Here is a 72,089-nt window from a genome sequence, read left to right on the forward strand (position 1 = left end):
TGTCCTGCCTTTCTGGATTTTACACTTTTTTCAGATGGCCCTTTTGACCGGGGGGAAGTGAGACTTCATTGTAGTGCAGATTTCCTTTGCAAGCTTGCTTGGTTGGCCAAAAAGGGCGTATGCGTTTTTTCCTGAATATATTCAGGAAAAAACGCATACGCCCCTTTTGGCCAAGTGCATCATTGTGGACGTTCTGCCTCTTTTCCTATGCTTTCAATGCAATTCCAGTCTACCTCCTGAAATCGGTTTCCTGCAATTCTGCCCCGCTTTCAAGTCCTCTTGGCAGCCTTACTTCAGTATATTTTTGGACGATAGCTGTCATTTATAACTCTGCAGGTTTGTGAATTACAGTGCCCCTGAGCTCCTTTCTTCAACTCGCTTTTTTTGAGCTGGCCGCAACACCGCAGGATGGCTTCAGGCCCTAAACTGGTTCCGGCACGGCACACTGAGCCTTTGGTTAATTCCTCTTCCTGGTGGGAAATGAGAGTTAAATTTGCCCGTCCAGACACCTTCAGCTAGTCTCTCATTGGTTCTCGCTATTCCTGTTCATCTTCCGCAGAAATTGCAAACTGGGCCAAACAGGAGGTTAAAGGGACTGACTCTCCAAGTCGGGAGAGTGTTAGTAAAGCGTCTGGAATGTTGCACCCGAGTACCAGGGTACGAAAACTGAGACATATTTGAACACGTCTCCCGATCACATGGTTGATCATACTCTAGGATCCACATGCATGTTTTAGCTGAAGGAAGAATACCTTAAACCTGGGTAGTTGAAACCCGTGGAATGGGTACCATGCAATATGACTTCAAAGGGTCTTCATTTGCTCACCGAACCTCTCCAATCCTATCACTGCTGCGTTTATGCCCCTGTACACACGCTTGATTCTCTTTCGGAGACATAGCAATCCCTAGATTTTAAGATACTTACTAGTCAGGTACATTCTTAGGCGTTTAATATGGGGTGTTGAGTCCATTTCGTTGAGCAAGGAGTAGCTCTTGTCTATTCCATATTTGGCTTAAGGAACTTTATCTGTGCTCATTTCAATGTCTGGTTTTATGCAGCACCCCAACTCACCTTTACCCTTAAGCAAGCATAAGTTGGTTTTCTAAATTTGAGACCCTGTTCTGTTCTGTAATTCAGTTCCTGTGTAGCCAAGTTTACATTCCGTGTATTACTGATCTCTTATGATGTTTCTTTTTCTGTGTGATTTATTTCAGTTAGAATCATCGTACCTGAATCCACTCATTATGCTGCTACGGGCCTGATGACATAGATTTCATTGCTGAGTGATACTGCATTGTACGTAAGTACCACAAGTTCTGTATCCATTTTTCACTTTCTGTGATATTGAACTTGTACGGTAAACGAGGTTCTTGTAAACAGAGGCGTCCCAAAATTTGGGGTGGCTGTGTCTTTTTGATTTTAATTTCCCTAAGCTATAGGACCATAAGTGGAAGTGCCCTAGGCTCTGTTGCTTTGCTTTTTAGATGTTTCAGGAAACACCATACACTTCTCCCGAGTGTCTGTTGGCAATTTACATCCCGCCCATCAGCATAACAAGGCTCCCAGTTCTCCATGGCCTGTCCTGCCTTTCTGGATTTTACACTTTTTTCAGATGGCCCTTTTGACCGGGGGGAAGTGAGACTTCATTGTAGTGCAGATTTCCTTTGCAAGCTTGCTTGGTTGGCCAAAAAGGGCGTATGCGTTTTTTCCTGAATATATTCAGGAAAAAACGTATACGCCCTTTTTGGCGAAGTGCATCATTGTGGACGTTCTGCCTCTTTTCCTATGCTTTCAATTCAATTCCAGTCTACCTCCTGAAATCGGTTTCCTGCAATTCTGCCCTGCTTTCAAGTCCTCTTGGCAGCCTTACTTCAGTATATTTTTGGACGATAGCTGTCATTTATAACTCTGCAGGTTTGTGAATTACAGTGCCCCTGAGCTCCTTTCTTCAACTCGTTTTATTCAGCTGGCCGCAACACCGCAGTATGGCTTCAGGCCCTAAACTGGTTCCGGCACGGCACGCTGAGCCTTTGGTTAATTCCTCTTCCTGGTGGGAAATGAGGGTTAAATTTGCCCGTCCAGACACCTCCAGCTAGTCTCTCATTGGTTCTCGCTATTCCTGTTCATCTTCCGCAGAAATTGCAAACTGGGCCAAACAGGAGGTTAAAGGCGCTGACTCTCCAAGTCGGGAGGGTGTTAGTAAAGCGTCTGGAATGTTGCACCCGAGTCCCAGGGTACGAAAACTGAGACATATTTGAACACGTCTCCCGATCACATGGTTGATCATACTCTAGGTTCCACATGCATGTTTTAGCTGAAGGAAGAATACCTTAAACCTGGGTAGTTGAAACCCGTGGAATGGGTACCATGCAATATGACTTCAAAGGGTCTTCATTTGCTCACCGAACCTCTCCAATCCTATCACTGCTGCGTTTATGCCCCTGTACACATGCTTGATTCTCTTTCGGAGACATAGCAATCCATAGGTTTTAAGATACTTACTAGTCAGGTACATTCTTAGGCGTTTAATATGGGGTGTTGAATCCATTTCGTTGAGCATGGAGTAGCTCTTGTCTATTCCATATTTGGCTTAAGGAACTTTATCTGTGCTCATTTCAATCTCTGGTTTTATGCAGCACCCCAACTCACCTTTCCCCTTAAGCAAGCATAAGTTGGTTTTCTAAATTTGAGACCCTGTTCTGTTTTGGAATTCAGTTCCTGTGTAGCCAAGTTTACATTCCGTGTATTAGTGATATCTTATGATGTTTCTTTTTCTGTGTGACTTATTTCAGTTAGAATCATCATACCTGAATCCACTCATTATGCTGCTACGGGCCTGATGACATAGATTTCATTGCTGAGTGATACTGCATTGCACGTAAGTACCACAAGTTCTTTATCCATTTTTCACTTTCTGTGATATTGAACTTGTACGGTAAATGAGGTTCTTGTAAACAGAGGCGTCCCAAAATTTGGGGTGGCTGTGTCTTTTTGATTTTAATTTCCCTAAGCTATAGGACCATAAGTGGAAGTGCCCTAGGCTCTGTTGCTTTGTGTTTTAGATGTTTCAGGAAACACCATACACTTCTCCCGAGTGTCTGTTGGCAATTTACATCCCGCCCATCAGCATAACAAGGCTCCCAGTTCTCCATGGCCTGTCCTGCCTTTCTGGATTTTACACTTTTTTCAGATGGCCCTTTTGACCGGGGGGAAGTGAGACTTCATTGTAGTGCAGATTTCCTTTGCAAGCTTGCTTGGTTGGCCAAAAAGTGCGTATGCGTTTTTTCCTGAATATATTCAGGAAAAAACGCATACGCCCTTTTTGGCCAAGTGCATCATTGTGGACGTTCTGCCTCTTTTCCTATGCTTTCAATGCAATTCCAGTCTACCTCCTGAAATCGGTTTCCTGCAATTCTGCCCCGCTTTCAAGTCCTCTTGGCAGCCTTACTTCAGTATATTTTTGGACGATAGCTGTCATTTATAACTCTGCAGGTTTGTGAATTACAGTGCCCCTGATCTCCTTTCTTCAACGCGCTTTCTTTTGAGCTGGCCGCAACACCGCAGGATGGCTTCAGGCCCTAATCTGGTTCCGGCACGGCACGCTGAGCCTTTGGTTAATTCCTCTTCCTGGTGGGAAATGAGAGTTAAATTTGCCCGTCCAGACACCTCCAGCTAGTCTCTCATTGGTTCTCGCTATTCCTGTTCATCTTCCGCAGAAATTGCAAACTGGGCCAAACAGGAGGTTAAAGGGACTGACTCTCCAAGTCGGGAGGGTGTTAGTAAAGCATCTGGAATGTTGCACCCGAGTACCAGGGTACGAAAACTGAGACATATTTGAACACGTCTCCCGATCACATGGTTGATCATACTCTAGGTTCAACATGCATGTTTTACCTGAAGGAAGAATACCTTAAACCTGGGTAGTTGAAACCCGTGGAATGGGTACCATGCAATATGACTTCAAAGGGTCTTCATTTGCTCACCGAACCTCTCCAATCCTATCACTGCTGCGTTTATGCCCCTGTACACATGCTTGATTCTCTTTTGGAGACATAGCAATCCATAGGTTTTAAGATACTTACTAGTCAGGTACATTCTTAGGCGTTTAATATGCGGTGTTGAGTCCATTTCGTTGAGCAAGGAGTAGCTCTTGTCTATTCCATATTTGGCTTAAGGAACTTTATCTGTGCTCATTTCAATCTCTGGTTTTATGCAGCACCCCAACTCACCTTTACCCTTAAGCAAGCATAAGTTGGTTTTCTAAATTTGAGACCCTGTTCTGTTCTGTAATACAGTTCCTGTGTAGCCAAGTTTACATTCCGTGTATTACTGATATCTTATGATGTTTCTTTTTCTGTGTGACTTATTTCAGTTAGAATCATCATACCTGAATCCACTCATTGTGCTGCTAAGGGCCTGATGACATAGATTTCATTGCTGAGTGATATTGCTTTGTAAGTAAATACCACAACTTCTTTATCCATTTTTCACTTTCTGTGGTGTTGAACTTGTACTGTAAACGAGGTTCTTGTAAACAGAGGCGTCCCAAACTTTGGGGTGGCTGTGTCTTTTTGATTTTAATTTCCCTAAGCTATAGGACCATAAGTGGAAGTGCCCTAGGCTCTGTTGCTTTGTTTTTTAGATGTTTCAGGAAACACCATACACTTCTCCCGAGTGTCTGTTGGCAATTTACATCCCGCCCATCAGCATAACAAGGCTCCCAGTTCTCCATGGCCTGTCCTGCCTTTCTGGATTTTACACTTTTTTCAGATGGCCCTTTTGACCGGGGGGAAGTGAGACTTCATTGTAGTGCAGATTTCCTTTGCAAGCTTGCTTGGTTGGCCAAAAAGGGCGTATGTGTTTTTTCCTGAATATATTCAGGAAAAAACGCATACGCCCTTTTTGGCCAAGTGCATCATTGTGGACGTTCTGCCTCTTTTCCTATGCTTTCAATGCAATTCCAGTCTACCTCCTGAAATCGGTTTCCTGCAATTCTGCCCCGCTTTCAAGTCCTCTTGGCAGCCTTACTTCAGTATATTTTTGGACGATAGCTGTCATTTATAACTCTGCAGGTTTGTGAATTACAGTGCCCCTGAGCTCCTTTCTTCAACTCGCTTTTTTTGAGCTGGCCGCAACACCGCAGGATGGCTTCAGGCCCTAATCTGGTTCCGGCACGGCACACTGAGCCTTTGGTTAATTCCTCTTCCTGGTGGGAAATGAGAGTTAAATTTGCCCGTCCAGACACCTCCAGCTAGTCTCTCATTGGTTCTCGCTATTCCTGTTCATCTTCCACAGAAATTGCAAACTGGGCCAAACAGGAGGTTAAAGGGACTGACTCTCCAAGTCGGGAGAGTGTTAGTAAAGCGTCTGGAATGTTGCACCCGAGTACCAGGGTACGAAAACTGAGACATATTTGAACACGTCTCCCGATCACATGGTTGATCATACTCTAGGATCCACATGCATGTTTTAGCTGAAGGAAGAATACCTTAAACCTGGGTAGTTGAAACCCGTGGAATGGGTACCATGCAATATGACTTCAAAGGGTCTTCATTTGCTCACCGAACCTCTCCAATCCTATCACTGCTGCGTTTATGCCCCTGTACACATGCTTGATTCTCTTTCGGAGACATAGCAATCCGTAGGTTTTAAGATACTTACTAGTCAGGTACATTCTTAGGCGTTTAATATGGGGTGTTGAGTCCATTTCGTTGAGCAAGGAGTAGCTCTTGTCTATTCCATATTTGGCTTAAGGAACTTTATCTGTGCTCATTTCAATCTCTGGTTTTATGCAGCACCCCAACTCACCTTTCCCCTTAAGCAAGCATAAGTTGGTTTTCTAAATTTGAGACCCTGTTCTGTTTTGGAATTCAGTTCCTGTGTAGCCAAGTTTACATTCCGTGTATTAGTGATATCTTATGATGTTTCTTTTTCTGTGTGACTTATTTCAGTTAGAATCATCGTACCTGAATCCACTCATTATGCTGCTACGGGCCTGTTGACATAGATTTCATTGCTGAGTGATACTGCATTGTACGTAAGTACCACAAGTTCTTTATCCATTTTTCACTTTCTGTGATATTGAACTTGTACGGTAAACGAGGTTCTTGTAAACAGAGGCGTCTCAAACTTTGGGGTGGCTGTGTCTTTTTGATTTTAATTTCCCTAAGCTATAGGACCATAAGTGGAAGTGCCCTAGGCTCTGTTGCTTTGCTTTTTAGATGTTTCAGGAAACACCATACACTTCTCCCGAGTGTCTGTTGGCAATTTACATCCCGCCCATCAGCATAACAAGGCTCCCAGTTCTCCATGGCCTGTCCTGCCTTTCTGGATTTTACACTTTTTTCAGATGGCCCTTTTGACCGGGGGGAAGTGAGACTTCATTGTAGTGCAGATTTCCTTTGCAAGCTTGCTTGGTTGGCCAAAAAGGGCGTATGCGTTTTTTCCTGAATATATTCAGGAAAAAACGTATACGCCCTTTTTGGCGAAGTGCATCATTGTGGACGTTCTGCCTCTTTTCCTATGCTTTCAATTCAATTCCAGTCTACCTCCTGAAATCGGTTTCCTGCAATTCTGCCCTGCTTTCAAGTCCTCTTGGCAGCCTTACTTCAGTATATTTTTGGACGATAGCTGTCATTTATAACTCTGCAGGTTTGTGAATTACAGTGCCCCTGAGCTCCTTTCTTCAACTCGTTTTTTTCAGCTGGCCGCAACACCGCAGTATGGCTTCAGGCCCTAAACTGGTTCCGGCACGGCACGCTGAGCCTTTGGTTAATTCCTCTTCCTGGTGGGAAATGAGGGTTAAATTTGCCCGTCCAGACACCTCCAGCTAGTCTCTCATTGGTTCTCGCTATTCCTGTTCATCTTCCGCAGAAATTGCAAACTGGGCCAAACAGGAGGTTAAAGGCGCTGACTCTCCAAGTCGGGAGGGTGTTAGTAAAGCGTCTGGAATGTTGCACCCGAGTACCAGGGGAGGAAAACTGAGACATATTTGAACACGTCTCCCGATCACATGGTTGATCATACTCTAGGTTCCACATGCATGTTTTAGCTGAAGGAAGAATACCTTAAACCTGGGTAGTTGAAACCCGTGGAATGGGTACCATGCAATATGACTTCAAAGGGTCTTCATTTGCTCACCGAACCTCTCCAATCCTATCACTGCTGCGTTTATGCCCCTGTACACATGCTTGATTCTCTTTCGGAGACATAGCAATCCATAGGTTTTAAGATACTTACTAGTCAGGTACATTCTTAGGCGTTTAATATGGGGTGTTGAATCCATTTCGTTGAGCATGGAGTAGCTCTTGTCTATTCCATATTTGGCTTAAGGAACTTTATCTGTGCTCATTTCAATCTCTGGTTTTATGCAGCACCCCAACTCACCTTTCCCCTTAAGCAAGCATAAGTTGGTTTTCTAAATTTGAGACCCTGTTCTGTTTTGGAATTCAGTTCCTGTGTAGCCAAGTTTACATTCCGTGTATTAGTGATATCTTATGATGTTTCTTTTTCTGTGTGACTTATTTCAGTTAGAATCATCATACCTGAATCCACTCATTATGCTGCTACGGGCCTGATGACATAGATTTCATTGCTGAGTGATACTGCATTGCACGTAAGTACCACAAGTTCTTTATCCATTTTTCACTTTCTGTGATATTGAACTTGTACGGTAAACGAGGTTCTTGTAAACAGAGGCGTCCCAAACTTTGGGGTGGCTGTGTCTTTTTGATTTTAATTTCCCTAAGCTATAGGACCATAAGTGGAAGTGCCCTAGGCTCTGTTGCTTTGTGTTTTAGATGTTTCAGGAAACACCATACACTTCTCCCGAGTGTCTGTTGGCAATTTACATCCCGCCCATCAGCATAACAAGGCTCCCAGTTCTCCATGGCCTGTCCTGCCTTTCTGGATTTTACACTTTTTTCAGATGGCCCTTTTGACCGGGGGGAAGTGAGACTTCATTGTAGTGCAGATTTCCTTTGCAAGCTTGCTTGGTTGGCCAAAAAGTGCGTATGCGTTTTTTCCTGAATATATTCAGGAAAAAACGCATACGCCCTTTTTGGCCAAGTGCATCATTGTGGACGTTCTGCCTCTTTTCCTATGCTTTCAATGCAATTCCAGTCTACCTCCTGAAATCGGTTTCCTGCAATTCTGCCCCGCTTTCAAGTCCTCTTGGCAGCCTTACTTCAGTATATTTTTGGACGATAGCTGTCATTTATAACTCTGCAGGTTTGTGAATTACAGTGCCCCTGATCTCCTTTCTTCAACTCGCTTTCTTTTGAGCTGGCCGCAACACCGCAGGATGGCTTCAGGCCCTAATCTGGTTCCGGCACGGCACGCTGAGCCTTTGGTTAATTCCTCTTCCTCGTGGGAAATGAGAGTTAAATTTGCCCGTCCAGACACCTCCAGCTAGTCTCTCATTGGTTCTCGCTATTCCTGTTCATCTTCCGCAGAAATTGCAAACTGGGCCAAACAGGAGGTTAAAGGGACTGACTCTCCAAGTCGGGAGGGTGTTAGTAAAGCGTCTGGAATGTTGCACCCGAGTACCAGGGTACGAAAACTGAGACATATTTGAACACGTCTCCCGATCACATGGTTGATCATACTCTAGGTTCAACATGCATGTTTTACCTGAAGGAAGAATACCTTAAACCTGGGTAGTTGAAACCCGTGGAATGGGTACCATGCAATATGCCTTCAAAGGGTCTTCATTTGCTCACCGAACCTCTCCAATCCTATCACTGCTGCGTTTATGCCCCTGTACACATGCTTGATTCTCTTTTGGAGACATAGCAATCCATAGGTTTTAAGATACTTACTAGTCAGGTACATTCTTAGGCGTTTAATATGCGGTGTTGAGTCCATTTCGTTGAGCAAGGAGTAGCTCTTGTCTATTCCATATTTGGCTTAAGGAACTTTATCTGTGCTCATTTCAATCTCTGGTTTTATGCAGCACCCCAACTCACCTTTACCCTTAAGCAAGCATAAGTTGGTTTTCTAAATTTGAGACCCTGTTCTGTTCTGTAATACAGTTCCTGTGTAGCCAAGTTTACATTCCGTGTATTACTGATATCTTATGATGTTTCTTTTTCTGTGTGACTTATTTCAGTTAGAATCATCATACCTGAATCCACTCATTGTGCTGCTAAGGGCCTGATGACATAGATTTCATTGCTGAGTGATATTGCTTTGTAAGTAAATACCACAACTTCTTTATCCATTTTTCACTTTCTGTGGTGTTGAACTTGTACTGTAAACGAGGTTCTTGTAAACAGAGGCGTCCCAAACTTTGGGGTGGCTGTGTCTTTTTGATTTTAATTTCCCTAAGCTATAGGACCATAAGTGGAAGTGCCCTAGGCTCTGTTGCTTTGTTTTTTAGATGTTTCAGGAAACACCATACACTTCTCCCGAGTGTCTGTTGGCAATTTACATCCCGCCCATCAGCATAACAAGGCTCCCAGTTCTCCATGGCCTGTCCTGCCTTTCTGGATTTTACACTTTTTTCAGATGGCCCTTTTGACCGGGGGGAAGTGAGACTTCATTGTAGTGCAGATTTCCTTTGCAAGCTTGCTTGGTTGGCCAAAAAGGGCGTATGCGTTTTTTCCTGAATATATTCAGGAAAAAACGCATACGCCCTTTTTGGCCAAGTGCATCATTGTGGACGTTCTGCCTCTTTTCCTATGCTTTCAATGCAATTCCAGTCTACCTCCTGAAATCGGTTTCCTGCAATTCTGCCCCGCTTTCAAGTCCTCTTGGCAGCCTTACTTCAGTATATTTTTGGACGATAGCTGTCATTTATAACTCTGCAGGTTTGTGAATTACAGTGCCCCTGAGCTCCTTTCTTCAACTCGCTTTTTTTGAGCTGGCCGCAACACCGCAGGATGGCTTCAGGCCCTAATCTGGTTCCGGCACGGCACGCTGAGCCTTTGGTTAATTACTCTTCCTGGTGGGAAATGAGAGTTAAATTTGCCCGTCCAGACACCTCCAGCTAGTCTCTCATTGGTTCTCGCTATTCCTGTTCATCTTCCACAGAAATTGCAAACTGGGCCAAACAGGAGGTTAAAGGGACTGACTCTCCAAGTCGGGAGAGTGTTAGTAAAGCGTCTGGAATGTTGCACCCGAGTACCAGGGTACGAAAACTGAGACATATTTGAACACGTCTCCCGATCACATAGTTGATCATACTCTAGGATCCACATGCATGTTTTAGCTGAAGGAAGAATACCTTAAACCTGGGTAGTTGAAACCCGTGGAATGGGTACCATGCAATATGACTTCAAAGGGTCTTCATTTGCTCACCGAACCTCTCCAATCCTATCACTGCTGCGTTTATGCCCCTGTACACATGTTTGATTCTCTTTCGGAGACATAGCAATCCGTAGGTTTTAAGATACTTACTAGTCAGGTACATTCTTAGGCGTTTAATATGGGGTGTTGAGTCCATTTCGTTGAGCAAGGAGTAGCTCTTGTCTATTCCATATTTGGCTTAAGGAACTTTATCTGTGCTCATTTCAATCTCTGGTTTTATGCAGCACCCCAACTCACCTTTCCCCTTAAGCAAGCATAAGTTGGTTTTCTAAATTTGAGACCCTGTTCTGTTTTGGAATTCAGTTCCTGTGTAGCCAAGTTTACATTCCGTGTATTAGTGATATCTTATGATGTTTCTTTTTCTGTGTGACTTATTTCAGTTAGAATCATCGTACCTGAATCCACTCATTATGCTGCTACGGGCCTGTTGACATAGATTTCATTGCTGAGTGATACTGCATTGTACGTAAGTACCACAAGTTCTTTATCCATTTTTCACTTTCTGTGATATTGAACTTGTACGGTAAACGAGGTTCTTGTAAACAGAGGCGTCCCAAACTTTGGGGTGGCTGTGTCTTTTTGATTTTAATTTCCCTAAGCTATAGGACCATAAGTGGAAGTGCCCTAGGCTCTGTTGCTTTGCTTTTTAGATGTTTCAGGAAACACCATACACTTCTCCCGAGTGTCTGTTGGCAATTTACATCCCGCCCATCAGCATAACAAGGCTCCCAGTTCTCCATGGCCTGTCCTGCCTTTCTGGATTTTACACTTTTTTCAGATGGCCCTTTTGAATGGGGGGAAGTGAGACTTCATTGTAGTGCAGATTTCCTTTGCAAGCTTGCTTGGTTGGCCAAAAAGGGCGTATGCGTTTTTTCCTGAATATATTCAGGAAAAAACGTATACGCCCTTTTTGGCGAAGTGCATCATTGTGGACGTTCTGCCTCTTTTCCTATGCTTTCAATTCAATTCCAGTCTACCTCCTGAAATCGGTTTCCTGCAATTCTGCCCTGCTTTCAAGTCCTCTTGGCAGCCTTACTTCAGTATATTTTTGGACGATAGCTGTCATTTATAACTCTGCAGGTTTGTGAATTACAGTGCCCCTGAGCTCCTTTCTTCAACTCGTTTTTTTCAGCTGGCCGCAACACCGCAGTATGGCTTCAGGCCCTAAACTGGTTCCGGCACGGCACGCTGAGCCTTTGGTTAATTACTCTTCCTGGTGGGAAATGAGAGTTAAATTTGCCCGTCCAGACACCTCCAGCTAGTCTCTCATTGGTTCTCGCTATTCCTGTTCATCTTCCACAGAAATTGCAAACTGGGCCAAACAGGAGGTTAAAGGGACTGACTCTCCAAGTCGGGAGAGTGTTAGTAAAGCGTCTGGAATGTTGCACCCGAGTACCAGGGTACGAAAACTGAGACATATTTGAACACGTCTCCCGATCACATGGTTGATCATACTCTAGGTTCCACATGCATGTTTTAGCTGAAGGAAGAATACCTTAAACCTGGGTAGTTGAAACCCGTGGAATGGGTACCATGCAATATGACTTCAAAGGGTCTTCATTTGCTCACCGAACCTCTCCAATCCTATCACTGCTGCGTTTATGCCCCTGTACACATGCTTGATTCTCTTTCGGAGACATAGCAATCCCTAGGTTTTAAGATACTTACTAGTCAGGTACATTCTTAGGCGTTTAATATGGGGTGTTGAGTCCATGTCGTTGAGCAAGGAGTAGCTCTTGTCTATTCCATATTTGGCTTAAGGAACTTTATCTGTGCTCATTTCAATCTCTGGTTTTATGCAGCACCCCAACTCACCTTTCCCCTTAAGCAAGCATAAGTTGGTTTTCTAAATTTGAGACCCTGTTCTGTTTTGGAATTCAGTTCCTGTGTAGCCAAGTTTACATTCCGTGTATTAGTGATATCTTATGATGTTTCTTTTTCTGTGTGACTTATTTCAGTTAGAATCATCGTACCTGAATCCACTCATTATGCTGCTACGGGCCTAATGACATAGACTTCATTGCTGAGTGATACTGCATTGTACGTAAGTACCACAAGTTCTTTATCCATTTTTCACTTTCTGCGATATTGAACTTGTACGGTAAACGAGGTTCTTGTAAACAGAGGCGTCCCAAACTTTGGGGTGGCTGTGTCTTTTTGATTTTAATTTCCCTAAGCTATAGGACCATAAGTGGAAGTGCCCTAGGCTCTGTTGCTTTGTTTTTTAGATGTTTCAGGAAACACCATACACTTCTCCCGAGTGTCTGTTGGCAATTTACATCCCGCCCATCAGCATAACAAGGCTCCCAGTTCTCCATGGCCTGTCCTGCCTTTCTGGATTTTACACTTTTTTCAGATGGCCCTTTTGACCGGGGGGAAGTGAGACTTCATTGTAGTGCAGATTTCCTTTGCAAGCTTGCTTGGTTGGCCAAAAAGGGCGTATGCGTTTTTTCCTGAATATATTCAGGAAAAAACGCATACGCCCTTTTTGGCCAAGTGCATCATTGTGGACGTTCTGCCTCTTTTCCTATGCTTTCAATGCAATTCCAGTCTACCTCCTGAAATCGGTTTCCTGCAATTCTGCCCCGCTTTCAAGTCCTCTTGGCAGCCTTACTTCAGTATATTTTTGGACGATAGCTGTCATTTATAACTCTGCAGGTTTGTGAATTACAGTGCCCCTGAGCTCCTTTCTTCAACTCGCTTTCTTGTGAGCTGGCCGCAACACCGCAGGATGGCTTCAGGCCCTAATCTGGTTCCGGCACGGCAAGCTGAGCCTTTGGTTAATTCCTCTTCCTGGTGGGAAATGAGAGTTAAATTTGCCCGTCCAGACACCTCCAGCTAGTCTCTCATTGGTTCTCGCTATTCCTGTTCATCTTCCACAGAAATTGCAAACTGGGCCAAACAGGAGGTTAAAGGGACTGACTCTCCAAGTCGGGAGGGTGTTAGTAAAGCGTCTGGAATGTTGCACCCGAGTACCAGGGTACGAAAACTGAGACATATTTGAACACGTTTCCCGATCACATGGTTTATCATACTCTAGTTTCCACATGCATGTTTTAGCTGAAGGTAGAATACCTTAAACCTGGGTAGTTGAAACCCGTGGAATGGGTACCATGCAATATGACTTCAAAGGGTCTTCATTTGCTCACCGAACCTCTCCAATCCTATCACTGCTGCGTTTATGCCCCTGTACACATGCTTGATTCTCTTTCGGAGACATAGCAATCCATAGGTTTTAAGATACTTACTAGTCAGGTACATTCTTAGGCGTTTAATATGCGGTGTTGAGTCCATTTCGTTGAGCAAGGAGTAGCTCTTGTCTATTCCATATTTGGCTTAAGGAACTTTATCTGTGCTCATTTCAATCTCTGGTTTTATGCAGCACCCCAACTCACCTTTACCCTTAAGCAAGCATAAGTTGGTTTTCTAAATTTGAGACCCTGTTCTGTTCTGTAATTCAGTTCCTGTGTAGCCAAGTTTACATTCCGTGTATTACTGATATCTTATGATGTTTCTTTTTCTGTGTGACTTATTTCAGTTAGAATCATCATACCTGAATTAACTCATTGTGCTGCTAAGGGCCTGATGACATAGATTTCATTGCTGAGTGATATTGCTTTGTAAGTAAATACCACAACTTCTTTATCCATTTTTCACTTTCTGCGATGTTGAACTTGTACTGTAAACGAGGTTCTTGTAAACAGAGGCGTCCCAAACTTTGGGGTGGCTGTGTCTTTTTGATTTTAATTTCCCTAAGCTATAGGACCATAAGTGGAAGTGCCCTAGGCTCTGTTGCTTTGTTTTTTAGATGTTTCAGGAAACACCATACACTTCTCCCGAGTGTCTGTTGGCAATTTACATCCCGCCCATCAGCATAACAAGGCTCCCAGTTCTCCATGGCCTGTCCTGCCTTTCTGGATTTTACACTTTTTTCAGATGGCCCTTTTGACCGGGGGGAAGTGAGACTTCATTATAGTGCAGATTTCCTTTGCAAGCTTGCTTGGTTGGCCAAAAAGGGCATATGCGTTTTTTCCTGAATATATTCAGGAAAAAACGCATATGCCCTTTTTGGCCAAGTGCATCATTGTGGACGTTCTGCGTCTTTTCCTATGCTTTCAATGCAATTCCAGTCTACCTCCTGAAATCGGTTTCCTGCAATTCTGTCCCGCTTTCAAGTCCTCTTGGCAGCCTTACTTCAGTATATTTTTGGACGATAGCTGTCATTTATAACTCTGTAGTTTTGTGAATTACAGTGCCCCTGAGCTCCTTTCTTCAACTCGCTTTCTTGTGACCTGGCCGCAACACCGCAGGATGGCTTCAGGCCCTAATCGGGTTCCGGCACGGCACGCTGAGCCTTTGGTTATTTCCTCTTCCTGGTGGGAAATGAGAGTTAAATTTGCCCGTCCAGACACATCCAGCTAGTCTCTCATTGGTTCTCCCTATTCCTGTTCATCTTCCGCAGAAATTGCAAACTGGGCCAAACAGGAGGTTAAAGGCGCTGACTCTCCAAGTGGGGAGAGTGTTAGTAAAGCGTCTGGAATGTTGCACCCGAGTACCAGGGGACCAAAACTGAGACATATTTGAACACGTCTCCCGTTCACACGGTTGATCATACTCTGGGTTCCACATGCATGTTTTAGCTGAAGGAAGAATACCTTAAACCTGGAGAGTTGAGACCCGTGGAATGGGTACCATGCAATATGACTTCAAAGGGTCTTCATTTGCTCACCGAACCTCTCCAATCCTATCACTGCTGCGTTTATGCCCCTGTACACACGCTTGATTCTCTTTTGGAGACCTAGCAATCCATAGGTTTTAAGATACTTACTAGTCAGGTACATTCTTAGGCATTTTATATGGGGTGTTGAGTCCATTTCGTTGAGCAAGGAGTAGCTCTTGTCTATTCCATATTTGGCTTAAGGAACTTTATCTGTGCTCATTTCAATCTCTGGTTTTATGCAGCACCCCAACTCACCTTTCCCCTTAAGCAAGCATAAGTTGGTTTTCTAAATTTGAGACCCTGTTCTGTTTTGGAATTCAGTTCCTGTGTAGCCAAGTTTACATTCCGTGTATTAGTGATATCTTATGATGTTTCTTTTTCTGTGTGACTTATTTCAGTTAGAATCATCGTCCCTGAATCCACTCATTATGCTGCTACGGGCCTGATGACATAGATTTCATTGCTGAGTGATACTGCATTGTACGTAAGTACCACAAGTTCTTTATCAATTTTTCACTTTCTGTGATATTGAGCTTGTACGGTAAACGAGGTTCTTGTAAACAGAGGCGTCCCAAACTTTGGGGTGGCTGTGTCTTTTTGATTTTAATTTCCCTAATCTATAGGACCATAAGTGGAAGTGCCCTAGGCTCTGTTGCTTTGTTTTTTAGATGTTTCAGGAAACACCATACACTTCTCCCGAGTGTGTGTTGGCAATTTACATCCCTCCCATCAGCATAAAAAGGCTCCCAGTTCTCCATGGCCTGTCCTGCCTTTCTGGATTTTACACTTTTTTCAGATGGCCCTTTTGACCGGGGGGAAGTGAGACTTCATTGTAGTGCAGATTTCCTTTGCAAGCTTGCTTGGTTGGCCAAAAAGGGCGTATGCGTTTTTTCCTGAATATATTCAGGAAAAAACACATACGCCCTTTTTGGCCAAGTGCATCATTGTGGACGTTCTGCCTCTTTTCCTATGCTTTCAATGCAATTCCAGTCTACCTCCTGAAATCGGTTTCCTGCAATTCTGCCCCGCTTTCAAGTCCTCTTGGCAGCCTTACTTCAGTATATGTTTGGACGATAGCTGTCATTTATAACTCTGCAGGATTGTGAATTACAGTGCCCCTGAGCTCCTTTCTTCAACTCGCTTTCTGTTGAGCTGGCCGCAACACCGCAGGATGGCTTCAGGCCCTAATCTGGTTCCGGCACGGCAAGCTGAGCCTTTGGTTAATTCCTCTTCCTGGTGGGAAATGAGAGTTAAATTTGCCCGTCCAGACACCTCCAGCTAGTCTCTCATTGGTTCTCGCTATTCCTGTTCATCTTCCACAGAAATTGCAAACTGGGCCAAACAGGAGGTTAAAGGGACTGACTCTCCAAGTCGGGAGGGTGTTAGTAAAGCGTCTGGAATGTTGCACCCGAGTACCAGGGTACGAAAACTGAGACATATTTGAACACGTTTCCCGATCACATGGTTGATCATACTCTAGTTTCCACATGCATGTTTTAGCTGAAGGTAGAATACCTTAAACCTGGGTAGTTGAAACCCGTGGAATGGGTACCATGCAATATGACTTCAAAGGGTCTTCATTTGCTCACCGAACCTCTCCAATCCTATCACTGCTGCGTTTATGCCCCTGTACACATGCTTGATTCTCTTTCGGAGACATAGCAATCCATAGGTTTTAAGATACTTACTAGTCAGGTACATTCTTAGGCGTTTAATATGGGGTGTTGAGTCCATTTCGTTGATCAAGGAGTAGCTCTTGTGTATTCCATATTTGGCTTAAGGAACTTTATCTGTGCTCATTTCAATCTCTGGTTTTATGCAGCACCCCAACTCACCTTTACCCTTAAGCAAGCATAAGTTGGTTTTCTAAATTTGAGAACCTGTTCTGTTCTGTAATTCAGTTCCTGTGTAGCCAAGTTTACATTCTGTGTATTACTGATATCTTATGATGTTTCCTTTTCTGTGTGACTTATTTCAGTTAGAATCATCATACCTGAATCCACTCATTGTGCTGCTAAGGGCCTGATGACATAGATTTCATTGCTGAGTGATATTGCTTTGTAAGTAAATACCACAACTTCTTTATCCATTTTTCACTTTCTGCGATGTTGAACTTGTACTGTAAATGAGGTTCGTGTAAACAGAGGCGTCCCAAACTTTGGGGTGGCTGTGTCTTTTTGATTTTAATTTCCCTAAGCTATAGGACCATAAGTGGAAGTGCCCTAGGCTCTGTTGCTTTGTTTTTTAGATGTTTCAGGAAACACCATACACTTCTCCCGAGTGTCTGTTGGCAATTTACATCCCGCCCATCAGCATAACAAGGCTCCCAGTTCTCCATGGCCTGTCCTGCCTTTCTGGATTTTACACTTTTTTCAGATGGCCCTTTTGACCGGGGGGAAGTGAGACTTCATTGTAGTGCAGATTTCCTTTGCAAGCTTGCTTGGTTGGCCAAAAAGGGCGTATGCGTTTTTTCCTGAATATATTCAGGAAAAAACACATACGCCCTTTTTGGCCAAGTGCATCATTGTGGACGTTCTGCCTCTTTTCCTATGCTTTCAATGCAATTCCAGTCTACCTCCTGAAATCGGTTTCCTGCAATTCTGCCCCGCTTTCAAGTCCTCTTGGCAGCCTTACTTCAGTATATTTTTGGACGATAGCTGTCATTTATAACTCTGCAGGTTTGTGAATTACAGTGCCCCTGAGCTCCTTTCTTCAACTCGCTTTCTTTTGAGCTGGCCGCAACACCGCAGGGTGGCTTCAGGCCCTAATCTGGTTCCGGCACGGCACGCTGAGCCTTTGGTTAATTCCTCTTCCTGGTGGGAAATGAGAGTTAAATTTCCCGTCCAGACACCTCCAGCTAGTCTCTCATTGGTTCTCGCTATTCCTGTTCATCTTCCGCAGAAATTGCAAACTGGGCCAAACAGGAGGTTAAAGGGACTGACTCTCCAAGTCGGGAGGGTGTTAGTAAACCGTCTGGAATGTTGCACCCGAGTACCAGGGGAGGAAAACTGAGACATATTTGAACACGTCTCCCGTTCACACGGTTGATCATACTCTGGGTTCCACATGCATGTTTTAGCTGAAGGAAGAATACCTTAAACCTGGAGAGTTGAGACCCGTGTAATGGGTACCATGCAATATGACTACAAAGGGTCTTCATTTGCTCACCGAACTTCTCCAATCCTATCACTGCTGCGTTTATCCCCCTGTACAGATGCTTGATTCTCTTTTGGAGACATAGCAATCCATAGGTTTTAAGATACTTACTAGTCAGGTACATTCTTAGGCATTTAATATGGGGTGTTGAGTCCAATTCGTTGAGCAAGGAGTAGCTCTTATCTATTCCATATTTGGCTTAAGGAACTTTATCTGTGCTCATTTCAATCTCTGGTTTTATGCAGCACCCCAACTCACCTTTCCCCTTAAGCAAGCATAAGTTGGTTTTCTAAATTTGAGACCCTGTTCTGTTTTGGAATTCAGTTCCTGTGTAGCCAAGTTTACATTCTGTGTATTAGTGATATCTTATGATGTTTCTTTTTCTGTGTGACTTATTTCAGTTAGAATCATCGTACCTGAATCCACTCATTATGCTGCTACGGGCCTGATGACATAGATTTCATTGTTGAGTGATACTGCATTGTACGTAAGTACCACAACTTCTTTATCCATTTTTCACTTTCTGTGATATTGAACTTGTACGGTAAATGAGGTTCTTGTAAACAGAGGCGTCCCAAACTTTGGGGTGGCTGTGTCTTTTTGATTTTAATTTCCCTAAGCTATAGGACCATAAGTGGAAGTGCCCTAGGCTCTGTTGCTTTGTTTTTTAGATGTTTCAGGAAACACCATACACTTCTCCCGAGTGTCTGTTGGCAATTTACATCCCGCCCATCAGCATAACAAGGCTCCCAGTTCTCCATGGCCTGTCCTGCCTTTCTGGATTTTACACTTTTTTCAGATGGCCCTTTTGACCGGGGGGAAGTGAGACTTCATTGTAGTGCAGATTTCCTTTGCAAGCTTGCTTGGTTGGCCAAAAAGGGCATATGCGTTTTTTCCTGAATATATTCAGGAAAAAACGCATACGCCCTTTTTGGCCAAGTGCATCATTGTGGACGTTCTGCCTCTTTTCCTATGCTTTCAATGCAATTCCAGTCTACCTCCTGAAATCGGTTTCCTGCAATTCTGCCCCGCTTTCAAGTCCTCTTGGCAGCCTTACTTCAGTATATTTTTGGACGATAGCTGTCATTTATAACTCTGCAGGTTTGTGAATTACAGTGCCCCTGAGCTCCTTTCTTCAACTCGCTTTCTTTTGAGCTGGCCGCAACACCGCAGGATGGCTTCAGGCCCTAATCTGGTTCCGGCACGGCACGCTGAGCCTTTGGTTAATTCCTCTTCCTGGTGGGAAATGAGAGTTAAATTTGCCCGTCCAGACACCTCCAGCTAGTCTCTCATTGGTTCTCGCTATTCCTGTTCATCTTCCGCAGAAATTGCAAACTGGGCCAAACAGGAGGTTAAAGGGACTGACTCTCCAAGTCGGGAGGGTGTTAGTAAAGCATCTGGAATGTTGCACCCGAGTACCAGGGGAGGAAAACTGAGACATATTTGAACACGTCTCCCGTTCACACGGTTGATCATACTCTGGGTTCCACATGCATGTTTTAGCTGAAGGAAGAATACCTTAAACCTGGAGAGTTGAGACCCGTGTAATGGGTACCATGCAATATGACTTCAAAGGGTCTTCATTTGCTCACCGAACTTCTCCAATCCTATCACTGCTGCGTTTATCCCCCTGTACAGACGCTTGATTCTCTTTTGGAGACATAGCAATCCATAGGTTTTAAGATAGTTACTAGTCAGGTACATTCTTAGGCATTTAATATGGGGTGTTGAGTCCATTTCGTTGAGCAAAGAGTAGCTCTTGTCTATTCCATATTTGGCTTAAGGAACTTTATCTGTGCTCATTTCAATCTCTGGTTTTATGCAGCACCCCAACTCACCTTTCCCCTTAAGCAAGCATAAGTTGGTTTTCTAAATTTGAGACCCTGTTCTGTTTTGGAATTCAGTTCCTGTGTAGCCAAGTTTACATTCTGTGTATTAGTGATATCTTATGATGTTTCTTTTTCTGTGTGACTTATTTCAGTTAGAATCATCGTACCTGAATCCACTCATTATGCTGTTACGGGCCTGATGACATAGATTTCATTGTTGAGTGATACTGCATTGTACGTAAGTACCACAACTTCTTTATCCATTTTTCACTTTCTGTGATATTGAACTTGTACGGTAAATGAGGTTCTTGTAAACAGAGGCGTCCCAAACTTTGGGGTGGCTGTGTCTTTTTGATTTTAATTTCCCTAAGCTATAGGACCATAAGTGGAAGTGCCCTAGGCTCTGTTGCTTTGTTTTTTAGATGTTTCAGGAAACACCATACACTTCTCCCGAGTGGCTGTTGGCAATTTACATCCCGCCCATCAGCATAACAAGGCTCCCAGTTCTCCATGGCCTGTCCTGCCTTTCTGGATTTTACACTTTTTTCAGATGGCCCTTTTGACCGGGGGGAAGTGAGACTTCATTGTAGTGCAGATTTCCTTTGCAAGCTTGCTTGGTTGGCCAAAAAGGGCGTATGCGTTTTTTCCTGAATATATTCAGGAAAAAACGCATACGCCCTTTTTGGCCAAGTGCATCATTGTGGACGTTCTGCCTCTTTTCCTATGCTTTCAATGCAATTCCAGTCTACCTCCTGAAATCGGTTTCCTGCAATTCTGCCCCGCTTTCAAGTCCTCTTGGCAGCCTTACTTCAGTATATTTTTGGACGATAGCTGTCATTTATAAGTCTGCAGGTTTGTGAATTACAGTGCCCCTGAGCTCCTTTCTTTAACTCGCTTTCTTGTGACCTGGCCGCAACACCGCAGGATGGCTTCAGGCCCTAATCTGGTTCCGGCACGGCACGCTGAGCCTTTGGTTAATTCCTCTTCCTGGTGGGAAATGAGAGTTAAATTTGCCCGTCCAGACACCTCCAGCTAGTCTCTCATTGGTTCTCGCTATTCCTGTTCATCTTCCGCAGAAATTGCCAACTGGGCCAAACAGGAGGTTAAAGGGACTGACTCTCCAAGTCGGGAGGGTGTTAGTAAAGCGTCTGGAATGTTGCGCCCGAGTACCAGGGTACGAAAACTGAGACATATTTGAACACGTTTCCCGATCACATGGTTGATCGTACTCTAGGTTCCACATGCATGTTTTAGCTGAAGGAAGAATACCTTAAACCTGGGTAGTTGAAACCCGTGGAATGGGTACTATGCAATATGACTTCAAAGGGTCTTCATTTGCTCACCGAACCTCTCCAATCCTATCACTGCTGCGTTTATGCCCCTGTACACATGCTTGATTCTCTTTCGGAGACATAGCAATCCATAGGTTTTAAGATACTTACTAGTCAGGTACATTCTTAGGCGTTTAATATGCGGTGTTGAGTCCATTTCGTTGAGCAAGGAGTAGCTCTTGTCTATTCCATATTTGGCTTAAGGAACTTTATCTGTGCTCATTTCAATCTCTGGTTTTATGCAGCACCCCAACTCACCTTTACCCTTAAGCAAGCATAAGTTGGTTTTCTAAATTTGAGACCCTGTTCTGTTCTGTAATTCAGTTCCTGTGTAGCCAAGTTTACATTCCGTGTATTACTGATATCTTATGATGTTTCTTTTTCTGTGTGACTTATTTCAGTTAGAATCATCATACCTGAATCCACTCATTGTGCTGCTAAGGGCCTGATGACATAGATTTCATTGCTGAGTGATATTGCTTTGTAAGTAAATACCACAACTTCTTTATCCATTTTTCACTTTCTGCGATGTTGAACTTGTACTGTAAACGAGGTTCTTGTAAACAGAGGCGTCCCAAACTTTGGGGTGGCTGTGTCTTTTTGATTTTAATTTCCCTAAGCTATAGGACCATAAGTGGAAGTGCCCTAGGCTCTGTTGCTTTGTTTTTTAGATGTTTCAGGAAACACCATACACTTCTCCCGAGTGTCTGTTGGCAATTTACATCCCGCCCATCAGCATAACAAGGCTCCCAGTTCTCCATGGCCTGTCCTGCCTTTCTGGATTTTACACTTTTTTCAGATGGCCCTTTTGACCGGGGGGAAGTGAGACTTCATTGTAGTGCAGATTTCCTTTGCAAGCTTGCTTGGTTGGCCAAAAAGGGCGTATGCGTTTTTTCCTGAATATATTCAGGAAAAAACGCATACGCCCTTTTTGGCCAAGTGCATCATTGTGGACGTTCTGCCTCTTTTCCTATGCTTTCAATGCAATTCCAGTCTACCTCCTGAAATCGGTTTCCTGCAATTCTGCCCCGCTTTCAAGTCCTCTTGGCAGCCTTACTTCAGTATATTTTTGGACGATAGCTGTCATTTATAACTCTGCAGGTTTGTGAATTACAGTGCCCCTGAGCTCCTTTCTTCAACTCGCTTTCTTTTGAGCTGGCCGCAACACCGCAGGATGGCTTCAGGCCTTAATCTGGTTCCGGCACGGCACGCTGAGCCTTTGGTTAATTCCTCTTCCTGGTGGGAAATGAGAGTTAAATTTGCCCGTCCAGACACCTCCAGCTAGTCTCTCATTGGTTCTCGCTATTCCTGTTCATCTTCCGCAGAAATTGCAAACTGGGCCAAACAGGAGGTTAAAGGGACTGACTCTCCAAGTCGGGAGGGTGTTAGTAAAGCGTCTGGAATGTTGCACCCGAGTACCAGGGGAGGAAACCTGAGACATATTTGAAAACGTCTCCCGTTCACACGGTTGATCATACTCTGGGTTCCACATGCATGTTTTAGCTGAAGGAAGAATACCTTAAACCTGGAGAGTTGAGACCCGTGTAATGGGTACCATGCAATATGACTTCAAAGGGTCTTCATTTGCTCACCGAACCTCTCCAATCCTATCACTGCTGCGTTTATGCCCCTGTACACATGCTTGATTCTCTTTCGGAGACATAGCAATCCATAGGTTTTAAGATACTTACTAGTCAGGTACATTCTTAGGCGTTTAATATGCGGTGTTGAGTCCATTTCGTTGAGCAAGGAGTAGCTCTTGTCTATTCCATATTTGGCTTAAGGAACTTTATCTGTGCTCATTTCAATCTCTGGTTTTATGCAGCACCCCAACTCACCTTTCCCCTTAAGCAAGCATAAGTTGGTTTTCTAAATTTGAGACCCTGTTCTGTAATTCAGTTCCTGTGTAGCCAAGTTTACATTCCGTGTATTACTGATATCTTATGATGTTTCTTTTTCTGTGTGACTTATTTCAGTTAGAATCATCATACCTGAATCCACTCATTGTGCTGCTAAGGGCCTGATGACATAGATTTCATTGTTGAGTGATACTGCATTGTACGTAAGTACCACAACTTCTTTATCCATTTTTCACTTTCTGTGATATTGAACTTGTACGGTAAATGAGGTTCTTGTAAACAGAGGCGTCCCAAACTTTGGGGTGGCTGTGTCTTTTTGATTTTAATTTCCCTAAGCTATAGGACCATAAGTGGAAGTGCCCTAGGCTCTGTTGCTTTGTTTTTTAGATGTTTCAGGAAACACCATACACTTCTCCCGAGTGTCTGTTGGCAATTTACATCCCTCCCATCAGCATAAAAAGGCTCCCAGTTCTCCATGGCCTGTCCTGCCTTTCTGGATTTTACACTTTTTTCAGATGGCCCTTTTGACCGGGGGGAAGTGAGACTTCATTGTAGTGCAGATTTCCTTTGCAAGCTTGCTTGGTTGGCCAAAAAGGGCGTATGCGTTTTTTCCTGAATATATTCAGGAAAAAACGCATACGCCCTTTTTGGCCAAGTGCATCATTGTGGACGTTCTGCCTCTTTTCCTATGCTTTCAATGCAATTCCAGTCTACCTCCTGAAATTGGTTTCCTGCAATTCTGCCCCGCTTTCAAGTCCTCTTGGCAGCCTTACTTCAGTATATTTTTGGACGATAGCTGTCATTTATAACTCTGCAGGTTTGTGGATTACAGTGCCCCTGAGCTCCTTTCTTCAACTCGCTTTCTTGTGACCTGGCCGCAACACCTCAGGATGGCTTCAGGCCCTAATCTGGTTCCGGCACGGCACGCTGAGCCTTTGGTTAATTCCTCTTCCTGGTGGGAAATGAGAGTTAAATTTGCCCGTCCAGACACCTCCAGCTAGTCTCTCATTGGTTCTCGCTATTCCTGTTCATCTTCCACAGAAATTGCAAACTGGGCCAAACAGGAGGTTAAAGGGACTGACTCTCCAAGTCGGGAGGGTGTTAGTAAAGCGTCTGGAATGTTGCACCCGAGTACCAGGGTACGAAAACTGAGACATATTTGAACACGTTTCCCGATCACATGGTTGATCATACTCTAGTTTCCACATGCATGTTTTAGCTGAAGGTAGAATACCTTAAACCTGGGTAGTTGAAACCCGTGGAATGGGTACCATGCAATATGACTTCAAAGGGTCTTCATTTGCTCACCGAACCTCTCCAATCCTATCACTGCTGCGTTTATGCCCCTGTACACATGCTTGATTCTCTTTCGGAGACATAGCAATCCATAGGTTTTAAGATACTTACTAGTCAGGTACATTCTTAGGCGTTTAATATGCGGTGTTGAGTCCATTTCGTTGAGCAAGGAGTAGCTCTTGTCTATTCCATATTTGGCTTAAGGAACTTTATCTGTGCTCATTTCAATCTCTGGTTTTATGCAGCACCCCAACTCACCTTTCCCCTTAAGCAAGCATAAGTTGGTTTTCTAAATTTGAGACCCTATTCTGTTTTGGAATTCAGTTCCTGTGTAGCCAAGTTTACATTCTGTGTATTAGTGATATCTTATGATGTTTCTTTTTCTGTGTGACTTATTTCAGTTAGAATCATCGTACCTGAATCCACTCATTATGCTGCTACGGGCCTGATGACATAGATTTCATTGTTGAGTGATACTGCATTGTACGTAAGTACCACAACTTCTTTATCCATTTTTCACTTTCTGTGATATTGAACTTGTACGGTAAATGAGGTTCTTGTAAACAGAGGCGTCCCAAACTTTGGGGTGGCTGTGTCTTTTTGATTTTAATTTCCCTAAGCTATAGGACCATAAGTGGAAGTGCCCTAGGCTCTGTTGCTTTGTTTTTTAGATGTTTCAGGAAACACCATACACTTCTCCCGAGTGTCTGTTGGCAATTTACATCCCGCCCATCAGCATAACAAGGCTCCCAGTTCTCCATGGCCTGTCCTGCCTTTCTGGATTTTACACTTTTTTCAGATGGCCCTTTTGACCGGGGGGAAGTGAGACTTCATTGTAGTGCAGATTTCCTTTGCAAGCTTGCTTGGTTGGCCAAAAAGGGCGTATGCGTTTTTTCCTGAATATATTCAGGAAAAAACGCATACGCCCTTTTTGGCCAAGTGCATCATTGTGGACGTTCTGCCTCTTTTCCTATGCTTTCAATGCAATTCCAGTCTACCTCCTGAAATCGGTTTCCTGCAATTCTGCCCCGCTTTCAAGTCCTCTTGGCAGCCTTACTTCAGTATATTTTTGGACGATAGCTGTCATTTATAACTCTGCAGGTTTGTGAATTACAGTGCCCCTGAGCTCCTTTCTTCAACTCGCTTTCTTTTGAGCTGGCCGCAACACCGCAGGATGGCTTCAGGCCTTAATCTGGTTCCGGCACGGCACGCTGAGCCTTTGGTTAATTCCTCTTCCTGGTGGGAAATGAGAGTTAAATTTGCCCGTCCAGACACCTCCAGCTAGTCTCTCATTGGTTCTCGCTATTCCTGTTCATCTTCCGCAGAAATTGCAAACTGGGCCAAACAGGAGGTTAAAGGGACTGACTCTCCAAGTCGGGAGGGTGTTAGTAAAGCGTCTGGAATGTTGCACCCGAGTACCAGGGGAGGAAACCTGAGACATATTTGAAAACGTCTCCCGTTCACACGGTTGATCATACTCTGGGTTCCACATGCATGTTTTAGCTGAAGGAAGAATACCTTAAACCTGGAGAGTTGAGACCCGTGTAATGGGTACCATGCAATATGACTTCAAAGGGTCTTCATTTGCTCACCGAACCTCTCCAATCCTATCACTGCTGCGTTTATGCCCCTGTACACATGCTTGATTCTCTTTCGGAGACATAGCAATCCATAGGTTTTAAGATACTTACTAGTCAGGTACATTCTTAGGCGTTTAATATGCGGTGTTGAGTCCATTTCGTTGAGCAAGGAGTAGCTCTTGTCTATTCCATATTTGGCTTAAGGAACTTTATCTGTGCTCATTTCAATCTCTGGTTTTATGCAGCACCCCAACTCACCTTTCCCCTTAAGCAAGCATAAGTTGGTTTTCTAAATTTGAGACCCTGTTCTGTAATTCAGTTCCTGTGTAGCCAAGTTTACATTCCGTGTATTACTGATATCTTATGATGTTTCTTTTTCTGTGTGACTTATTTCAGTTAGAATCATCATACCTGAATCCACTCATTGTGCTGCTAAGGGCCTGATGACATAGATTTCATTGTTGAGTGATACTGCATTGTACGTAAGTACCACAACTTCTTTATCCATTTTTCACTTTCTGTGATATTGAACTTGTACGGTAAACGAGGTTCTTGTAAACAGAGGCGTCCCAAACTTTGGGGTGGCTGTGTCTTTTTGATTTTAATTTCCCTAAGCTATAGGACCATAAGTGGAAGTGCCCTAGGCTCTGTTGCTTTGTTTTTTAGATGTTTCAGGAAACACCATACACTTCTCCCGAGTGTCTGTTGGCAATTTACATCCCTCCCATCAGCATAAAAAGGCTCCCAGTTCTCCATGGCCTGTCCTGCCTTTCTGGATTTTACACTTTTTTCAGATGGCCCTTTTGACCGGGGGGAAGTGAGACTTCATTGTAGTGCAGATTTCCTTTGCAAGCTTGCTTGGTTGGCCAAAAAGGGCGTATGCGTTTTTTCCTGAATATATTCAGGAAAAAACGCATACGCCCTTTTTGGCCAAGTGCATCATTGTGGACGTTCTGCCTCTTTTCCTATGCTTTCAATGCAATTCCAGTCTACCTCCTGAAATCGGTTTCCTGCAATTCTGCCCCGCTTTCAAGTCCTCTTGGCAGCCTTACTTCAGTATATTTTTGGACGATAGCTGTCATTTATAACTCTGCAGGTTTGTGGATTGCAGTGCCCCTGAGCTCCTTTCTTCAACTCGCTTTCTTGTGACCTGGCCGCAACACCTCAGGATGGCTTCAGGCCCTAATCTTGTTCCGGCACGGCACGCTGAGCCTTTGGTTAATTCCTCTTCCTGGTGGGAAATGAGAGTTAAATTTGCCCGTCCAGACACCTCCAGCTAGTCTCTCATTGGTTCTCGCTATTCCTGTTCATCTTCCACAGAAATTGCAAACTGGGCCAAACAGGAGGTTAAAGGGACTGACTCTCCAAGTCGGGAGGGTGTTAGTAAAGCGTCTGGAATGTTGCACCCGAGTACCAGGGTACGAAAACTGAGACATATTTGAACACGTTTCCCGATCACATGGTTGATCATACTCTAGTTTCCACATGCATGTTTTAGCTGAAGGTAGAATACCTTAAACCTGGGTAGTTGAAACCCGTGGAATGGGTACCATGCAATATGACTTCAAAGGGTCTTCATTTGCTCACCGAACCTCTCCAATCCTATCACTGCTGCGTTTATGCCCCTGTACACATGCTTGATTCTCTTTCGGAGACATAGCAATCCATAGGTTTTAAGATACTTACTAGTCAGGTACATTCTTAGGCGTTTAATATGCGGTGTTGAGTCCATTTCGTTGAGCAAGGAGTAGCTCTTGTCTATTCCATATTTGGCTTAAGGAACTTTATCTGTGCTCATTTCAATCTCTGGTTTTATGCAGCACCCCAACTCACCTTTCCCCTTAAGCAAGCATAAGTTGGTTTTCTAAATTTGAGACCCTGTTCTGTTTTGGAATTCAGTTCCTGTGTAGCCAAGTTTACATTCTGTGTATTAGTGATATCTTATGATGTTTCTTTTTCTGTGTGACTTATTTCAGTTAGAATCATCGTACCTGAATCCACTCATTATGCTGCTACGGGCCTGATGACATAGATTTCATTGTTGAGTGATACTGCATTGTACGTAAGTACCACAACTTCTTTATCCATTTTTCACTTTCTGTGATATTGAACTTGTACGGTAAATGAGGTTCTTGTAAACAGAGGCGTCCCAAACTTTGGGGTGGCTGTGTCTTTTTGATTTTAATTTCCCTAAGCTATAGGACCATAAGTGGAAGTGCCCTAGGCTCTGTTGCTTTGTTTTTTAGATGTTTCAGGAAACACCATACACTTCTCCCGAGTGTCTGTTGGCAATTTACATCCCTCCCATCAGCATAACAAGGCTCCCAGTTCTCCATGGCCTGTCCTGCCTTTCTGGATTTTACACTTTTTTCAGATGGCCCTTTTGACCGGGGGGAAGTGAGACTTCATTGTAGTGCAGATTTCCTTTGCAAGCTTGCTTGGTTGGCCAAAAAGGGCGTATGCGTTTTTTCCTGAATATATTCAGGAAAAAACGCATACGCCCTTTTTGGCCAAGTGCATCATTGTGGACGTTCTGCCTCTTTTCCTATGCTTTCAATGCAATTCCAGTCTACCTCCTGAAATCGGTTTCCTGCAATTCTGCCCCGCTTTCAAGTCCTCTTGGCAGCCTTACTTCAGTATATTTTTGGACGATAGCTGTCATTTATAACTCTGCATGTTTGTGAATTACAGTGCCCCTGAGCTCCTTTCTTCAACTCGCTTTCTTTTGAGCTGGCCGCAACACCGCAGGATGGCTTCAGGCCCTAATCTGGTTCCGGCACGGCAAGCTGAGCCTTTGGTTAATTCCTCTTCCTGGTGGGAAATGAGGGTTAAATTTGCCCGTCCAGACACCTCCAGCTAGTCTCTCATTGGTTCTCGCTATTCCTGTTCATCTTCCGCAGAAATTGCAAACTGGGCCAAACAGGAGGTTAAAGGAACTGACTCTCCAAGTCGGGAGGATGTTAGTAAAGCGTCTGGAATGTTGCACCCGAGTACCAGGGTACGAAAACTGAGACATATTTGAACACGTTTCCCGATCACATGGTTGATCATACTCTAGTTTCCACATACATGATTTAGCTGAAGGTAGAATACCTTAAACCTGGGTAGTTGAAACCCGTGGAATGGGTACCATGCAATATGACTTCAAAGGGTCTTCATTTGCTCACTGAACCTCTCCAATCCTATCACTGCTGCGTTTATGCCCCTGTACACATGCTTGATTCTCTTTCGGAGACATAGCAATCCATAGGTTTTAAGATACTTACTAGTCAGGTACATTCTTAGGCGTTTAATATGCGGTGTTGAGTCCATTTCGTTGAGCAAGGAGTAGCTCTTGTCTATTCCATATTTGGCTTAAGGAACTTTATCTGTGCTCATTTCAATCTCTGGTTTTATGCAGCACCCCAACTCACCTTTCCCCTTAAGCAAGCATAAGTTGGTTTTCTAAATTTGAGACCCTGTTCTGTTTTGGAATTCAGTTCCTGTGTAGCCAAGTTTACATTCTGTGTATTAGTGATATCTTATGATGTTTCTTTTTCTGTGTGACTTATTTCAGTTAGAATCATCGTACCTGAATCCACTCATTATGCTGCTACGGGCCTGATGACATAGATTTCATTGTTGAGTGATACTGCATTGTACGTAAGTACCACAACTTCTTTATCCATTTTTCACTTTCTGTGATATTGAACTTGTACGGTAAATGAGGTTCTTGTAAACAGAGGCGTCCCAAACTTTGGGGTGGCTGTGTCTTTTTGATTTTAATTTCCCTAAGCTATAGGACCATAAGTGGAAGTGCCCTAGGCTCTGTTGCTTTGTTTTTTAGATGTTTCAGGAAACACCATACACTTCTCCCGAGTGTCTGTTGGCAATTTACATCCCGCCCATCAGCATAACAAGGCTCCCAGTTCTCCATGGCCTGTCCTGCCTTTCTGGATTTTACACTTTTTTCAGATGGCCCTTTTGACCGGGGGGAAGTGAGACTTCATTGTAGTGCAGATTTCCTTTGCAAGCTTGCTTGGTTGGCCAAAAAGGGCGTATGCGTTTTTTCCTGAATATATTCAGGAAAAAACGCATACGCCCTTTTTGGCCAAGTGCATCATTGTGGACGTTCTGCCTCTTTTCCTATGCTTTCAATGCAATTCCAGTCTACCTCCTGAAATCGGTTTCCTGCAATTCTGCCCCGCTTTCAAGTCCTCTTGGCAGCCTTACTTCAGTATATTTTTGGACGATAGCTGTCATTTATAACTCTGCATGTTTGTGAATTACAGTGCCCCTGAGCTCCTTTCTTCAACTCGCTTTCTTTTGAGCTGGCCGCAACACCGCAGGATGGCTTCAGGCCCTAATCTGGTTCCGGCACGGCAAGCTGAGCCTTTGGTTAATTCCTCTTCCTGGTGGGAAATGAGGGTTAAATTTGCCCGTCCAGACACCTCCAGCTAGTCTCTCATTGGTTCTCGCTATTCCTGTTCATCTTCCGCAGAAATTGCAAACTGGGCCAAACAGGAGGTTAAAGGAACTGACTCTCCAAGTCGGGAGGATGTTAGTAAAGCGTCTGGAATGTTGCACCCGAGTACCAGGGTACGAAAACTGAGACATATTTGAACACGTTTCCCGATCACATGGTTGATCATACTCTAGTTTCCACATACATGATTTAGCTGAAGGTAGAATACCTTAAACCTGGGTAGTTGAAACCCGTGGAATGGGTACCATGCAATATGACTTCAAAGGGTCTTCATTTGCTCACTGAACCTCTCCAATCCTATCACTGCTGCGTTTATGCCCCTGTACACATGCTTGATTCTCTTTCGGAGACATAGCAATCCATAGGTTTTAAGATACTTACTAGTCAGGTACATTCTTAGGCGTTTAATATGCGGTGTTGAGTCCATTTCGTTGAGCAAGGAGTAGCTCTTGTCTATTCCATATTTGGCTTAAGGAACTTTATCTGTGCTCATTTCAATCTCTGGTTTTATGCAGCACCCCAACTCACCTTTACCCTTAAGCAAGCATAAGTTGGTTTTCTAAATTTGAGACCCTGTTCTGTTCTGTAATTCAGTTCCTGTGTAGCCAAGTTTACATTCCGTGTATTACTGATATCTTATGATGTTTCTTTTTCTGTGTGACTTATTTCAGTTAGAATCATCATACCTGAATCCACTCATTGTGCTGCTAAGGGCCTGATGACATAGATTTCATTGCTGAGTGATATTGCTTTGTAAGTAAATACCACAACTTCTTTATCCATTTTTCACTTTCTGCGATGTTGAACTTGTACTGTAAACGAGGTTCTTGTAAACAGAGGCGTCCCAAACTTTGGGGTGGCTGTGTCTTTTTGATTTTAATTTCCCTAAGCTATAGGACCATAAGTGGAAGTGCCCTAGGCTCTGTTGCTTTGTTTTTTAGATGTTTCAGGAAACACCATACACTTCTCCCGAGTGTCTGTTGGCAATTTACATCCCACCCATCAGCATAACAAGGCTCCCAGTTCTCCATGGCCTGTCCTGCCTTTCTGGATTTTACACTTTTTTCAGATGGCCCTTTTGACCGGGGGGAAGTGAGACTTCATTGTAGTGCAGATTTCCTTTGCAAGCTTGCTTGGTTGGCCAAAAAGGGCGTATGCGTTTTTTCCTGAATATATTCAGGAAAAAACGCATACGCCCTTTTTGGCCAAGTGCATCATTGTGGACGTTCTGCCTCTTTTCCTATGCTTTCAATGCAATTCCAGTCTACCTCCTGAAATCGGTTTCCTGCAATTCTGCCCCGCTTTCAAGTCCTCTTGGCAGCCTTACTTCAGTATATTTTTGGACGATAGCTGTCATTTATAACTCTGCAGGTTTGTGAATTACAGTGCCCCTGAGCTCCTTTCTTCAACTCGCTTTCTTTTGAGCTGGCCGCAACACCACAGGATTGCTTCAGGCCCTAATCTGGTTCCGGCACGGCAAGCTGAGCCTTTGGTTAATTCCTCTTCCTGGTGGGAAATGAGAGTTAAATTTGCCCGTCCAGACACCTCCAGCTAGTCTCTCATTGGTTCTCGCTATTCCTGTTCATCTTCCACAGAAATTGCAAACTGGGCCAAACAGGAGGTTAAAGGGACTGACTCTCCAAGTCGGGAGGGTGTTAGTAAAGCGTCTGGAATGTTGCACCCGAGTACCAGGGTACGAAAACTGAGACATATTTGAACACGTTTCCCGATCACATGGTTGATCATACTCTAGTTTCCACATGCATGTTTTAGCTGAAGGTAGAATACCTTAAACCTGGGTAGTTGAAACCCGTGGAATGGGTACCATGCAATATGACTTCAAAGGGTCTTCATTTGCTCACCGAACCTCTCCAATCCTATCACTGCTGCGTTTATGCCCCTGTACACATGCTTGATTCTCTTTCGGAGACATAGCAATCCATAGGTTTTAAGATACTTACTAGTCAGGTACATTCTTAGGCGTTTAATATGCGGTGTTGAGTCCATTTCGTTGAGCAAGGAGTAGCTCTTGTCTATTCCATATTTGGCTTAAGGAACTTTATCTGTGCTCATTTCAATCTCTGGTTTAATGCAGCACCCCAACTCACCTTTACCCTTAAGCAAGCATAAGTTGGTTTTCTAAATTTGAGACCCTGTTCTGTTCTGTAATTCAGTTCCTGTGTAGCCAAGTTTACATTCCGTGTATTACTGATATCTTATGATGTTTCTTTTTCTGTGTGACTTATTTCAGTTAGAATCATCATACCTGAATCCACTCATTGTGCTGCTAAGGGCCTGATGACATAGATTTCATTGCTGAGTGATATTGCTTTGTAAGTAAATACCACAACTTCTTTATCCATTTTTCACTTTCTGCGATGTTGAACTTGTACTGTAAACGAGGTTCTTGTAAACAGAGGCGTCCCAAACTTTGGGGTGGCTGTGTCTTTTTGATTTTAATTTCCCTAAGCTATAGGACCATAAGTGGAAGTGCCCTAGGCTCTGTTGCTTTGTTTTTTAGATGTTTCAGGAAACACCATACACTTCTCCCGAGTGTCTGTTGGCAATTTACATCCCGCCCATCAGCATAACAAGGCTCCCAGTTCTCCATGGCCTGTCCTGCCTTTCTGGATTTTACACTTTTTTCAGATGGCCCTTTTGACCGGGGGGAAGTGAGACTTCATTGTAGTGCAGATTTCCTTTGCAAGCTTGCTTGGTTGGCCAAAAAGGGCTTATGCGTTTTTTCCTGAATATATTCAGGAAAAAACGCATACGCCCTTTTTGGCCAAGTGCATCATTGTGGACGTTCTGCCTCTTTTCCTATGCTTTCAATGCAATTCCAGTCTACCTCCTGAAATCGGTTTCCTGCAATTCTGCCCCGCTTTCAAGTCCTCTTGGCAGCCTTACTTCAGTATATTTTTGGACGATAGCTGTCATTTATAACTCTGCAGGTTTGTGGATTACAGTGCCCCTGAGCTCCTTTCTTCAACTCGCTTTCTTGTGACCTGGCCGCAACACCTCAGGATGGCTTCAGGCCCTAATCTGGTTCCGGCACGGCACGCTGAGCCTTTGGTTAATTCCTCTTCCTGGTGGGAAATGAGAGTTAAATTTGCCCGTCCAGACACCTCCAGCTAGTCTCTCATTGGTTCTCGCTATTCCTGTTCATCTTCCACAGAAATTGCAAACTGGGCCAAACAGGAGGTTAAAGGGACTGACTCTCCAAGTCGGGAGGGTGTTAGTAAAGCGTCTGGAATGTTGCACCCGAGTACCAGGGTACGAAAACTGAGACATATTTGAACACGTTTCCCGATCACATGGTTGATCATACTCTAGTTTCCACATGCATGTTTTAGCTGAAGGAAGAATACCTTAAACCTGGAGAGTTGAGACCCGTGTAATGGGTACCATGCAATATGACTTCAAAGGGTCTTCATTTGCTCACCGAACCTCTCCAATCCTATCACTGCTGCGTTTATGCCCCTGTACACATGCTTGATTCTCTTTCGGAGACATAGCAATCCATAGGTTTTAAGATACTTACTAGTCAGGTACATTCTTAGGCGTTTAATATGCGGTGTTGAGTCCATTTCGTTGAGCAAGGAGTAGCTCTTGTCTATTCCATATTTGGCTTAAGGAACTTTATCTGTGCTCATTTCAATCTCTGGTTTTATGCAGCACCCCAACTCACCTTTACCCTTAAGCAAGCATAAGTTGGTTTTCTAAATTTGAGACCCTGTTCTGTTCTGTAATTCAGTTCCTGTGTAGCCAAGTTTACATTCCGTGTATTAGTGATATCTTATGATGTTTCTTTTTCTGTGTGACTTATTTCAGTTAGAATCATCGTCCCTGAATCCACTCATTATGCTGCTACGGGCCTGATGACATAGATTTCATTGTTGAGTGATACTGCATTGTACGTAAGTACCACAACTTCTTTATCCATTTTTCACTTTCTGTGATATTGAACTTGTACGGTAAATGAGGTTCTTGTAAACAGAGGCATCCCAAACTTTGGGGTGGCTGTGTCTTTTTGATTTTAATTTCCCTAAGCTATAGGACCATAAGTGGAAGTGCCCTAGGCTCTGTTGCTTTGTTTTTTAGATGTTTCAGGAAACACCATACACTTCTCCCGAGTGTCTGTTGGCAATTTACATCCCTCCCATCAGCATAAAAAGGCTCCCAGTTCTCCATGGCCTGTCCTGCCTTTCTGGATTTTACACTTTTTTCAGATGGCCCTTTTGACCGGGGGGAAGTGAGACTTCATTGTAGTGCAGATTTCCTTTGCAAGCTTGCTTGGTTGGCCAAAAAGGGCGTATGCGTTTTTTCCTGAATATATTCAGGAAAAAACGCATACGCCCTTTTTGGCCAAGTGCATCATTGTGGACGTTCTGCCTCTTTTCCTATGCTTTCAATGCAATTCCAGTCTACCTCCTGAAATCGGTTTCCTGCAATTCTGCCCCGCTTTCAAGTCCTCTTGGCAGCCTTACTTCAGTATATTTTTGGACGATAGCTGTCATTTATAACTCTGCAGGTTTGTGAATTACAGTGCCCCTGAGCTCCTTTCTTCAACTCGCTTTCTTTTGAGCTGGGCGCAACACCGCAGGATGGCTTCAGGCCCTAATCTGGTTCCGGCACGGCACGCTGAGCCTTTGGTTAATTCCTCTTCCTGGTGGGAAATGAGAGTTAAATTTGCCCGTCCAGACACCTCCAGCTAGTCTCTCATTGGTTCTCGCTATTCCTGTTCATCTTCCACAGAAATTGCAAACTGGGCCAAACAGGAGGTTAAAGGGACTGACTCTCAAAGTCGGGAGGGTGTTAGTAAAGCATCTGGAATGTTGCACCCGAGTACCAGGGGAGGAAAACTGAGACATATTTGAACATGTCTCCCGTTCACACGGTTGATCATACTCTGGGTTCCACATGCATGTTTTAGCTGAAGGAAGAATACCTTAAACCTGGAGAGTTGAGACCCGTGTAATGGGTACCATGCAATATGACTTCAAAGGGTCTTCATTTGCTCACCGAACTTCTCCAATCCTATCACTGCTGCGTTTATCACCCTGTACAGACGCTTGATTCTCTTTTGGAGACATAGCAATCCATAGGTTTTAAGATACTTACTAGTCAGGTACATTCTTAGGCATTTAATATGGGGTGTTGAGTCCATTTCGTTGAGCAAGGAGTAGCTCTTGTCTATTCCATATTTGGCTTAAGGAACTTTATCTGTGCTCATTTCAATCTCTGGTTTTATGCAGCACCCCAACTCACCTTTACCCTTAAGCAAGCATAAGTTGGTTTTCTAAATTTGAGACCCTGTTCTGTTCTGTAATTCAGTTCCTGTGTAGCCAAGTTTACATTCCGTGTATTAGTGATATCTTATGATGTTTCTTTTTCTGTGTGACTTATTTCAGTTAGAATCATCGTCCCTGAATCCACTCATTATGCTGCTACGGGCCTGATGACATAGATTTCATTGTTGAGTGATACTGCATTGTACGTAAGTACCACAACTTCTTTATCCATTTTTCACTTTCTGTGATATTGAACTTGTACGGTAAATGAGGTTCTTGTAAACAGAGGCGTCCCAAACTTTGGGGTGGCTGTGTCTTTTTGATTTTAATTTCCCTAAGCTATAGGACCATAAGTGGAAGTGCCCTAGGCTCTGTTGCTTTGTTTTTTAGATGTTTCAGGAAACACCATACACTTCTCCCGAGTGTCTGTTGGCAATTTACATCCCTCCCATCAGCATAAAAAGGCTCCCAGTTCTCCATGGCCTGTCCTGCCTTTCTGGATTTTACACTTTTTTCAGATGGCCCTTTTGACCGGGGGGAAGTGAGACTTCATTGTAGTGCAGATTTCCTTTGCAAGCTTGCTTGGTTGGCCAAAAAGTGCGTATGCGTTTTTTCCTGAATATATTCAGGAAAAAACGCATACGCCCTTTTTGGCCAAGTGCATCATTGTGGACGTTCTGCCTCTTTTCCTATGCTTTCAATGCAATTCCAGTCTACCTCCTGAAATCGGTTTCCTGCAATTCTGCCCCGCTTTCAAGTCCTCTTGGCAGCCTTACTTCAGTATATTTTTGGACGATAGCTGTCATTTATAACTCTGCAGGTTTGTGAATTACAGTGCCCCTGAGCTCCTTTCTTCAACTCGCTTTCTTTTGAGCTGGGCGCAACACCGCAGGATGGCTTCAGGCCCTAATCTGGTTCCGGCACGGCACGCTGAGCCTTTGGTTAATTCCTCTTCCTGGTGGGAAATGAGAGTTAAATTTGCCCGTCCAGACACCTCCAGCTAGTCTCTCATTGGTTCTCGCTATTCCTGTTCATCTTCCACAGAAATTGCAAACTGGGCCAAACAGGAGGTTAAAGGGACTGACTCTCCAAGTCGGGAGGGTGTTAGTAAAGCATCTGGAATGTTGCACCCGAGTACCAGGGGAGGAAAACTGAGACATATTTGAACATGTCTCCCGTTCACACGGTTGATCATACTCTGGGTTCCACATGCATGTTTTAGCTGAAGGAAGAATACCTTAAACCTGGAGAGTTGAGACCCGTGTAATGGGTACCATGCAATATGACTTCAAAGGGTCTTCATTTGCTCACCGAACTTCTCCAATCCTATCACTGCTGCGTTTATCACCCTGTACAGACGCTTGATTCTCTTTTGGAGACATAGCAATCCATAGGTTTTAAGATACTTACTAGTCAGGTACATTCTTAGGCATTTAATATGGGGTGTTGAGTCCATTTCGTTGAGCAAGGAGTAGCTCTTGTCTATTCCATATTTGGCTTAAGGAACTTTATCTGTGCTCATTTCAATCTCTGGTTTTATGCAGCACCCCAACTCACCTTTACCCTTAAGCAAGCATAAGTTGGTTTTCTAAATTTGAGACCCTGTTCTGTTCTGTAATTCAGTTCCTGTGTAGCCAAGTTTACATTCCGTGTATTAGTGATATCTTATGATGTTTCTTTTTCTGTGTGACTTATTTCAGTTAGAATCATCGTCCCTGAATCCACTCATTATGCTGCTACGGGCCTGATGACATAGATTTCATTGTTGAGTGATACTGCATTGTACGTAAGTACCACAACTTCTTTATCCATTTTTCACTTTCTGTGATATTGAACTTGTACGGTAAATGAGGTTCTTGTAAACAGAGGCGTCCCAAACTTTGGGGTGGCTGTGTCTTTTTGATTTTAATTTCCCTAAGCTATAGGACCATAAGTGGAAGTGCCCTAGGCTCTGTTGCTTTGTTTTTTAGATGTTTCAGGAAACACCATACACTTCTCCCGAGTGTCTGTTGGCAATTTACATCCCTCCCATCAGCATAAAAAGGCTCCCAGTTCTCCATGGCCTGTCCTGCCTTTCTGGATTTTACACTTTTTTCAGATGGCCCTTTTGACCGGGGGGAAGTGAGACTTCATTGTAGTGCAGATTTCCTTTGCAAGCTTGCTTGGTTGGCCAAAAAGTGCGTATGCGTTTTTTCCTGAATATATTCAGGAAAAAACGCATACGCCCTTTTTGGCCAAGTGCATCATTGTGGACGTTCTGCCTCTTTTCCTATGCTTTCAATGCAATTCCAGTCTACCTCCTGAAATCGGTTTCCTGCAATTCTGCCCCGCTTTCAAGTCCTCTTGGCAGCCTTACTTCAGTATATTTTTGGACGATAGCTGTCATTTATAACTCTGCAGGTTTGTGAATTACAGTGCCCCTGAGCTCCTTTCTTCAACTCGCTTTCTTTTGAGCTGGGCGCAACACCGCAGGATGGCTTCAGGCCCTAATCTGGTTCCGGCACGGCACGCTGAGCCTTTGGTTAATTCCTCTTCCTGGTGGGAAATGAGAGTTAAATTTGCCCGTCCAGACACCTCCAGCTAGTCTCTCATTGGTTCTCGCTATTCCTGTTCATCTTCCACAGAAATTGCAAACTGGGCCAAACAGGAGGTTAAAGGGACTGACTCTCCAAGTCGGGAGGGTGTTAGTAAAGCATCTGGAATGTTGCACCCGAGTACCAGGGGAGGAAAACTGAGACATATTTGAACATGTCTCCCGTTCACACGGTTGATCATACTCTGGGTTCCACATGCATGTTTTAGCTGAAGGAAGAATACCTTAAACCTGGAGAGTTGAGACCCGTGTAATGGGTACCATGCAATATGACTTCAAAGGGTCTTCATTTGCTCACCGAACTTCTCCAATCCTATCACTGCTGCCTTTATCACCCTGTACAGACGCTTGATTCTCTTTTGGAGACATAGCAATCCATAGGTTTTAAGATACTTACTAGTCAGGTACATTCTTAGGCATTTAATATGGGGTGTTGAGTCCATTTCGTTGAGCAAGGAGTAGCTCTTGTCTATTCCATATTTGGCTTAAGGAACTTTATCTGTGCTCATTTCAATCTCTGGTTTTATGCAGCACCCCAACTCACCTTTCCCCTTAAGCAAGCATAAGTTGGTTTTCTAAATTTGAGACCCTGTTCTGTTTTGGAATTCAGTTCCTGTGTAGACAAGTTTACATTCTGTGTATTAGTGATATCTTATGATGTTTCTTTTTCTGTGTGACTTATTTCAGTTAGAATCATCGTCCCTGAATCCACTCATTATGCTGCTACGGGCCTGATGACATAGATTTCATTGTTGAGTGATACTGCATTGTACGTAAGTACCACAACTTCTTTATCCATTTTTCACTTTCTGTGATATTGAACTTGTACGGTAAATGAGGTTCTTGTAAACAGAGGCGTCCCAAACTTTGGGGTGGCTGTGTCTTTTTGATTTTAATTTCCCTAAGCTATAGGACCATAAGTGGAAGTGCCCTAGGCTCTGTTGCTTTGTTTTTTAGATGTTTCAGGAAACACCATACACTTCTCCCGAGTGTCTGTTGGCAATTTACATCCCTCCCATCAGCATAAAAAGGCTCCCAGTTCTCCATGGCCTGTCCTGCCTTTCTGGATTTTACACTTTTTTCAGATGGCCCTTTTGACCGGGGGGAAGTGAGACTTCATTGTAGTGCAGATTTCCTTTGCAAGCTTGCTTGGTTGGCCAAAAAGTGCGTATGCGTTTTTTCCTGAATATATTCAGGAAAAAACGCATACGCCCTTTTTGGCCAAGTGCATCATTGTGGACGTTCTGCCTCTTTTCCTATGCTTTCAATGCAATTCCAGTCTACCTCCTGAAATCGGTTTCCTGCAATTCTGCCCCGCTTTCAAGTCCTCTTGGCAGCCTTACTTCAGTATATTTTTGGACGATAGCTGTCATTTATAACTCTGCAGGTTTGTGAATTACAGTGCCCCTGAGCTCCTTTCTTCAACTCGCTTTCTTTTGAGCTGGGCGCAACACCGCAGGATGGCTTCAGGCCCTAATCTGGTTCCGGCACGGCACGCTGAGCCTTTGGTTAATTCCTCTTCCTGGTGGGAAATGAGAGTTAAATTTGCCCGTCCAGACACCTCCAGCTAGTCTCTCATTGGTTCTCGCTATTCCTGTTCATCTTCCACAGAAATTGCAAACTGGGCCAAACAGGAGGTTAAAGGGACTGACTCTCCAAGTCGGGAGGGTGTTAGTAAAGCATCTGGAATGTTGCACCCGAGTACCAGGGGAGGAAAACTGAGACATATTTGAACATGTCTCCCGTTCACACGGTTGATCATACTCTGGGTTCCACATGCATGTTTTAGCTGAAGGAAGAATACCTTAAACCTGGAGAGTTGAGACCCGTGTAATGGGTACCATGCAATATGACTTCAAAGGGTCTTCATTTGCTCACCGAACTTCTCCAATCCTATCACTGCTGCCTTTATCACCCTGTACAGACGCTTGATTCTCTTTTGGAGACATAGCAATCCATAGGTTTTAAGATACTTACTAGTCAGGTACATTCTTAGGCATTTAATATGGGGTGTTGAGTCCATTTCGTTGAGCAAGGAGTAGCTCTTGTCTATTCCATATTTGGCTTAAGGAACTTTATCTGTGCTCATTTCAATCTCTGGTTTTATGCAGCACCCCAACTCACCTTTACCCTTAAGCAAGCATAAGTTGGTTTTCTAAATTTGAGACCCTGTTCTGTTCTGTAATTCAGTTCCTGTGTAGCCAAGTTTACATTCCGTGTATTAGTGATATCTTATGATGTTTCTTTTTCTGTGTGACTTATTTCAGTTAGAATCATCGTCCCTGAATCCACTCATTATGCTGCTACGGTCCTGATGACATAGATTTCATTGTTGAGTGATACTGCATTGTACGTAAGTACCACAACTTCTTTATCCATTTTTCACTTTCTGTGATATTGAACTTGTACGGTAAATGAGGTTCTTGTAAACAGAGGCGTCCCAAACTTTGGGGTGGCTGTGTCTTTTTGATTTTAATTTCCCTAAGCTATAGGACCATAAGTGGAAGTGCCCTAGGCTCTGTTGCTTTGTTTTTTAGATGTTTCAGGAAACACCATACACTTCTCCCGAGTGTCTGTTGGCAATTTACATCCCTCCCATCAGCATAAAAAGGCTCCCAGTTCTCCATGGCCTGTCCTGCCTTTCTGGATTTTACACTTTTTTCAGATGGCCCTTTTGACCGGGGGGAAGTGAGACTTCATTGTAGTGCAGATTTCCTTTGCAAGCTTGCTTGGTTGGCCAAAAAGTGCGTATGCGTTTTTTCCTGAATATATTCAGGAAAAAACGCATACGCCCTTTTTGGCCAAGTGCATCATTGTGGACGTTCTGCCTCTTTTCCTATGCTTTCAATGCAATTCCAGTCTACCTCCTGAAATCGGTTTCCTGCAATTCTGCCCCGCTTTCAAGTCCTCTTGGCAGCCTTACTTCAGTATATTTTTGGACGATAGCTGTCATTTATAACTCTGCAGGTTTGTGAATTACAGTGCCCCTGAGCTCCTTTCTTCAACTCGCTTTCTTTTGAGCTGGGCGCAACACCGCAGGATGGCTTCAGGCCCTAATCTGGTTCCGGCACGGCACGCTGAGCCTTTGGTTAATTCCTCTTCCTGGTGGGAAATGAGAGTTAAATTTGCCCGTCCAGACACCTCCAGCTAGTCTCTCATTGGTTCTCGCTATTCCTGTTCATCTTCCACAGAAATTGCAAACTGGGCCAAACAGGAGGTTAAAGGGACTGACTCTCCAAGTCGGGAGGGTGTTAGTAAAGCATCTGGAATGTTGCACCCGAGTACCAGGGGAGGAAAACTGAGACATATTTGAACATGTCTCCCGTTCACACGGTTGATCATACTCTGGGTTCCACATGCATGTTTTAGCTGAAGGAAGAATACCTTAAACCTGGAGAGTTGAGACCCGTGTAATGGGTACCATGCAATATGACTTCAAAGGGTCTTCATTTGCTCACCGAACTTCTCCAATCCTATCACTGCTGCGTTTATCACCCTGTACAGACGCTTGATTCTCTTTTGGAGACATAGCAATCCATAGGTTTTAAGATACTTACTAGTCAGGTACATTCTTAGGCATTTAATATGGGGTGTTGAGTCCATTTCATTGAGCAAGGAGTAGCTCTTGTCTATTCCATATTTGGCTTAAGGAACTTTATCTGTGCTCATTTCAATCTCTGGTTTTATGCAGCACCCCAACTCACCTTTCCCCTTAAGCAAGCATAAGTTGGTTTTCTAAATTTGAGACCCTGTTCTGTTTTGCAATTCAGTTCCTGTGTAGCCAAGTTTACATTCTGTGTATTAGTGATATCTTATGATGTTTCTTTTTCTGTGTGACTTATTTCAGTTAGAATCATCGTACCTGAATCCACTCATTATGCTGCTACGGGCCTGATGACATAGATTTCATTGTTGAGTGATACTGCATTGTACGTAAGTACCACAACTTCTTTATCCATTTTTCACTTTCTGTGATATTGAACTTGTACGGTAAATGAGGTTCTTGTAAACAGAGGCGTCCCAAACTTTGGGGTGGCTGTGTCTTTTTGATTTTAATTTCCCTAAGCTATAGGACCATAAGTGGAAGTGCCCTAGGCTCTGTTGCTTTGTTTTTTAGATGTTTCAGGAAACACCATACACTTCTCCCGAGTGTCTGTTGGCAATTTACATCCCTCCCATCAGCATAAAAAGGCTCCCAGTTCTCCATGGCCTGTCCTGCCTTTCTGGATTTTACACTTTTTTCAGATGGCCCTTTTGACCGGGGGGAAGTGAGACTTCATTGTAGTGCAGATTTCCTTTGCAAGCTTGCTTGGTTGGCCAAAAAGGGCGTATGCGTTTTTTCCTGAATATATTCAGGAAAAAACGCATACGCCCTTTTTGGCCAAGTGCATCATTGTGGACGTTCTGCCTCTTTTCCTATGCTTTCAATGCAATTCCAGTCTACCTCCTGAAATCGGTTTCCTGCAATTCTGCCCCGCTTTCAAGTCCTCTTGGCAGCCTTACTTCAGTATATTTTTGGACGATAGCTGTCATTTATAACTCTGCAGGTTTGTGAATTACAGTGCCCCTGAGCTCCTTTCTTCAACTCGCTTTCTTTTGAGCTGGCCGCAACACCGCAGGATGGCTTCAGGCCCTAATCTGGTTCCGGCACGGCAAGCTGAGCCTTTGGTTAATTCCTCTTCCTGGTGGGAAATGAGGGTTAAATTTGCCCGTCCAGACACCTCCAGCTAGTCTCTCATTGGTTCTCGCTATTCCTGTTCATCTTCCACAGAAATTGCAAACTGGGCCAAAGAGGAGGTTAAAGGGACTGACTCTCCAAGTCGGGAGGATGTTAGTAAAGCGTCTGGAATGTTGCACCCGAATACCAGGGTACGAAAACTGAGACATATTTGAACACGTTTCCCGATCACATGGTTGATCATACTCTAGTTTCCACATACATGATTTAGCTGAAGGTAGAATACCTTAAACCTGGGTAGTTGAAACCCGTGGAATGGGTACCATGCAATATGACTTCAAAGGGTCTTCATTTGCTCACTGAACCTCTCCAATCCTATCACTGCTGCGTTTATGCCCCTGTACACATGCTTGATTCTCTTTCGGAGACATAGCAATCCATAGGTTTTAAGATACTTACTAGTCAGGTACATTCTTAGGCATTTAATATGGGGTGTTGAGTCCATTTCGTTGAGCAAGGAGTAGCTCTTGTCTATTCCATATTTGGCTTAAGGAACTTTATCTGTGCTCATTTCAATCTCTGGTTTTATGCAGCACCCCAACTCACCTTTCCCCTTAAGCAAGCATAAGTTGGTTTTCTAAATTTGAGACCCTGTTCTGTTTTGGAATTCAGTTCCTGTGTAGACAAGTTTACATTCTGTGTATTAGTGATATCTTATGATGTTTCTTTTTCTGTGTGACTTATTTCAGTTAGAATCATCGTCCCTGAATCCACTCATTATGCTGCTACGGGCCTGATGACATAGATTTCATTGTTGAGTGATACTGCATTGTACGTAAGTACCACAACTTCTTTATCCATTTTTCACTTTCTGTGATATTGAACTTGTACGGTAAATGAGGTTCTTGTAAACAGAGGCGTCCCAAACTTTGGGGTGGCTGTGTCTTTTTGATTTTAATTTCCCTAAGCTATAGGACCATAAGTGGAAGTGCCCTAGGCTCTGTTGCTTTGTTTTTTAGATGTTTCAGGAAACACCATACACTTCTCCCGAGTGTCTGTTGGCAATTTACATCCCTCCCATCAGCATAAAAAGGCTCCCAGTTCTCCATGGCCTGTCCTGCCTTTCTGGATTTTACACTTTTTTCAGATGGCCCTTTTGACCGGGGGGAAGTGAGACTTCATTGTAGTGCAGATTTCCTTTGCAAGCTTGCTTGGTTGGCCAAAAAGGGCGTATGCGTTTTTTCCTGAATATATTCAGGAAAAAACGCATACGCCCTTTTTGGCCAAGTGCATCATTGTGGACGTTCTGCCTCTTTTCCTATGCTTTCAATGCAATTCCAGTCTACCTCCTGAAATCGGTTTCCTGCAATTCTGCCCCGCTTTCAAGTCCTCTTGGCAGCCTTACTTCAGTATATTTTTGGACGATAGCTGTCATTTATAACTCTGCAGGTTTGTGAATTACAGTGCCCCTGAGCTCCTTTCTTCAACTCGCTTTCTTTTGAGCTGGGCGCAACACCGCAGGATGGCTTCAGGCCCTAATCTGGTTCCGGCACGGCACGCTGAGCCTTTGGTTAATTCCTCTTCCTGGTGGGAAATGAGAGTTAAATTTGCCCGTCCAGACACCTCCAGCTAGTCTCTCATTGGTTCTCGCTATTCCTGTTCATCTTCCACAGAAATTGCAAACTGGGCCAAACAGGAGGTTAAAGGGACTGACTCTCCAAGTCGGGAGGGTGTTAGTAAAGCATCTGGAATGTTGCACCCGAGTACCAGGGGAGGAAAACTGAGACATATTTGAACATGTCTCCCGTTCACACGGTTGATCATACTCTGGGTTCCACATGCATGTTTTAGCTGAAGGAAGAATACCTTAAACCTGGAGAGTTGAGACCCGTGTAATGGGTACCATGCAATATGACTTCAAAGGGTCTTCATTTGCTCACCGAACTTCTCCAATCCTATCACTGCTGCGTTTATCACCCTGTACAGACGCTTGATTCTCTTTTGGAGACATAGCAATCCATAGGTTTTAAGATACTTACTAGTCAGGTACATTCTTAGGCATTTAATATGGGGTGTTGAGTCCATTTCGTTGAGCAAGGAGTAGCTCTTGTCTATTCCATATTTGGCTTAAGGAACTTTATCTGTGCTCATTTCAATCTCTGGTTTTATGCAGCACCCCAACTCACCTTTACCCTTAAGCAAGCATAAGTTGGTTTTCTAAATTTGAGACCCTGTTCTGTTCTGTAATTCAGTTCCTGTGTAGCCAAGTTTACATTCCGTGTATTAGTGATATCTTATGATGTTTCTTTTTCTGTGTGACTTATTTCAGTTAGAATCATCGTCCCTGAATCCACTCATTATGCTGCTACGGGCCTGATGACATAGATTTCATTGTTGAGTGATACTGCATTGTACGTAAGTACCACAACTTCTTTATCCATTTTTCACTTTCTGTGATATTGAACTTGTACGGTAAATGAGGTTCTTGTAAACAGAGGCGTCCCAAACTTTGGGGTGGCTGTGTCTTTTTGATTTTAATTTCCCTAAGCTATAGGACCATAAGTGGAAGTGCCCTAGGCTCTGTTGCTTTGTTTTTTAGATGTTTCAGGAAACACCATACACTTCTCCCGAGTGTCTGTTGGCAATTTACATCCCTCCCATCAGCATAAAAAGGCTCCCAGTTCTCCATGGCCTGTCCTGCCTTTCTGGATTTTACACTTTTTTCAGATGGCCCTTTTGACCGGGGGGAAGTGAGACTTCATTGTAGTGCAGATTTCCTTTGCAAGCTTGCTTGGTTGGCCAAAAAGTGCGTATGCGTTTTTTCCTGAATATATTCAGGAAAAAACGCATACGCCCTTTTTGGCCAAGTGCATCATTGTGGACGTTCTGCCTCTTTTCCTATGCTTTCAATGCAATTCCAGTCTACCTCCTGAAATCGGTTTCCTGCAATTCTGCCCCGCTTTCAAGTCCTCTTGGCAGCCTTACTTCAGTATATTTTTGGACGATAGCTGTCATTTATAACTCTGCAGGTTTGTGAATTACAGTGCCCCTGAGCTCCTTTCTTCAACTCGCTTTCTTTTGAGCTGGGCGCAACACCGCAGGATGGCTTCAGGCCCTAATCTGGTTCCGGCACGGCACGCTGAGCCTTTGGTTAATTCCTCTTCCTGGTGGGAAATGAGAGTTAAATTTGCCCGTCCAGACACCTCCAGCTAGTCTCTCATTGGTTCTCGCTATTCCTGTTCATCTTCCACAGAAATTGCAAACTGGGCCAAACAGGAGGTTAAAGGGACTGACTCTCCAAGTCGGGAGGGTGTTAGTAAAGCATCTGGAATGTTGCACCCGAGTACCAGGGGAGGAAAACTGAGACATATTTGAACATGTCTCCCGTTCACACGGTTGATCATACTCTGGGTTCCACATGCATGTTTTAGCTGAAGGAAGAATACCTTAAACCTGGAGAGTTGAGACCCGTGTAATGGGTACCATGCAATATGACTTCAAAGGGTCTTCATTTGCTCACCGAACTTCTCCAATCCTATCACTGCTGCGTTTATCACCCTGTACAGACGCTTGATTCTCTTTTGGAGACATAGCAATCCATAGGTTTTAAGATACTTACTAGTCAGGTACATTCTTAGGCATTTAATATGGGGTGTTGAGTCCATTTCATTGAGCAAGGAGTAGCTCTTGTCTATTCCATATTTGGCTTAAGGAACTTTATCTGTGCTCATTTCAATCTCTGGTTTTATGCAGCACCCCAACTCACCTTTCCCCTTAAGCAAGCATAAGTTGGTTTTCTAAATTTGAGACCCTGTTCTGTTTTGGAATTCAGTTCCTGTGTAGCCAAGTTTACATTCTGTGTATTAGTGATATCTTATGATGTTTCTTTTTCTGTGTGACTTATTTCAGTTAGAATCATCGTCCCTGAATCCACTCATTATGCTGCTACGGGCCTGATGACATAGATTTCATTGTTGAGTGATACTGCATTGTACGTAAGTACCACAACTTCTTTATCCATTTTTCACTTTCTGTGATATTGAACTTGTACGGTAAATGAGGTTCTTGTAAACAGAGGCGTCCCAAACTTTGGGGTGGCTGTGTCTTTTTGATTTTAATTTCCCTAAGCTATAGGACCATAAGTGGAAGTGCCCTAGGCTCTGTTGCTTTGTTTTTTAGATGTTTCAGGAAACACCATACACTTCTCCCGAGTGTCTGTTGGCAATTTACATCCCTCCCATCAGCATAAAAAGGCTCCCAGTTCTCCATGGCCTGTCCTGCCTTTCTGGATTTTACACTTTTTTCAGATGGCCCTTTTGACCGGGGGGAAGTGAGACTTCATTGTAGTGCAGATTTCCTTTGCAAGCTTGCTTGGTTGGCCAAAAAGGGCGTATGTGTTTTTTCCTGAATATATTCAGGAAAAAACGCATACGCCCCTTTTGGCCAAGTGCATCATTGTGGACGTTCTGCCTCTTTTCCTATGCTTTCAATGCAATTCCAGTCTACCTCCTGAAATCGGTTTCCTGCAATTCTGCCCCGCTTTCAAGTCCTCTTGGCAGCCTTACTTCAGTATATTTTTGGACGATAGCTGTCATTTATAACTCTGCAGGTTTGTGAATTACAGTGCCCCTGAGCTCCTTTCTTCAACTCGCTTTCTTTTGAGCTGGCCGCAACACCGCAGGATGGCTTCAGGCCCTAATCTGGTTCCGGCACGGCAAGCTGAGCCTTTGGTTAATTCCTCTTCCTGGTGGGAAATGAGGGTTAAATTTGCCCGTCCAGACACCTCCAGCTAGTCTCTCATTGGTTCTCGCTATTCCTGTTCATCTTCCACAGAAATTGCAAACTGGGCCAAAGAGGAGGTTAAAGGGACTGACTCTCCAAGTCGGGAGGATGTTAGTAAAGCGTCTGGAATGTTGCACCCGAATACCAGGGTACGAAAACTGAGACATATTTGAACACGTTTCCCGATCACATGGTTGATCATACTCTAGTTTCCACATACATGATTTAGCTGAAGGTAGAATACCTTAAACCTGGGTAGTTGAAACCCGTGGAATGGGTACCATGCAATATGACTTCAAAGGGTCTTCATTTGCTCACTGAACCTCTCCAATCCTATCACTGCTGCGTTTATGCCCCTGTACACATGCTTGATTCTCTTTCGGAGACATAGCAATCCATAGGTTTTAAGATACTTACTAGTCAGGTACATTCTTAGGCATTTAATATGGGGTGTTGAGTCCATTTCGTTGAGCAAGGAGTAGCTCTTGTCTATTCCATATTTGGCTTAAGGAACTTTATCTGTGCTCATTTCAATCTCTGGTTTTATGCAGCACCCCAACTCACCTTTCCCCTTAAGCAAGCATAAGTTGGTTTTCTAAATTTGAGACCCTGTTCTGTTTTGGAATTCAGTTCCTGTGTAGACAAGTTTACATTCTGTGTATTAGTGATATCTTATGATGTTTCTTTTTCTGTGTGACTTATTTCAGTTAGAATCATCGTCCCTGAATCCACTCATTATGCTGCTACGGGCCTGATGACATAGATTTCATTGTTGAGTGATACTGCATTGTACGTAAGTACCACAACTTCTTTATCCATTTTTCACTTTCTGTGATATTGAACTTGTACGGTAAATGAGGTTCTTGTAAACAGAGGCGTCCCAAACTTTGGGGTGGCTGTGTCTTTTTGATTTTAATTTCCCTAAGCTATAGGACCATAAGTGGAAGTGCCCTAGGCTCTGTTGCTTTGTTTTTTAGATGTTTCAGGAAACACCATACACTTCTCCCGAGTGTCTGTTGGCAATTTACATCCCTCCCATCAGCATAAAAAGGCTCCCAGTTCTCCATGGCCTGTCCTGCCTTTCTGGATTTTACACTTTTTTCAGATGGCCCTTTTGACCGGGGGGAAGTGAGACTTCATTGTAGTGCAGATTTCCTTTGCAAGCTTGCTTGGTTGGCCAAAAAGTGCGTATGCGTTTTTTCCTGAATATATTCAGGAAAAAACGCATACGCCCTTTTTGGCCAAGTGCATCATTGTGGACGTTCTGCCTCTTTTCCTATGCTTTCAATGCAATTCCAGTCTACCTCCTGAAATCGGTTTCCTGCAATTCTGCCCCGCTTTCAAGTCCTCTTGGCAGCCTTACTTCAGTATATTTTTGGACGATAGCTGTCATTTATAACTCTGCAGGTTTGTGAATTACAGTGCCCCTGAGCTCCTTTCTTCAACTCGCTTTCTTTTGAGCTGGGCGCAACACCGCAGGATGGCTTCAGGCCCTAATCTGGTTCCGGCACGGCACGCTGAGCCTTTGGTTAATTCCTCTTCCTGGTGGGAAATGAGAGTTAAATTTGCCCGTCCAGACACCTCCAGCTAGTCTCTCATTGGTTCTCGCTATTCCTGTTCATCTTCCACAGAAATTGCAAACTGGGCCAAACAGGAGGTTAAAGGGACTGACTCTCCAAGTCGGGAGGGTGTTAGTAAAGCATCTGGAATGTTGCACCCGAGTACCAGGGGAGGAAAACTGAGACATATTTGAACATGTCTCCCGTTCACACGGTTGATCATACTCTGGGTTCCACATGCATGTTTTAGCTGAAGGAAGAATACCTTAAACCTGGAGAGTTGAGACCCGTGTAATGGGTACCATGCAATATGACTTCAAAGGGTCTTCATTTGCTCACCGAACTTCTCCAATCCTATCACTGCTGCGTTTATCACCCTGTACAGACGCTTGATTCTCTTTTGGAGACATAGCAATCCATAGGTTTTAAGATACTTACTAGTCAGGTACATTCTTAGGCATTTAATATGGGGTGTTGAGTCCATTTCATTGAGCAAGGAGTAGCTCTTGTCTATTCCATATTCGGCTTAAGGAACTTTATCTGTGCTCATTTCAATCTCTGGTTTTATGCAGCACCCCAACTCACCTTTCCCCTTAAGCAAGCATAAGTTGGTTTTCTAAATTTGAGACCCTGTTCTGTTTTGCAATTCAGTTCCTGTGTAGCCAAGTTTACATTCTGTGTATTAGTGATATCTTATGATGTTTCTTTTTCTGTGTGACTTATTTCAGTTAGAATCATCGTACCTGAATCCACTCATTATGCTGCTACGGGCCTGATGACATAGATTTCATTGTTGAGTGATACTGCATTGTACGTAAGTACCACAACTTCTTTATCCATTTTTCACTTTCTGTGATATTGAACTTGTACGGTAAATGAGGTTCTTGTAAACAGAGGCGTCCCAAACTTTGGGGTGGCTGTGTCTTTTTGATTTTAATTTCCCTAAGCTATAGGACCATAAGTGGAAGTGCCCTAGGCTCTGTTGCTTTGTTTTTTAGATGTTTCAGGAAACACCATACACTTCTCCCGAGTGTCTGTTGGCAATTTACATCCCTCCCATCAGCATAAAAAGGCTCCCAGTTCTCCATGGCCTGTCCTGCCTTTCTGGATTTTACACTTTTTTCAGATGGCCCTTTTGACCGGGGGGAAGTGAGACTTCATTGTAGTGCAGATTTCCTTTGCAAGCTTGCTTGGTTGGCCAAAAAGGGCGTATGCGTTTTTTCCTGAATATATTCAGGAAAAAACGCATACGCCCTTTTTGGCCAAGTGCATCATTGTGGACGTTCTGCCTCTTTTCCTATGCTTTCAATGCAATTCCAGTCTACCTCCTGAAATCGGTTTCCTGCAATTCTGCCCCGCTTTCAAGTCCTCTTGGCAGCCTTACTTCAGTATATTTTTGGACGATAGCTGTCATTTATAACTCTGCAGGTTTGTGAATTACAGTGCCCCTGAGCTCCTTTCTTCAACTCGCTTTCTTTTGAGCTGGCCGCAACACCGCAGGATGGCTTCAGGCCCTAATCTGGTTCCGGCACGGCAAGCTGAGCCTTTGGTTAATTCCTCTTCCTGGTGGGAAATGAGGGTTAAATTTGCCCGTCCAGACACCTCCAGCTAGTCTCTCATTGGTTCTCGCTATTCCTGTTCATCTTCCACAGAAATTGCAAACTGGGCCAAAGAGGAGGTTAAAGGGACTGACTCTCCAAGTCGGGAGGATGTTAGTAAAGCGTCTGGAATGTTGCACCCGAATACCAGGGTACGAAAACTGAGACATATTTGAACACGTTTCCCGATCACATGGTTGATCATACTCTAGTTTCCACATACATGATTTAGCTGAAGGTAGAATACCTTAAACCTGGGTAGTTGAAACCCGTGGAATGGGTACCATGCAATATGACTTCAAAGGGTCTTCATTTGCTCACTGAACCTCTCCAATCCTATCACTGCTGCGTTTATGCCCCTGTACACATGCTTGATTCTCTTTCGGAGACATAGCAATCCATAGGTTTTAAGATACTTACTAGTCAGGTACATTCTTAGGCATTTAATATGGGGTGTTGAGTCCATTTCGTTGAGCAAGGAGTAGCTCTTGTCTATTCCATATTTGGCTTAAGGAACTTTATCTGTGCTCATTTCAATCTCTGGTTTTATGCAGCACCCCAACTCACCTTTCCCCTTAAGCAAGCATAAGTTGGTTTTCTAAATTTGAGACCCTGTTCTGTTTTGGAATTCAGTTCCTGTGTAGACAAGTTTACATTCTGTGTATTAGTGATATCTTATGATGTTTCTTTTTCTGTGTGACTTATTTCAGTTAGAATCATCGTCCCTGAATCCACTCATTATGCTGCTACGGGCCTGATGACATAGATTTCATTGTTGAGTGATACTGCATTGTACGTAAGTACCACAACTTCTTTATCCATTTTTCACTTTCTGTGATATTGAACTTGTACGGTAAATGAGGTTCTTGTAAACAGAGGCGTCCCAAACTTTGGGGTGGCTGTGTCTTTTTGATTTTAATTTCCCTAAGCTATAGGACCATAAGTGGAAGTGCCCTAGGCTCTGTTGCTTTGTTTTTTAGATGTTTCAGGAAACACCATACACTTCTCCCGAGTGTCTGTTGGCAATTTACATCCCTCCCATCAGCATAAAAAGGCTCCCAGTTCTCCATGGCCTGTCCTGCCTTTCTGGATTTTACACTTTTTTCAGATGGCCCTTTTGACCGGGGGGAAGTGAGACTTCATTGTAGTGCAGATTTCCTTTGCAAGCTTGCTTGGTTGGCCAAAAAGGGCGTATGCGTTTTTTCCTGAATATATTCAGGAAAAAACGCATACGCCCTTTTTGGCCAAGTGCATCATTGTGGACGTTCTGCCTCTTTTCCTATGCTTTCAATGCAATTCCAGTCTACCTCCTGAAATCGGTTTCCTGCAATTCTGCCCCGCTTTCAAGTCCTCTTGGCAGCCTTACTTCAGTATATTTTTGGACGATAGCTGTCATTTATAACTCTGCAGGTTTGTGAATTACAGTGCCCCTGAGCTCCTTTCTTCAACTCGCTTTCTTTTGAGCTGGGCGCAACACCGCAGGATGGCTTCAGGCCCTAATCTGGTTCCGGCACGGCACGCTGAGCCTTTGGTTAATTCCTCTTCCTGGTGGGAAATGAGAGTTAAATTTGCCCGTCCAGACACCTCCAGCTAGTCTCTCATTGGTTCTCGCTATTCCTGTTCATCTTCCACAGAAATTGCAAACTGGGCCAAACAGGAGGTTAAAGGGACTGACTCTCCAAGTCGGGAGGGTGTTAGTAAAGCATCTGGAATGTTGCACCCGAGTACCAGGGGAGGAAAACTGAGACATATTTGAACATGTCTCCCGTTCACACGGTTGATCATACTCTGGGTTCCACATGCATGTTTTAGCTGAAGGAAGAATACCTTAAACCTGGAGAGTTGAGACCCGTGTAATGGGTACCATGCAATATGACTTCAAAGGGTCTTCATTTGCTCACCGAACTTCTCCAATCCTATCACTGCTGCGTTTATCACCCTGTACAGACGCTTGATTCTCTTTTGGAGACATAGCAATCCATAGGTTTTAAGATACTTACTAGTCAGGTACATTCTTAGGCATTTAATATGGGGTGTTGAGTCCATTTCGTTGAGCAAGGAGTAGCTCTTGTCTATTCCATATTTGGCTTAAGGAACTTTATCTGTGCTCATTTCAATCTCTGGTTTTATGCAGCACCCCAACTCACCTTTACCCTTAAGCAAGCATAAGTTGGTTTTCTAAATTTGAGACCCTGTTCTGTTCTGTAATTCAGTTCCTGTGTAGCCAAGTTTACATTCCGTGTATTAGTGATATCTTATGATGTTTCTTTTTCTGTGTGACTTATTTCAGTTAGAATCATCGTCCCTGAATCCACTCATTATGCTGCTACGGGCCTGATGACATAGATTTCATTGTTGAGTGATACTGCATTGTACGTAAGTACCACAACTTCTTTATCCATTTTTCACTTTCTGTGATATTGAACTTGTACGGTAAATGAGGTTCTTGTAAACAGAGGCGTCCCAAACTTTGGGGTGGCTGTGTCTTTTTGATTTTAATTTCCCTAAGCTATAGGACCATAAGTGGAAGTGCCCTAGGCTCTGTTGCTTTGTTTTTTAGATGTTTCAGGAAACACCATACACTTCTCCCGAGTGTCTGTTGGCAATTTACATCCCTCCCATCAGCATAAAAAGGCTCCCAGTTCTCCATGGCCTGTCCTGCCTTTCTGGATTTTACACTTTTTTCAGATGGCCCTTTTGACCGGGGGGAAGTGAGACTTCATTGTAGTGCAGATTTCCTTTGCAAGCTTGCTTGGTTGGCCAAAAAGTGCGTATGCGTTTTTTCCTGAATATATTCAGGAAAAAACGCATACGCCCTTTTTGGCCAAGTGCATCATTGTGGACGTTCTGCCTCTTTTCCTATGCTTTCAATGCAATTCCAGTCTACCTCCTGAAATCGGTTTCCTGCAATTCTGCCCCGCTTTCAAGTCCTCTTGGCAGCCTTACTTCAGTATATTTTTGGACGATAGCTGTCATTTATAACTCTGCAGGTTTGTGAATTACAGTGCCCCTGAGCTCCTTTCTTCAACTCGCTTTCTTTTGAGCTGGGCGCAACACCGCAGGATGGCTTCAGGCCCTAATCTGGTTCCGGCACGGCACGCTGAGCCTTTGGTTAATTCCTCTTCCTGGTGGGAAATGAGAGTTAAATTTGCCCGTCCAGACACCTCCAGCTAGTCTCTCATTGGTTCTCGCTATTCCTGTTCATCTTCCACAGAAATTGCAAACTGGGCCAAACAGGAGGTTAAAGGGACTGACTCTCCAAGTCGGGAGGGTGTTAGTAAAGCATCTGGAATGTTGCACCCGAGTACCAGGGGAGGAAAACTGAGACATATTTGAACATGTCTCCCGTTCACACGGTTGATCATACTCTGGGTTCCACATGCATGTTTTAGCTGAAGGAAGAATACCTTAAACCTGGAGAGTTGAGACCCGTGTAATGGGTACCATGCAATATGACTTCAAAGGGTCTTCATTTGCTCACCGAACTTCTCCAATCCTATCACTGCTGCGTTTATCACCCTGTACAGACGCTTGATTCTCTTTTGGAGACATAGCAATCCATAGGTTTTAAGATACTTACTAGTCAGGTACATTCTTAGGCATTTAATATGGGGTGTTGAGTCCATTTCATTGAGCAAGGAGTAGCTCTTGTCTATTCCATATTTGGCTTAAGGAACTTTATCTGTGCTCATTTCAATCTCTGGTTTTATGCAGCACCCCAACTCACCTTTCCCCTTAAGCAAGCATAAGTTGGTTTTCTAAATTTGAGACCCTGTTCTGTTTTGGAATTCAGTTCCTGTGTAGCCAAGTTTACATTCTGTGTATTAGTGATATCTTATGATGTTTCTTTTTCTGTGTGACTTATTTCAGTTAGAATCATCGTACCTGAATCCACTCATTATGCTGCTACGGGCCTGATGACATAGATTTCATTGTTGAGTGATACTGCATTGTACGTAAGTACCACAACTTCTTTATCCATTTTTCACTTTCTGTGATATTGAACTTGTACGGTAAATGAGGTTCTTGTAAACAGAGGCGTCCCAAACTTTGGGGTGGCTGTGTCTTTTTGATTTTAATTTCCCTAAGCTATAGGACCATAAGTGGAAGTGCCCTAGGCTCTGTTGCTTTGTTTTTTAGATGTTTCAGGAAACACCATACACTTCTCCCGAGTGTCTGTTGGCAATTTACATCCCTCCCATCAGCATAAAAAGGCTCCCAGTTCTCCATGGCCTGTCCTGCCTTTCTGGATTTTACACTTTTTTCAGATGGCCCTTTTGACCGGGGGGAAGTGAGACTTCATTGTAGTGCAGATTTCCTTTGCAAGCTTGCTTGGTTGGCCAAAAAGGGCGTATGTGTTTTTTCCTGAATATATTCAGGAAAAAACGCATACGCCCCTTTTGGCCAAGTGCATCATTGTGGACGTTCTGCCTCTTTTCCTATGCTTTCAATGCAATTCCAGTCTACCTCCTGAAATCGGTTTCCTGCAATTCTGCCCCGCTTTCAAGTCCTCTTGGCAGCCTTACTTCAGTATATTTTTGGACGATAGCTGTCATTTATAACTCTGCAGGTTTGTGAATTACAGTGCCCCTGAGCTCCTTTCTTCAACTCGCTTTCTTTTGAGCTGGCCGCAACACCGCAGGATGGCTTCAGGCCCTAATCTGGTTCCGGCACGGCAAGCTGAGCCTTTGGTTAATTCCTCTTCCTGGTGGGAAATGAGGGTTAAATTTGCCCGTCCAGACACCTCCAGCTAGTCTCTCATTGGTTCTCGCTATTCCTGTTCATCTTCCACAGAAATTGCAAACTGGGCCAAAGAGGAGGTTAAAGGGACTGACTCTCCAAGTCGGGAGGATGTTAGTAAAGCGTCTGGAATGTTGCACCCGAATACCAGGGTACGAAAACTGAGACATATTTGAACACGTTTCCCGATCACATGGTTGATCATACTCTAGTTTCCACATACATGATTTAGCTGAAGGTAGAATACCTTAAACCTGGGTAGTTGAAACCCGTGGAATGGGTACCATGCAATATGACTTCAAAGGGTCTTCATTTGCTCACTGAACCTCTCCAATCCTATCACTGCTGCGTTTATGCCCCTGTACACATGCTTGATTCTCTTTCGGAGACATAGCAATCCATAGGTTTTAAGATACTTACTAGTCAGGTACATTCTTAGGCATTTAATATGGGGTGTTGAGTCCATTTCGTTGAGCAAGGAGTAGCTCTTGTCTATTCCATATTTGGCTTAAGGAACTTTATCTGTGCTCATTTCAATCTCTGGTTTTATGCAGCACCCCAACTCACCTTTCCCCTTAAGCAAGCATAAGTTGGTTTTCTAAATTTGAGACCCTGTTCTGTTTTGGAATTCAGTTCCTGTGTAGACAAGTTTACATTCTGTGTATTAGTGATATCTTATGATGTTTCTTTTTCTGTGTGACTTATTTCAGTTAGAATCATCGTCCCTGAATCCACTCATTATGCTGCTACGGGCCTGATGACATAGATTTCATTGTTGAGTGATACTGCATTGTACGTAAGTACCACAACTTCTTTATCCATTTTTCACTTTCTGTGATATTGAACTTGTACGGTAAATGAGGTTCTTGTAAACAGAGGCGTCCCAAACTTTGGGGTGGCTGTGTCTTTTTGATTTTAATTTCCCTAAGCTATAGGACCATAAGTGGAAGTGCCCTAGGCTCTGTTGCTTTGTTTTTTAGATGTTTCAGGAAACACCATACACTTCTCCCGAGTGTCTGTTGGCAATTTACATCCCTCCCATCAGCATAAAAAGGCTCCCAGTTCTCCATGGCCTGTCCTGCCTTTCTGGATTTTACACTTTTTTCAGATGGCCCTTTTGACCGGGGGGAAGTGAGACTTCATTGTAGTGCAGATTTCCTTTGCAAGCTTGCTTGGTTGGCCAAAAAGGGCGTATGCGTTTTTTCCTGAATATATTCAGGAAAAAACGCATACGCCCTTTTTGGCCAAGTGCATCATTGTGGACGTTCTGCCTCTTTTCCTATGCTTTCAATGCAATTCCAGTCTACCTCCTGAAATCGGTTTCCTGCAATTCTGCCCCGCTTTCAAGTCCTCTTGGCAGCCTTACTTCAGTATATTTTTGGACGATAGCTGTCATTTATAACTCTGCAGGTTTGTGAATTACAGTGCCCCTGAGCTCCTTTCTTCAACTCGCTTTCTTTTGAGCTGGGCGCAACACCGCAGGATGGCTTCAGGCCCTAATCTGGTTCCGGCACGGCACGCTGAGCCTTTGGTTAATTCCTCTTCCTGGTGGGAAATGAGAGTTAAATTTGCCCGTCCAGACACCTCCAGCTAGTCTCTCATTGGTTCTCGCTATTCCTGTTCATCTTCCACAGAAATTGCAAACTGGGCCAAACAGGAGGTTAAAGGGACTGACTCTCCAAGTCGGGAGGGTGTTAGTAAAGCATCTGGAATGTTGCACCCGAGTACCAGGGGAGGAAAACTGAGACATATTTGAACATGTCTCCCGTTCACACGGTTGATCATACTCTGGGTTCCACATGCATGTTTTAGCTGAAGGAAGAATACCTTAAACCTGGAGAGTTGAGACCCGTGTAATGGGTACCATGCAATATGACTTCAAAGGGTCTTCATTTGCTCACCGAACTTCTCCAATCCTATCACTGCTGCGTTTATCACCCTGTACAGACGCTTGATTCTCTTTTGGAGACATAGCAATCCATAGGTTTTAAGATACTTACTAGTCAGGTACATTCTTAGGCATTTAATATGGGGTGTTGAGTCCATTTCGTTGAGCAAGGAGTAGCTCTTGTCTATTCCATATTTGGCTTAAGGAACTTTATCTGTGCTCATTTCAATCTCTGGTTTTATGCAGCACCCCAACTCACCTTTACCCTTAAGCAAGCATAAGTTGGTTTTCTAAATTTGAGACCCTGTTCTGTTCTGTAATTCAGTTCCTGTGTAGCCAAGTTTACATTCCGTGTATTAGTGATATCTTATGATGTTTCTTTTTCTGTGTGACTTATTTCAGTTAGAATCATCGTCCCTGAATCCACTCATTATGCTGCTACGGGCCTGATGACATAGATTTCATTGTTGAGTGATACTGCATTGTACGTAAGTACCACAACTTCTTTATCCATTTTTCACTTTCTGTGATATTGAACTTGTACGGTAAATGAGGTTCTTGTAAACAGAGGCGTCCCAAACTTTGGGGTGGCTGTGTCTTTTTGATTTTAATTTCCCTAAGCTATAGGACCATAAGTGGAAGTGCCCTAGGCTCTGTTGCTTTGTTTTTTAGATGTTTCAGGAAACACCATACACTTCTCCCGAGTGTCTGTTGGCAATTTACATCCCTCCCATCAGCATAAAAAGGCTCCCAGTTCTCCATGGCCTGTCCTGCCTTTCTGGATTTTACACTTTTTTCAGATGGCCCTTTTGACCGGGGGGAAGTGAGACTTCATTGTAGTGCAGATTTCCTTTGCAAGCTTGCTTGGTTGGCCAAAAAGTGCGTATGCGTTTTTTCCTGAATATATTCAGGAAAAAACGCATACGCCCTTTTTGGCCAAGTGCATCATTGTGGACGTTCTGCCTCTTTTCCTATGCTTTCAATGCAATTCCAGTCTACCTCCTGAAATCGGTTTCCTGCAATTCTGCCCCGCTTTCAAGTCCTCTTGGCAGCCTTACTTCAGTATATTTTTGGACGATAGCTGTCATTTATAACTCTGCAGGTTTGTGAATTACAGTGCCCCTGAGCTCCTTTCTTCAACTCGCTTTCTTTTGAGCTGGGCGCAACACCGCAGGATGGCTTCAGGCCCTAATCTGGTTCCGGCACGGCACGCTGAGCCTTTGGTTAATTCCTCTTCCTGGTGGGAAATGAGAGTTAAATTTGCCCGTCCAGACACCTCCAGCTAGTCTCTCATTGGTTCTCGCTATTCCTGTTCATCTTCCACAGAAATTGCAAACTGGGCCAAACAGGAGGTTAAAGGGACTGACTCTCCAAGTCGGGAGGGTGTTAGTAAAGCATCTGGAATGTTGCACCCGAGTACCAGGGGAGGAAAACTGAGACATATTTGAACATGTCTCCCGTTCACACGGTTGATCATACTCTGGGTTCCACATGCATGTTTTAGCTGAAGGAAGAATACCTTAAACCTGGAGAGTTGAGACCCGTGTAATGGGTACCATGCAATATGACTTCAAAGGGTCTTCATTTGCTCACCGAACTTCTCCAATCCTATCACTGCTGCGTTTATCACCCTGTACAGACGCTTGATTCTCTTTTGGAGACATAGCAATCCATAGGTTTTAAGATACTTACTAGTCAGGTACATTCTTAGGCATTTAATATGGGGTGTTGAGTCCATTTCATTGAGCAAGGAGTAGCTCTTGTCTATTCCATATTTGGCTTAAGGAACTTTATCTGTGCTCATTTCAATCTCTGGTTTTATGCAGCACCCCAACTCACCTTTCCCCTTAAGCAAGCATAAGTTGGTTTTCTAAATTTGAGACCCTGTTCTGTTTTGGAATTCAGTTCCTGTGTAGCCAAGTTTACATTCTGTGTATTAGTGATATCTTATGATGTTTCTTTTTCTGTGTGACTTATTTCAGTTAGAATCATCGTACCTGAATCCACTCATTATGCTGCTACGGGCCTGATGACATAGATTTCATTGTTGAGTGATACTGCATTGTACGTAAGTACCACAACTTCTTTATCCATTTTTCACTTTCTGTGATATTGAACTTGTACGGTAAATGAGGTTCTTGTAAACAGAGGCGTCCCAAACTTTGGGGTGGCTGTGTCTTTTTGATTTTAATTTCCCTAAGCTATAGGACCATAAGTGGAAGTGCCCTAGGCTCTGTTGCTTTGTTTTTTAGATGTTTCAGGAAACACCATACACTTCTCCCGAGTGTCTGTTGGCAATTTACATCCCTCCCATCAGCATAAAAAGGCTCCCAGTTCTCCATGGCCTGTCCTGCCTTTCTGGATTTTACACTTTTTTCAGATGGCCCTTTTGACCGGGGGGAAGTGAGACTTCATTGTAGTGCAGATTTCCTTTGCAAGCTTGCTTGGTTGGCCAAAAAGGGCGTATGTGTTTTTTCCTGAATATATTCAGGAAAAAACGCATACGCCCCTTTTGGCCAAGTGCATCATTGTGGACGTTCTGCCTCTTTTCCTATGCTTTCAATGCAATTCCAGTCTACCTCCTGAAATCGGTTTCCTGCAATTCTGCCCCGCTTTCAAGTCCTCTTGGCAGCCTTACTTCAGTATATTTTTGGACGATAGCTGTCATTTATAACTCTGCAGGTTTGTGAATTACAGTGCCCCTGAGCTCCTTTCTTCAACTCGCTTTCTTTTGAGCTGGCCGCAACACCGCAGGATGGCTTCAGGCCCTAATCTGGTTCCGGCACGGCAAGCTGAGCCTTTGGTTAATTCCTCTTCCTGGTGGGAAATGAGGGTTAAATTTGCCCGTCCAGACACCTCCAGCTAGTCTCTCATTGGTTCTCGCTATTCCTGTTCATCTTCCACAGAAATTGCAAACTGGGCCAAAGAGGAGGTTAAAGGGACTGACTCTCCAAGTCGGGAGGATGTTAGTAAAGCGTCTGGAATGTTGCACCCGAATACCAGGGTACGAAAACTGAGACATATTTGAACACGTTTCCCGATCACATGGTTGATCATACTCTAGTTTCCACATACATGATTTAGCTGAAGGTAGAATACCTTAAACCTGGGTAGTTGAAACCCGTGGAATGGGTACCATGCAATATGACTTCAAAGGGTCTTCATTTGCTCACTGAACCTCTCCAATCCTATCACTGCTGCGTTTATGCCCCTGTACACATGCTTGATTCTCTTTCGGAGACATAGCAATCCATAGGTTTTAAGATACTTACTAGTCAGGTACATTCTTAGGCATTTAATATGGGGTGTTGAGTCCATTTCGTTGAGCAAGGAGTAGCTCTTGTCTATTCCATATTTGGCTTAAGGAACTTTATCTGTGCTCATTTCAATCTCTGGTTTTATGCAGCACCCCAACTCACCTTTCCCCTTAAGCAAGCATAAGTTGGTTTTCTAAATTTGAGACCCTGTTCTGTTTTGGAATTCAGTTCCTGTGTAGACAAGTTTACATTCTGTGTATTAGTGATATCTTATGATGTTTCTTTTTCTGTGTGACTTATTTCAGTTAGAATCATCGTCCCTGAATCCACTCATTATGCTGCTACGGGCCTGATGACATAGATTTCATTGTTGAGTGATACTGCATTGTACGTAAGTACCACAACTTCTTTATCCATTTTTCACTTTCTGTGATATTGAACTTGTACGGTAAATGAGGTTCTTGTAAACAGAGGCGTCCCAAACTTTGGGGTGGCTGTGTCTTTTTGATTTTAATTTCCCTAAGCTATAGGACCATAAGTGGAAGTGCCCTAGGCTCTGTTGCTTTGTTTTTTAGATGTTTCAGGAAACACCATACACTTCTCCCGAGTGTCTGTTGGCAATTTACATCCCTCCCATCAGCATAAAAAGGCTCCCAGTTCTCCATGGCCTGTCCTGCCTTTCTGGATTTTACACTTTTTTCAGATGGCCCTTTTGACCGGGGGGAAGTGAGACTTCATTGTAGTGCAGATTTCCTTTGCAAGCTTGCTTGGTTGGCCAAAAAGTGCGTATGCGTTTTTTCCTGAATATATTCAGGAAAAAACGCATACGCCCTTTTTGGCCAAGTGCATCATTGTGGACGTTCTGCCTCTTTTCCTATGCTTTCAATGCAATTCCAGTCTACCTCCTGAAATCGGTTTCCTGCAATTCTGCCCCGCTTTCAAGTCCTCTTGGCAGCCTTACTTCAGTATATTTTTGGACGATAGCTGTCATTTATAACTCTGCAGGTTTGTGAATTACAGTGCCCCTGAGCTCCTTTCTTCAACTCGCTTTCTTTTGAGCTGGGCGCAACACCGCAGGATGGCTTCAGGCCCTAATCTGGTTCCGGCACGGCACGCTGAGCCTTTGGTTAATTCCTCTTCCTGGTGGGAAATGAGAGTTAAATTTGCCCGTCCAGACACCTCCAGCTAGTCTCTCATTGGTTCTCGCTATTCCTGTTCATCTTCCACAGAAATTGCAAACTGGGCCAAACAGGAGGTTAAAGGGACTGACTCTCCAAGTCGGGAGGGTGTTAGTAAAGCATCTGGAATGTTGCACCCGAGTACCAGGGGAGGAAAACTGAGACATATTTGAACATGTCTCCCGTTCACACGGTTGATCATACTCTGGGTTCCACATGCATGTTTTAGCTGAAGGAAGAATACCTTAAACCTGGAGAGTTGAGACCCGTGTAATGGGTACCATGCAATATGACTTCAAAGGGTCTTCATTTGCTCACCGAACTTCTCCAATCCTATCACTGCTGCGTTTATCACCCTGTACAGACGCTTGATTCTCTTTTGGAGACATAGCAATCCATAGGTTTTAAGATACTTACTAGTCAGGTACATTCTTAGGCATTTAATATGGGGTGTTGAGTCCATTTCGTTGAGCAAGGAGTAGCTCTTGTCTATTCCATATTTGGCTTAAGGAACTTTATCTGTGCTCATTTCAATCTCTGGTTTTATGCAGCACCCCAACTCACCTTTACCCTTAAGCAAGCATAAGTTGGTTTTCTAAATTTGAGACCCTGTTCTGTTCTGTAATTCAGTTCCTGTGTAGCCAAGTTTACATTCCGTGTATTAGTGATATCTTATGATGTTTCTTTTTCTGTGTGACTTATTTCAGTTAGAATCATCGTCCCTGAATCCACTCATTATGCTGCTACGGGCCTGATGACATAGATTTCATTGTTGAGTGATACTGCATTGTACGTAAGTACCACAACTTCTTTATCCATTTTTCACTTTCTGTGATATTGAACTTGTACGGTAAATGAGGTTCTTGTAAACAGAGGCGTCCCAAACTTTGGGGTGGCTGTGTCTTTTTGATTTTAATTTCCCTAAGCTATAGGACCATAAGTGGAAGTGCCCTAGGCTCTGTTGCTTTGTTTTTTAGATGTTTCAGGAAACACCATACACTTCTCCCGAGTGTCTGTTGGCAATTTACATCCCTCCCATCAGCATAAAAAGGCTCCCAGTTCTCCATGGCCTGTCCTGCCTTTCTGGATTTTACACTTTTTTCAGATGGCCCTTTTGACCGGGGGGAAGTGAGACTTCATTGTAGTGCAGATTTCCTTTGCAAGCTTGCTTGGTTGGCCAAAAAGTGCGTATGCGTTTTTTCCTGAATATATTCAGGAAAAAACGCATACGCCCTTTTTGGCCAAGTGCATCATTGTGGACGTTCTGCCTCTTTTCCTATGCTTTCAATGCAATTCCAGTCTACCTCCTGAAATCGGTTTCCTGCAATTCTGCCCCGCTTTCAAGTCCTCTTGGCAGCCTTACTTCAGTATATTTTTGGACGATAGCTGTCATTTATAACTCTGCAGGTTTGTGAATTACAGTGCCCCTGAGCTCCTTTCTTCAACTCGCTTTCTTTTGAGCTGGGCGCAACACCGCAGGATGGCTTCAGGCCCTAATCTGGTTCCGGCACGGCACGCTGAGCCTTTGGTTAATTCCTCTTCCTGGTGGGAAATGAGAGTTAAATTTGCCCGTCCAGACACCTCCAGCTAGTCTCTCATTGGTTCTCGCTATTCCTGTTCATCTTCCACAGAAATTGCAAACTGGGCCAAACAGGAGGTTAAAGGGACTGACTCTCCAAGTCGGGAGGGTGTTAGTAAAGCATCTGGAATGTTGCACCCGAGTACCAGGGGAGGAAAACTGAGACATATTTGAACATGTCTCCCGTTCACACGGTTGATCATACTCTGGGTTCCACATGCATGTTTTAGCTGAAGGAAGAATACCTTAAACCTGGAGAGTTGAGACCCGTGTAATGGGTACCATGCAATATGACTTCAAAGGGTCTTCATTTGCTCACCGAACTTCTCCAATCCTATCACTGCTGCGTTTATCACCCTGTACAGACGCTTGATTCTCTTTTGGAGACATAGCAATCCATAGGTTTTAAGATACTTACTAGTCAGGTACATTCTTAGGCATTTAATATGGGGTGTTGAGTCCATTTCATTGAGCAAGGAGTAGCTCTTGTCTATTCCATATTTGGCTTAAGGAACTTTATCTGTGCTCATTTCAATCTCTGGTTTTATGCAGCACCCCAACTCACCTTTCCCCTTAAGCAAGCATAAGTTGGTTTTCTAAATTTGAGACCCTGTTCTGTTTTGGAATTCAGTTCCTGTGTAGCCAAGTTTACATTCTGTGTATTAGTGATATCTTATGATGTTTCTTTTTCTGTGTGACTTATTTCAGTTAGAATCATCGTACCTGAATCCACTCATTATGCTGCTACGGGCCTGATGACATAGATTTCATTGTTGAGTGATACTGCATTGTACGTAAGTACCACAACTTCTTTATCCATTTTTCACTTTCTGTGATATTGAACTTGTACGGTAAATGAGGTTCTTGTAAACAGAGGCGTCCCAAACTTTGGGGTGGCTGTGTCTTTTTGATTTTAATTTCCCTAAGCTATAGGACCATAAGTGGAAGTGCCCTAGGCTCTGTTGCTTTGTTTTTTAGATGTTTCAGGAAACACCATACACTTCTCCCGAGTGTCTGTTGGCAATTTACATCCCTCCCATCAGCATAAAAAGGCTCCCAGTTCTCCATGGCCTGTCCTGCCTTTCTGGATTTTACACTTTTTTCAGATGGCCCTTTTGACCGGGGGGAAGTGAGACTTCATTGTAGTGCAGATTTCCTTTGCAAGCTTGCTTGGTTGGCCAAAAAGGGCGTATGTGTTTTTTCCTGAATATATTCAGGAAAAAACGCATACGCCCCTTTTGGCCAAGTGCATCATTGTGGACGTTCTGCCTCTTTTCCTATGCTTTCAATGCAATTCCAGTCTACCTCCTGAAATCGGTTTCCTGCAATTCTGCCCCGCTTTCAAGTCCTCTTGGCAGCCTTACTTCAGTATATTTTTGGACGATAGCTGTCATTTATAACTCTGCAGGTTTGTGAATTACAGTGCCCCTGAGCTCCTTTCTTCAACTCGCTTTCTTTTGAGCTGGCCGCAACACCGCAGGATGGCTTCAGGCCCTAATCTGGTTCCGGCACGGCAAGCTGAGCCTTTGGTTAATTCCTCTTCCTGGTGGGAAATGAGGGTTAAATTTGCCCGTCCAGACACCTCCAGCTAGTCTCTCATTGGTTCTCGCTATTCCTGTTCATCTTCCACAGAAATTGCAAACTGGGCCAAAGAGGAGGTTAAAGGGACTGACTCTCCAAGTCGGGAGGATGTTAGTAAAGCGTCTGGAATGTTGCACCCGAATACCAGGGTACGAAAACTGAGACATATTTGAACACGTTTCCCGATCACATGGTTGATCATACTCTAGTTTCCACATACATGATTTAGCTGAAGGTAGAATACCTTAAACCTGGGTAGTTGAAACCCGTGGAATGGGTACCATGCAATATGACTTCAAAGGGTCTTCATTTGCTCACTGAACCTCTCCAATCCTATCACTGCTGCGTTTATGCCCCTGTACACATGCTTGATTCTCTTTCGGAGACATAGCAATCCATAGGTTTTAAGATACTTACTAGTCAGGTACATTCTTAGGCGTTTAATATGCGGTGTTGAGTCCATTTCGTTGAGCAAGGAGTAGCTCTTGTCTATTCCATATTTGGCTTAAGGAACTTTATCTGTGCTCATTTCAATCTCTGGTTTTATGCAGCACCCCAACTCACCTTTACCCTTAAGCAAGCATAAGTTGGTTTTCTAAATTTGAGACCCTGTTCTGTTCTGTAATTCAGTTCCTGTGTAGCCAAGTTTACATTCCGTGTATTAGTGATATCTTATGATGTTTCTTTTTCTGTGTGACTTATTTCAGTTAGAATCATCGTCCCTGAATCCACTCATTATGCTGCTACGGGCCTGATGACATAGATTTCATTGTTGAGTGATACTGCATTGTACGTAAGTACCACAACTTCTTTATCCATTTTTCACTTTCTGTGATATTGAACTTGTACTGTAAATGAGGTTCTTGTAAACAGAGGCGTCCCAAACTTTGGGGTGGCTGTGTCTTTTTGATTTTAATTTCCCTAAGCTATAGGACCATAAGTGGAAGTGCCCTAGGCTCTGTTGCTTTGTTTTTTAGATGTTTCAGGAAACACCATACACTTCTCCCGAGTGTCTGTTGGCAATTTACATCCCGCCCATCAGCATAACAAGGCTCCCAGTTCTCCATGGCCTGTCCTGCCTTTCTGGATTTTACACTTTTTTCAGATGGCCCTTTTGACCGGGGGGAAGTGAGACTTCATTGTAGTGCAGATTTCCTTTGCAAGCTTGCTTGGTTGGCCAAAAAGGGCTTATGCGTTTTTTCCTGAATATATTCAGGAAAAAACGCATACGCCCTTTTTGGCCAAGTGCATCATTGTGGACGTTCTGCCTCTTTTCCTATGCTTTCAATGCAATTCCAGTCTACCTCCTGAAATCGGTTTCCTGCAATTCTGCCCCGCTTTCAAGTCCTCTTGGCAGCCTTACTTCAGTATATTTTTGGACGATAGCTGTCATTTATAACTCTGCAGGTTTGTGGATTACAGTGCCCCTGAGCTCCTTTCTTCAACTCGCTTTCTTTTGAGCTGGCCGCAACACCGCAGGATGGCTTCAGGCCCTAATCTGGTTCCGGCACGGCACGCTGAGCCTTTGGTTAATTCCTCTTCCTGGTGGGAAATGAGAGTTAAATTTGCCCGTCCAGACACCTCCAGCTAGTCTCTCATTGGTTCTCGCTATTCCTGTTCATCTTCCACAGAAATTGCAAACTGGGCCAAACAGGAGGTTAAAGGGACTGACTCTCCAAGTCGGGAGGGTGTTAGTAAAGCGTCTGGAATGTTGCACCCGAGTACCAGGGTACGAAAACTGAGACATATTTGAACATGTCTCCCGTTCACACGGTTGATCATACTCTGGGTTCCACATGCATGTTTTAGCTGAAGGAAGAATACCTTAAACCTGGAGAGTTGAGACCCGTGTAATGGGTACCATGCAATATGACTTCAAAGGGTCTTCATTTGCTCACCGAACTTCTCCAATCCTATCACTGCTGCGTTTATGCCCCTGTACACATGCTTGATTCTCTTTCGGAGACATAGCAATCCATAGGTTTTAAGATACTTACTAGTCAGGTACATTCTTAGGCGTTTAATATGCGGTGTTGGGTCCATTTCGTTGAGCAAGGAGTAGCTCTTGTCTATTCCATATTTGGCTTAAGGAACTTTATCTGTGCTCATTTCAATCTCTGGTTTTATGCAGCACCCCAACTCACCTTTCCCCTTAAGCAAGCATAAGTTGGTTTTCTAAATTTGAGACCCTGTTCTGTTTTGGAATTCAGTTCCTGTGTAGCCAAGTTTACATTCTGTGTATTAGTGATATCTTATGATGTTTCTTTTTCTGTGTGACTTATTTCAGTTAGAATCATCGTACCTGAATCCACTCATTATGCTGCTACGGGCCTGATGACATAGATTTCATTGTTGAGTGATACTGCATTGTACGTAAGTACCACAACTTCTTTATCCATTTTTCACTTTCTGTGATATTGAACTTGTACGGTAAATGAGGTTCTTGTAAACAGAGGCGTCCCAAACTTTGGGGTGGCTGTGTCTTTTTGATTTTAATTTCCCTAAGCTATAGGACCATAAGTGGAAGTGCCCTAGGCTCTGTTGCTTTGTTTTTTAGATGTTTCAGGAAACACCATACACTTCTCCCGAGTGTCTGTTGGCAATTTACATCCCGCCCATCAGCATAACAAGGCTCCCAGTTCTCCATGGCCTGTCCTGCCTTTCTGGATTTTACACTTTTTTCAGATGGCCCTTTTGACCGGGGGGAAGTGAGACTTCATTGTAGTGCAGATTTCCTTTGCAAGCTTGCTTGGTTGGCCAAAAAGGGCGTATGCGTTTTTTCCTGAATATATTCAGGAAAAAACGCATACGCCCTTTTTGGCCAAGTGCATCATTGTGGACGTTCTGCCTCTTTTCCTATGCTTTCAATGCAATTCCAGTCTACCTCCTGAAATCGGTTTCCTGCAATTCTGCCCCGCTTTCAAGTCCTCTTGGCAGCCTTACTTCAGTATATTTTTGGACGATAGCTGTCATTTATAACTCTGCAGGTTTGTGAATTACAGTGCCCCTGAGCTCCTTTCTTCAACTCGCTTTCTTTTGAGCTGGCCGCAACACCGCAGGATGGCTTCAGGCCCTAATCTGGTTCCGGCACGGCACGTTGAGCCTTTGGTTAATTCCTCTTCCTGGTGGGAAATGAGAGTTAAATTTGCCCGTCCAGACACCTCCAGCTAGTCTCTCATTGGTTCTCGCTATTCCTGTTCATCTTCCACAGAAATTGCAAACTGGGCCAAACAGGAGGTTAAAGGGACTGACTCTCCAAGTCGGGAGGGTGTTAGTAAAGCGTCTGGAATGTTGCACCCGAGTACCAGGGGAGGAAAACTCAGACATATTTGAACACGTCTCCCGTTCACACGGTTGATCATACTCTAGTTTCCACATGCATGTTTTAGCTGAAGGTAGAATACCTTAAACCTGGGTAGTTGAAACCCGTGGAATGGGTACCATGCAATATGACGTCAAAGGGTCTTCATTTGCTCACCGAACCTCTCCAATCCTATCACTGCTGCGTTTATGCCCCTGTACACATGCTTGATTCTCTTTCGGAGACATAGCAATCCATAGGTTTTAAGATACTTACTAGTCAGGTACATTCTTAGGCGTTTAATATGCGGTGTTGAGTCCATTTCGTTGAGCAAGGAGTAGCTCTTGTCTATTCCATATTTGGCTTAAGGAACTTTATCTGTGCTCATTTCAATCTCTGGTTTTATGCAGCACCCCAACTCACCTTTACCCTTAAGCAAGCATAAGTTGGTTTTCTAAATTTGAGACCCTGTTCTGTTCTGTAATTCAGTTCCTGTGGAGCCAAGTTTACATTCCGTGTATTACTGATATCTTATGATGTTTCTTTTTCTGTGTGACTTATTTCAGTTAGAATCATCATACCTGAATCCACTCATTGTGCTGCTAAGGGCCTGATGACATAGATTTCATTGCTGAGTGATATTGCTTTGTAAGTAAATACCACAACTTCTTTATCCATTTTTCACTTTCTGCGATGTTGAACTTGTACTGTAAACGAGGTTCTTGTAAACAGAGGCGTCCCAAATTTTGGGGTGGCTGTGTCTTTTTGATTTTAATTTCCCTAAGCTATAGGACCATAAGTGGAAGTGCCCTAGGCTCTGTTGCTTTGTTTTTTAGATGTTTCAGGAAACACCATACACTTCTCCCGAGTGTCTGTTGGCAATTTACATCCCGCCCATCAGCATAACAAGGCTCCCAGTTCTCCATGGCCTGTCCTGCCTTTCTGGATTTTACACTTTTTTCAGATGGCCCTTTTGACCGGGGGGAAGTGAGACTTCATTGTAGTGCAGATTTCCTTTGCAAGCTTGCTTGGTTGGCCAAAAAGGGCGTATGCGTTTTTTCCTGAATATATTCAGGAAAAAACGCATACGCCCTTTTTGGCCAAGTGCATCATTGTGGACGTTCTGCCTCTTTTCCTATGCTTTCAATGCAATTCCAGTCTACCTCCTGAAATCGGTTTCCTGCAATTCTGCCCCGCTTTCAAGTCCTCTTGGCAGCCTTACTTCAGTATATTTTTGGACGATAGCTGTCATTTATAACTCTGCAGGTTTGTGAATTACAGTGCCCCTGAGCTCCTTTCTTCAACTCGCTTTCTTTTGAGCTGGCCGCAACACCGCAGGATGGCTTCAGGCCCTAATCTGGTTCCGGCACGGCAAGCTGAGCCTTTGGTTAATTCCTCTTCCTGGTGGGAAATGAGAGTTAAATTTGCCCGTCCAGACACCTCCAGCTAGTCTCTCATTGGTTCTCGCTATTCCTGTTCATCTTCCGCAGAAATTGCAAACTGGGCCAAACAGGAGGTTAAAGGGACTGACTCTCCAAGTCGGGAGGGTGTTAGTAAAGCATCTGGAATGTTGCACCCGAGTACCAGGGGAGGAATACTGAGACATATTTGAACACGTCTCCTGTTCACACGGTTGATCATACTCTGGTTTCCACATGCATGTTTTAGCTGAAGGAAGAATACCTTAAACCTGGAGAGATGAGACCCGTGTAATGGGTACCATGCAATATGACTTCAAAGGGTCTTCATTTGCTCACCGAACTTCTCCAATCCTATCACTGCTGCGTTTATCCCCCTGTACAGACGCTTGATTCTCTTTCGGAGACATAGCAATCCATAGGTTTTAAGATACTTACTAGTCAGGTACATTCTTAGGCGTTTAATATGCGGTGTTGAGTCCATTTCGTTGAGCAAGGAGTAGCTCTTGTCTATTCCATATTTGGCTTAAGGAACTTTATCTGTGCTCATTTCAATCTCTGGTTTTATGCAGCACCCCAACTCACCTTTCCCCTTAAGCAAGCATAAGATGGTTTTCTAAATTTGAGACCCTGTTCTGTTCTGTAATTCAGTTCCTGTGTAGCCAAGTTTACATTCTGTGTATTAGTGATATCTTATGATGTTTCTTTTTCTGTGTGACTTATTTCAGTTAGAATCATCATACCTGAATCCACTCATTGTGCTGCTAAGGGCCTGATGACATAGATTTCATTGCTGAGTGATATTGCTTTGTAAGTAAATACCACAACTTCTTTATCCATTTTTCACTTTCTGCGATGTTGAACTTGTACTGTAAACGAGGTTCTTGTAAACAGAGGCGTCCCAAACTTTGGGGTGGCTGTGTCTTTTTGATTTTAATTTCCCTAATCTATAGGACCATAAGTGGAAGTGCCCTAGGCTCTGTTGCTTTGTTTTTTAGATGTTTCAGGAAACACCATACACTTCTCCCGAGTGTCTCTTGGCAATTTACATCCCTCCCATCAGCATAACAAGGCTCCCAGTTCTCCATGGCCTGTCCTGCCTTTCTGGATTTTACACTTTTTTCAGATGGCCCTTTTGACCGGGGGGAAGTGAGACTTCATTTTAGTGCAGATTTCCTTTGCAAGCTTGCTTGGTTGGCCAAAAAGGGCGTATGCGTTTTTTCCTGAATATATTCAGGAAAAAACGCATACGCCCTTTTTGGCCAAGTGCATCATTGTGGACGTTCTGCCTCTTTTCCTATGCTTTCAATGCAATTCCAGTCTACCTCCTGAAATCGGTTTCCTGCAATTCTGCCCCGCTTTCAAGTCCTCTTGGCAGCCTTACTTCAGTATATTTTTGGACGATAGCTGTCATTTATAAGTCTGCAGGTTTGTGAATTACAGTGTCCCTGAGCTCCTTTCTTCAACTCGCTTTCTTGTGAGCTGGCCGCAACACCGCAGTATTGCTTCAGGCCCTAATCTGGTTCCGGCATGGCACGCTGAGCCTTTGGTTAATTCCTCTTCCTGGTGGGAAATGAGAGTTAAATTTGCCCGTTCAGACACCTCCAGCTAGTCTCTCACTTTTTCTCCCTATTCCTGTTCATCTTCCGCAGAAATTGCAAACTGGGCCAAACAGGAGGTTAAAGGCACTGACTCTCCAAGTCGAGAGTGTGTTAGTAAAGCGTCTGGAATGTTGCACCCGAGTACCAGGGGACGAAAACTGAGACATATTTGAACACGTCTCCCGATCACACGGTGGATCATACTCTGGGTTCCACATGCATGTTTTAGCTGAAGGAAGAATCCCTTAAACCTGGAGAGTTGAGACCCGTGGAATGGGTACCATGCAATATGACTTCAAAGGGTCTTCATTTGCTCACTGAACCTCTCCAATCCTATCACTGCTGCGTTTATGTCCCTGTACACATGCTTTATTCTCTTTTGGAGACATAGCAATCCATAGGTTTTAAGATACTTACTAGTCAGGTACATTCTTAGGCGTTTAATATGGGGTGTTGAGTCCATTTTGTTGAGCAAGGAGTAGCTCTTGTCTATTCCATAT

Source organism: Pseudorca crassidens, unplaced genomic scaffold, assembly GCF_039906515.1.
Source record: "Pseudorca crassidens isolate mPseCra1 unplaced genomic scaffold, mPseCra1.hap1 Scaffold_46, whole genome shotgun sequence".
Taxonomy (NCBI): Eukaryota; Metazoa; Chordata; class Mammalia; order Artiodactyla; family Delphinidae; genus Pseudorca; species Pseudorca crassidens.